Source organism: Scomber japonicus, chromosome 16, assembly GCF_027409825.1.
Source record: "Scomber japonicus isolate fScoJap1 chromosome 16, fScoJap1.pri, whole genome shotgun sequence".
In the NCBI taxonomy this organism is placed as follows: Eukaryota; Metazoa; Chordata; class Actinopteri; order Scombriformes; family Scombridae; genus Scomber; species Scomber japonicus.
In genome coordinates this window covers 31,361,645-31,433,733 of record NC_070593.1, presented here as the reverse complement: position 1 = coordinate 31,433,733, position 72,089 = coordinate 31,361,645, and the positions used below count along the sequence as shown (strand labels likewise).

The window sequence follows — 72,089 nt, the reverse complement described above, 5'->3', positions numbered from 1 at the left end:
AGGTCAAGGAAGAGCATGTGATAACATTTATCAGTGCCTTATCTTTCCGGCAAACCTGCTATAATAAAGACAATAAAGATACAATATAAGAAGATAGCTCAGGGTCAGACTAGTTGCATAAGTTCATCTGCTGCTTTGTCCCTTTAGCTTCTTTAGCATCATGGTTGGGTTAAAACATAAAGTTTGTCAGAGAAAAAAACATTGTAGGCTCATTAAAGTCAGAAGGGATTATCTTCTTGACAGTAATTTTATGACCATGGTCTTATTAGATTATGAGATATGGATGGATGGAAAACTGAAATAAAAAACTAATAAATGAGAGTCAGTCTGATGCTTCTAGACAGGTCACAGGGCTCACTCAATGGTTTGTAAAGGATGGAAATTATGTGAGTCATGCTCTATGGTCTTCACTGTGACCAGATCTCAACCCAGCTGAACATCTGTGGGTGATGTTTGTTGGACAGTGCTCTCATCATTGAAGCACCAAATGAGGGAATATGTTTTGGTAGAGTGGTGTTCATCCTTCCAGCAGAGTTCCACACACTTGGAGAATCTATGACAAGAAAAACACAAGCTGCTTTTGAAGCTTGTTGTAGAACAACACTATAAACCTTGTTTAGTCTGATATTAGAGTTCCATGAAAACATCAGCTCAGTATCCTGAGAATTAAATCCATATCCATATCCATAAGATACCACACCTCATATTTTACATCAAGTTCTTTACTTTTGCAACAGTGACCAAGCTCTTTCCCTGAACACAGCCAAATACAACATTACTTTAAGATGAGTTTTTATGTGCTATAACCATGATCTTGTCATAATCTTAAACTCACTGTAAATTTCTATTCATACGTTTTGCAGAAAACTTTGGCACTGGTCAGAAATGATTGCCTTGTCATTGAACGTAATCCAGCATTTTGCAGGATATTTACCCTTCTTATCTAGCAATAGGGTTAGAAGAAAGGTATTCCCATCATTAATTCCAATGAGTTTGGATGTCCACTGTGTCAATGTGGGTTCAGTAAAAAACATGCAAGTACATATTCATCCATATTCCTTATTTGACACTTTGAAGCCATTGACCTATTACTATTACCTATTACTTTCCTGGAAATATTTGTTTAGATGATGATCTATATGTATTTCTATATCTATATATCTATCTATACATGTGTGTGATGTGTGTGTGTGTATCTCATCATCATCCAAATGTCCGGTTTCTTTTGCGAGTTACCAGTTATGTCTATCTACAAACTAATGAAGTGTTTTAGGGACCTTGTCAAGTTGTAAGTTGGGGGAACCTGCTTGTTCAACAATAGTTTCCCCCTATTTTGTATTCCCATTACATTTTTATTTCTTGTAATGATACTCTCAATATCACATGGAGTGGATAATTAATACAGTCCAATAGGTTCATGTTATGACCCAAAGTATCAATTATTTCAACTTTGTGTGTCAATCAGTTTCTCATGGTGGATGACTCTAAATACTAATACCCATGACCCTTGACCAGCCTTACATTTGAAGAAGCCAATCAGGAGGAGTGAATTTAAAGTATTTCTTGGAGCCAGATTTTGAAAATGATAATAAACTGAAGTTTTCTCAGTGCAATCTTCGATATTTAATGTCACACTGAGTTTGACTATTTAAAAAAAAATCAAATATCCAGAAATGTTCTAGTATTTTTTTCTTATGTTTAAGATTTTTACTGGTTATGTATATATATATATATATATATATATATATATATATAGATATAAAGATTAGGTGTGAGGTGAGATGTGAGGTGTGAGGTGTGATGTCAGCTGTTGGTTTTATTGGAGTGGGTCTGAAGCCCAAAGTTTCTAGTCTGCACCATATTTTCTGTTTGGAGCAAAGGAGCGTCCAAATAAGGAGCGTTGGGTGTTTCGTTTCATGCTCAAGCTAATGGTAACATACTGGGAACACAGAGTGCTGCGCACTTGTGCTGACATCAGCTACTTTAACTAAATGATGATAACAGGGCAGGTGTCATAATCAAGTAAGATTAAACTTGGTGAAATATTGCAACAATAGTCCAACTCAGTGTGAGTCCCAGAACCCTGGAGAGGAGCAGGTGAGAAAACTGTCAATCACAGCTGTCAATCAACACCCACACAGCACATCGTATCTGCAGTCTAAATAATGGAGCAATAACTTCCAAAATGATAACCAGCAAGAGGGTCTGAATTTAGAGATTGAGACTACAGTGACTATAAATAATTTCCACACAGTATTTGTAGAGAGAAGTTTACCCTTTAATGAATGGGAGTCAATTGCTACCAGGGATTCTTTGGAGCTAGCATCTAGTGGCTGTCGGTGGCACTGCACTTCAACATATTTCTGCATTAGCTTCAGCATCAAACTGTGGTAGTTGCTGCTTGTTTGCTTGAAGAGTTCCAAATGCAATGTGTATTAGATTTACAGATTTTTGTCAAAGTTCAGTGAGTCAGCAATGTCTGGGATCCTCCTCTGTGGATCATGAATATCCGCAACAAGTTTCATGGTAATCTTGCCAATAGGTGTTGAATTATCTTGCTCTGGACTGATGTGTTGGACAAACAATTGACCACCTGAGTAGATGACCAACATCATCATCCCTCTGCTACTGGAATAGGAATAAAAAAAGAATATTTCTGAATAGTTAATCCTACTACTGTGGCGCAACACAGTACAACCATTGTTTTCTTTTTCTTTTCACACGACTCTGTTGCAATCACTGTTATGTTGACCAAAGAGCAAATGCAATAGCAGTCACAGTCATGTCCAAACAATAGACCTTTTCCCCTGTGTATCTACTGTCAGAAGGACAGATTCCACAGGATCCAACTGACTTTGAAATTCAAATAGCCGTGACAGAGACTCAAACCAAATACACACACACACACACAGTGTTGCACTTATTTCAATGTTTTATGTACTTTGTATAGTTTTGCAATACAACGCATAAAGTTGAGCTGTTGATTGACAGGCAGATTGTAGATGTTTAACAGGAGGAGGCGTGTTAGCAGCACTTAGGACAGAATAAATCTCTCGCTCAATGTGAGATTCTCTCCACTGTCTGACAGATTCTCTCTCCTCACCTCCTCCTCTTTCTTCTCTCCACCCCTCAGCCCCACAGAGGCAAGCTTTGGATCAGCTCACACAGCTAATCTAAATACTGCAGGAGCCAAAGCCTGCAGCTCTGACTTCAGGTCAACATTACAGGCTTTTACCTGGAGCCATAATTTAGTCCAGAGAAGTGTGTAGACTTAGGAGTCGCCATGGTTGACAGCATGGACTTGGAGAAGCAGCAGAAGCGCTACTGCATCCGCGGCAAACATGTAGTCATCATCTGTGTGACGGTGGTGGTGTGCTCTTTGGCAGTGGGCCTTGGGGTGGGCCTCTCTGGGTCTGACACCACCACCCCTACTTCCCCTACTACAGCTCCCACAGCAGAGCCTACAGAGCCCCCTGCATCTGGCAGAGGCCCCTGTAAGCCTTCCTCTGACTCCAGTGGGGACTGGAGGAATTTCCGTCTGCCCAACTACGTGATCCCAACCCACTATGACCTGCACCTGGAGCCGGATCTGGTCGATGACACCTACACAGGCACTGTGGACATCCATCTTAAGGTCACCAAGCCCACTCGCCATCTGTGGCTCCACATCAGGGAGACGTTCGTCAGCGCCATTCCCAGGCTGAAGGTGCTGGACAGCCAGGGGGGGCAGAAGGAGGAACATGTAAAAAGCTGCTTTGAGTACACACCTCAGCAGTATGTGGTGGTGGAGGCCACACAGGAGCTGCCTGTCACCAGCCCAGAAGAGGTGTATGTTCTTAGTCTGGATTTCCAGGGGTGGCTCAATGGCTCCGTGGTGGGATTCTACAGGGTCATCTACACTGAGGATGGAGTCACCAAGTAAGTTGTTTGATGGGATTTGAATCTGTCATAACCGACACGCACATAACTTATATGCTTGTTATTAAAAGAAAACAAAGTGGCATGTAGACAGAACATAGCTTTAGTCTAAGACTTTATTACACCTAAGAGTATTTTAACTCAATCTAAGAAGCATATGAAAATGAATTGGTTTTGAAACAAAGGATATTTTTAATTGTTCTTGAATGTATCTGTCGATCCATAATTGGTATATAAACACACAGTGGATGAAGACATAATCATATACATATACATTACAATAATGTTACTAGTGTAGACAATCTAAACTTAAAAGGGAGAAAATAACAAACAGAAAGAAAACAAAAATTACTCTAACAATTTGACAAAAAGGTTCTACCTGTAAGTAGAGAGAAGGAGAAGCTTGAGTCGAGATTTTTTTTGTCAAACTGTTGTTTCTGCTCAACTAAAATAATATTTTATTACTAGAGCAATCTACTGATGCACTGGGTGAATATATTGATTGAATAATCATTTAGCATCTTCTGGCTATGTCATGAAATAATGATATGATTTCAGATTCAGTTTTTTGTCCCCAAATTCAGCAATCAGATTTATTGGCATCTTCACCAGCATTTGAAATAATGTTTTGGGGGATCAAACTATGCTTGACTGTACATCACTGAGATTGTCCTATGAAAACGTCAAGAACAATTTAAAAAAAATAATGACAATGCACTTTTACAGATAATTAGATTTTTTTTATCAGCCCAAGTATGCATTACATCTTATACAGGTGTAAATGATTAGTGAAAGGTATCCCATAATTGCCACCTGACAGTCACAATCATGCATCAGCTGATGGGAACAATAAAATACCAGCCACCAGTCAGGGTTCAGTAAAGTGTGTACCCCACCCCATGCCTTCCCCACACCAGAATTGGACGGTCAGTTCTCAGAGAAGTTTTGTAACTTTCCGAAACCAATAATCTGACAAGCAGACCCAATTGGCAGTGATTGGCCAGGTGTGTGGAGGTGAGAAAGTAGGTGGGGTTTGAACTTCTCTCTCAGACTCTCTTTTTTCATTCTTCACACAAGTATTTCTATCACTCTTTATATAAACAACCAAGTACAAGAATATCTATATATCTATATCTCGTCGTGCTTACAATATATCAGTAGTCTTGCAGCAGCTACAAACAGGAGAGTAACAGAGTAAAGGAAGTAGAAATCAAAGCATGAATTATCTGTTCAAGAACTGGAAAAAAACCTCATGCACATTATTGAGTTAGATGTTCCATGGAATGCGTGGTTTTAATTGCATTGCATATTTATCAGATTTCAGTTTATGATGATGTCTTCTGTACATCAAATTAATGGAAAGCATCAGTGTGGCAGCACTTCTGGAAAAAAAGAAGACTGTGTTTATCTAAGTGTTTTAAATAATCAAAGGTTGGGTTTTCACTTTCTATCTTCTTTTCATTGCTCACTTTTATATTTCTATGATTGAAATAAGGATGAAACAAAACAAGTTATTATGTCTCATCAAAAGCCAAAATCAAATGCGGATGTTAATCTGACCAGAGGTGTCATTTGAAGCAAATTGATAAGGTGCCTTAGAAACAGCAACACAGATTTTATTCAGCTGTATAAAAAGATAACATATATATTTATAGTTACTGTTTATGCTTTTTTTATAACCATGAAAAAAAGTCTGCTTTTACCTTCACATATCACAGTCATATCCAGCTTCGATGTAGGTGTTTTTGTAAGTAACAAACAATGCAAATAGCCTACTGTGGTTTACTGGAGGTCATGCCTATGTTTTCTACAGTCCTATGTTCCCTCATTTCTAAGACATTTTCCTCCCACCATATCAGGCCCTATGTTCCCTCAGGCCTCCCACAGGTATGATCATTCTCTAATGCACATAATGTGCTGTTGCCCCCCCTTAACTCCTTAATCCTGAGATATCACGCTGACAAGAATGAACAACCTGAAAAATTGCCATGGCTATCACTGGCAGAGAGGGATCATTTCTCTAAGCTATTTTTTTCTATCTATGAAAATGCTTGAAAGACAGGTGAAATTCTTTATTTTATTATTACACTGAAAGAATATAGTCTGATCATGTAAGTGACAGGATGCAGCTCTGAAGATTGAAAAAACAGCAGCACAATTTTTCACTATTATACTACAAAAGTCTAAGCATGAGAATTGGTTCTTAGCCTTTTCGAGAAAACAATCCTGATCCATGACAACTGAACAAGAATCATCTACTGATGAAGTGTGAAACATTCGGAAGCTCCAGGAAGAGTTAGCATTGGGACTGTTTTGTCAAACGATAAAATTCTACTTTCATCAAGAACAAATTGCTCCTGGTTCTGTTTCATTAAATCTTTGTTCACTTCCTTTGAGTTAATAGGTTATAGTCTATTGTTTAAAGTGATGCACTGTCCAGAATTAAGTAAGAATAACAAACACTCATCTGCTCTGTACTTGTTGTGTGCGCCTTCACTGAGAGCAGCTGTGGTCATCTTGGATTCATGTCAATTACAATGGATTCCAATGGTGACACATGTTTAAACTGCAGGAAAAAAATGATCACAACACACTTAGAAACCTCTCAAAGCACTCCAGAGACATAAATCCACTTCTGTCCTGTTGTGCTGGGCTCTATGTACATATTCAAACAGTCATTGGCTAAATACATAACCTCATATACACTTAGACGCTTGGGAATGGTCAACAGAGATTACTTTGCAGCAGTGGGTTGAGAAGTTTTTAAGTTTTGGCATCTTCTCGCAGACATTAAAACTTAAAGTCTCCCCCGACTCAAAAATGTGTTTTTCTTTGCTTCCTGTACCTTCACTCAGATGTTGTTCTCTCCTCTGTGCAGAATGGCAGAGTGTTTTTCACATGTATCTACTGAAAGAGGAATATTTCTCAGAGTTTATCTTGAATATTATTGTAATGCAAGCATGATTGTGACATCTCAAGAAGTTATGGCCCAGAATGTAATTTACAATTGTGATATGGAAAACTTGAACTCTCCAGTGCACATAAACTGAGAATGGACTTTTCAATGAAGCTGCTGTGGTTGAGTTCATTGGGTCCACAGAGTTTGGCACCTCACTCAAAGATGCTTTAATTTAGAGTAGGTAAGACGTTCCTCTGGGATAAGGCTCAGTCAGGAGACCTAACTGTGATGGCAAACTGATACGATTCTCTTTTGTTTTGTTTTTAAATGAAGTTTCTGGTCTCATACTCTATCTGCAATAATCTGTCCTTTATTTAATCTCCAGAAAGATTGCTGCGACCGATCATGAGCCAACAGATGCCCGCAAGTCATTTCCCTGCTTCGATGAACCCAACAAGAAGGCTACTTACAGTGTCTCCATCACCCATGATGATGTTTACAGTGCTCTGTCCAACATGCCTGTTGAGGTAGGATTCAAGTCAGAAACACAAGTTCACCCACTCCTTTTTCTCCATGTCTCTGTACATTTGTGATGTAAGTACACAGAGATTTTTTTGCGTAATTTGAAACACCTTGTACAGATGCATCATCACCCATTGAATGCTGTAATTGACTTGTGTTAAATCCCTCCCCTAGTCTAACCTATGTGTTGCTTGTCCAAACATGTTTTTCTAAAGTACGCATTCAAATATTGTTATGTTAACATTTTAATTACACATTAGGCTATTTATTACACTCATGATCATTTATTACAATAGCTAACAGCTAACACTACACTGACATAGGTTATCTCCTGTCTTCTACATGGATCAGCTGGCTAGTTTGCTAAGTTTTGCCCGAGACATGTAGCTTTAGCTACCAGTCTTTTAGAATGAAACAATCATGTGAAGCCTACATTTACAGCCATTTGACAGGTTTCTATTAATCAGGTGGAAATATTAAAAAGTCAGTTAGATAAAGAGTTTCCAAACAAGTTTCCAGTGAGTTTGTGTAAATCAAATAGCTAGCTACGGCTAGTCAAATCTGCTTGTGTTAGTTGTCAATATTGCTACTTTTAGTCGGTCAAAATGTCTGCCGTAAAAAGGTCTATCAGAGCTCAGTAACTGTGTGTTTCTTCCTTTTTAATTCCATTGAAGTTTATTCTGGTTTCTGAGTTTTACTACATTTAAAATAGAAGGTTTTTTTTGTTTCATAGCTATGACAATTACTGCTATGAATTCCTTCTATACCGCTATTTTGCCAATAATACTGTTTATAATCCTATTGGACTCAGTATAGTTGCTGTAGGTGGAAAAAGCATAATTTCTCAAACTTTCCCATGGTTGAAGGAAAAAAGCAAAACAAAGAGAAGGGAACTAGGTTGGAGTGAACGCTCTGAATACTGAAAGCAGAGGAATCAATCTTGTGCCTCTGTTTTTGGGCCAGGGGATCCACCCAGCTCTACAGGCAGAGTGACATCCACATTAACCCATTAACCTTTTCCTCTCTCTAGGGAAAACCTCAACAACTATCTGGCAATAAAGTGAGGACCTCCTTCCAGAAGTCAGTTCCAATGAGTACCTATTTGGTATGTTTTGCTGTGCACCGGTTCCACCATGTGGAAAGAACATCCGCCCGAGGAGTTCCTGTGAGTTAACCATCATGTGTCACTAGCAGTACTATAACTTTACAATGAGAACTGTTGAAAAAAATTAAAATAGAAAGATTTATACTGTCAGACGAACACACACACACACATACACACACACTTTTGAATTGACTTCCTTTGTCTTTGTAGTTGAAAATCTATGCCCAGCCAAGTCAAATAAAAACGGCAGAGTATGCAGCCAACATGACCAAGATCATCTTTGACTACTTTGAGGAGTACTTCAACATGACATACTCCATCACCAAACTGGGTATGTTCAGACAAACTATTCAGTACATCATCATCAACATTTTATCACTCCATGTTAAACAGAGAAATGGTTAGATCCCTCATCAAACTCTGTGATGTACATACTGCTATACTATTATTATACTATAGTAATCATTTCTGGTTACAGTACATATAAAGGATATTTTTATGTGTTCCACCTTTGTGATCATGAGACCTACTTTGTTTTTGGGATCACACTTACTGTAGAAGAACCACTCTAAAAGTCCCTGCTGGAGTATGTATGTCCTCAAATAAACTCCACGCTGTTGCCTCAAGGTGCAACTGCCAAAACAGCCACAGGTGATCAGAATACTACCCCAGGAATAGTATCACTCATCCCTGGACTCAGCTGTCTAATGGTATTTACAGTAACATTTAACCCTTACATACTGTTCATATTCTTACTCATAATTAGTCTTTACACCAATTCACATTCAGAAATTCCCCATCAGTCTTTAATAAATGTTTGATTAATCCTTCTGTGAGGAAATACATTTACAATCTTAAGTTTAGAATAGGATGAATACAACAACATGAATGCAGATTTTTGAATTTATTTGATAAATGCAGATCAAATTTAGTTTAGTTTTAGTTTAGTTTAGTTTAGTTTATTTATTTAAAAAGGGACAGTGTACATTCATGAACATTTCAAATTACAATGTAAATGCACCGGAATTAGTTAAAATAGCTAGTTTTCATCTGCTGTCCCTTGCAAATATGCAAATGTCTCCATTTGCATATACAGTATAAACATGTGTATCAGCTGCACAAAAACTAAAAATTATGCATTTTATTTCCATTTTTGAAAACTTTAGGAAAAGTCTGGCTAAAAGAAATGCGTATATGATGTTTTTACAGCTCTCAAATGTAAAATGGGTCAAATTTGACCCTGAACAGTATGTAAGGGTTAAATACATTCAGTATAATTAAATAAACAGTGATGTTAATACACATATAGCATTCAGTCTAAACACTGCTACCTTTGCAAAGAGTAAAGGGCCTGCCTACTTAAACTCCCAATATATGACATATATTTTGGGGGAGCAACAACAATATAGGTATCCTAATATATATTAGGATATATATTTGTATATATCAATATTTGAGATTGACATATCAACAAATCCCTCCAAAAGTTGACTGAAGTTGATCACTCACATGTCTTACACACAGTTTAAATCACTGAATCACTGCTGCGCAGTTCAAATATAAGCCAGAGCATTACTGCTGTTGTTGATTAACACATGTTTTTCAGTGTAACTGGCTGAGTTCCATTGAGTCAATTACCTTTTGAAAAATAACACACATGCTTGTCTCTAGTGTGTTCAACATGTAGCTACTAGTCAAAGAGTTATAATAGAAATACAGAATACTTGGTGTTGACTGGTGAGGTAATAGGTTACTCACAGATTGTGTCAGGTTGTCTACATAAGGAGCTGAGCCACTAGCTCACGCTGGTTCAGCCTCATGTCCCAGATCAGCAACACTGACCCTTTAATATGCTGACATCAGCTTCAGATTTCACTCTTGTCCTATAATGTGCAGGGACTGAAATCTTATATCTATATGTAGTGAATCACATGTACCTGTATGTGGACCAAAATAGGAAAAACAAGTTACAATTGGGGGAAACAGTGAGCAACTTCACAATAAATTAGATAGAGACACAGGTACACAACAAAATGTATTTAAAAGGAAATACCGTCTGGAATCTATGGGGAACACTCATTTTGTCATCTAGGGGATGACCCTAAAAATAAAAGTAGATACAAATTGAAATGGGATTTTGTCAACTACCACATTTCTGTCTTTCTGTCTATAAAGTAGAGAGCTTACAGTAAAAAAAGCTAATTTATCCTTCAAAATAAATCCATACAATGGACAGTGTTGCAACTAGGACAATTAGATTCTAGGGAAAGAGATAAGAATGAACAGTAGAGTTATCTACAAGGTCATTAGACTTAATAGGGAAGTTATTCAATCCCTGCTTACTTACATGAAATCTGTGAGGAAGTGGACAGTCTAGCGTATCAAGTTGCTGGGAAATACAGCAGTGTCATATAAGTGCTCATCATGTCCTTCCCAGAACATCCTCCCAAATAGACACATATATAAACATAGACTAAACTGCTACGTAAAAAATGTGGTTGTCTGTCTTGGAGATTTTCTATTTCCTTCTAATTAGACAAATGGTATCATCTTACAAAATGGTAGTATTTTAGGGTGAGTTTAGGGTGTAGAGTATTTGATCTTATTTATAATGAAAAACAAACAGGTTAGAAAGATTACAATGAAAATACAAACCTCAATGTACAAGCTCAGTGCAACAAAATTGAGTACACCTGTGACCACTGAAACAAAAGTAATTACACCTGTGACTTTCAATTAAGACTAATTTCATGAACAAAGTTGTAGAAGAACATGTGAATGCCCCAAATCACAACAAAAGTATTTTCAAGGCACTTTACACATAGAGCAGGTCTTTAATTTAATTTAAAGAGACTCAACATTTCCACATGAGTAAGCACTGCCTGAACAAGGAAGAAATCAGATTGAGAGACTTCATAAAGATGGGAGAGATCATTGGTAGACCGCTGAACAGAGGCCATAACACAGTTGCAGCAGTGGTTATCCTACCAATAAAGAAGGTGCAGTGGCTGTCCTTGAAAAGTGGCAGCATGCACAATTCACTATATACCCATCCTCGTATTGACATCCTTGGCAGGCAAGTGGTCCTGATTTCGCACAAGGATTATCAGTGGAAATTTGGTGTTTCGGTGACAGTGTGAAGCTCAGATGGTGTGAAAGATAATGCATGAACTCAGCCTCTGTGGACAATGTCCAAGAAGTAAACCATTACTCACAAAATGGCACAAAACTGCAAGATTAAACCAAAGAATACGAAAATTATATTTGGAGTGGGCCTGGCCAGGTCTACAACAGTGACTGCATAGTGCTGATCATGAAACATGGAGGTGGGATGGTGCTGATATGAAGCTACTGTGGTGGAGATGACATTTATAGATGACACTGCAAGTTCATTTACCCAAATACTAGAATGAAAAGATGATCCCAGTCTCAAGATGGTTGAAAGGAGAGGACATTTCCAAGATCTTCCAACACACTGCATAAATCAAATAAGAGTTATTGGAGTAGAAAAAAGTTAAAACTATGACCTGGCCAAGTATGTACCTTGACCTGAATCCAATAGAATACATTTAGACTATTTTAAAGAGGAAGGTAGTGGAAGAAAATCAGTCCAGCAAAGAACAGCTGAAAATCTGTTAGGAAGACATGAGATTTGAGCAAGACTAGTCTCCATGCCCAGGAGAATTAAATCTGTCATCAGAGATAGAGGTAGACATACCTAATATAGAAAAAATAAAACAACACAGTTTCATTAATAAGGGTCTACAGTCCCAGTTTTGTTATATACAGTATTGAACACATTTTCAAGGAACCATAAATATTCCTTTCATGGTCAGTATTCTGTATGATATAATCTAACAGTTCGCCACTATCTCCTGGTCTGAATGAGTAAAGTCATAATGCAATGAAACACATGATAAGTTGTTACTTAAATGCACTCTCTGTTATGTTTTGATCCAGATAAGATAGCCATCCCTGACTTTGGTACTGGTGCAATGGAAAACTGGGGCCTCATCACCTACAGGGAGACCAACCTGCTATATGATGAGAACCAGTCATCCTCCTACAACAAGCAGCGAGTGGCCAGTGTTATCGCCCACGAGCTGGTTCACCAGGTACCACACCACCCACAATAAAGTTTTATGTATGTCAAGTGAGCTTCATAAATATGCTGTATATATGTTAGTAATAAGTAAGAGATGAAGATATGAAGAAGGGGCAGTAAACAGTCAGTAGCATTGCCAACATAGATTACATTGTCATCAGCATATAGAGACACCTGATAATCAGTACTGTAGTAGTAACTGAAGCATCCAGCTCAGATAAAGTTATTGCCAGTTTTCATCTTCAAACAATGAAGATGAAAACTGTGTAAACTGTGGTAAACAGTTAAGTTTAAGATCACTAGGGGTAGTGAAAACATGAACAGTAAAAACGACCATGGCATTGGGATTAGAGTAAAGAAAAGTTATATATAAGGTGGTAGTGGTGGTGACAGTGGAGCCCATGATGATCAAGAGTCAAGTATCCATTCTTCATCTTTGAGCTAGTACAGGAAAGATAATCTAAGATTTTCAAAGTCAGGCAGCTGTTGCATCCTGATGGTGAGGTGAGTGGGGGCATGATTTATAGGGTAAAAGAAACAGCTGTGGTCAGTGAAAGAAGTCATTGTCTTTGGTATAGTAATGTCAGTGCAAGTCTTACCTGCAAGGGCTCCACAATGGGAGCCAACATAGACTCGTACACAGGAGGTTCTACTGGGAAACAAGACTTAACAGCACAGGCCAGCTGCGATAGATCAGCCTGAGGTAAACAGATTAGATAACTGTGGTTTCCTCCTAGTTGCTGATATTGGTGGCAGCAGCTTAAAACAGTTGTCTGTTGTCCCCGTTTTCTACATCCCATGCTGAAAACAAGCCAGGTAATGTTAGCAGCAAGTCCATTTGTGGCAGGCTATCCTGACCAGGAGACTCAAAGCTTAAGATCTGAATGTCCAATAACTAAAATATTTTAATATGTTAAAACATATAGATTAAACATAAAGATAAAACAACAAGGGTCTAAAAGTATAACAATTAAAAATGTGGCATATCAGAAAATGCTTTCATATTACATTCTGCAGTGTGCCAACTTTATGTATCTTGTTGTTTAATTTGGAGGACATCCATTTATATGAGGACAGCTTACTGTTTTGTTTTTGGCAATGGTATGATGGGATGGAATGACGTGTTAAAGACAATTAAATGTTAACAGAAAGAGTACAGAGTTCACTATTGTAAATCCCCTCTGTGCTATTATTCAAGCTTTAATGATACATGATCCAAAATCTGGGAACATTTCTCTGCAGGATATCAGCTGTTTTATTGTGATGGGAGATAAGAGACCTTGAGGCAGTCAATAAAGTTTTATGAACTGTTCAAAGTTACAGGAATGAGGCACCATTGATGTATAAATAACTGCAAGCTTCTCACAATAACTGAACAATAAACGTTTACAGGATGAATGAAATATTGTACGTATATATAGTATGCTAGATAGGATTACCAAAGAGGGCCACTGCTGAGTCAGGGCCTGACTCAAACTTAAAGGTCCCGATGCAGGCACCAAGTTTATTGTCTAGTTGTGGTAATGTTTGATTTCAGTTAATCTCCATAAAATAACTACATTCATCCACAACAGGGTCTCAAAAGTGCTATTTTTCTGGATATACACTCTATGATTTGCATTTTTTTCTTTATTTTGAGTTTTTTTTTCTGTGTCAAAATACAACTTTAATACCTTTATTACCATAAATTCAAACTAAATCCCATATTAAAAAGGCATTAATATACGACTGATAACACATTTTTGGGAAACATGTGCAGGCCTGTTGCACTGAGGAATAGTGGAATCACCTGTACTGTAGTAGATCACATAATGATTGTAACTGAATGTCCATTTCCATAGCATTAATTCCATCAGTACGACTACAGTTATGTCATACTCACCACTCTACTGCTTTCATTCACTCCTTTTTCACAAATGCTGTTTTCATTCACTAATTCATTTATATCATGTCTTGTCTGATGTTTGAGTGCTATCAAGTTGAATGAAACTCATCAATCATCACATGAATGTAGTTGCTAGTATTACTGGGCTGGAAAGCAATGATAAAAGCACAAAGCAGGCAGAGATGTAAGAACAGGGAGTTAGAAACAGCCCGTATGGTTTTTTTGTCCTTTACAAATTGTCTGTGTACTCCTTTTCCTTTGTTTGGGTCCTAGAAACTCATAGTAAATGTCTCTTCACAGTGGTTTGGGAACATTGTGACTATGGATTGGTGGGATGACCTCTGGCTTAATGAGGGTTTTGCCAGTTTCTTTGAGTACATCGGTGTGGAGAAAGCTGAGCCCAGTTGGGGCATGGTGAGTTCCTAAATCTGCATTACACTATTAGTCACAATGAAGACGTGTCACTTTGAGGACTACTCTGAAACTCGTATTGCCTCTTCGGTGTACAGCGAGACATCATGATCATCAGCGATGTACTTCCTGTCATGGTGGATGACGCTCTGCTCTCCTCTCATCCGATCATTGTGAATGTGTCGACCCCGGCAGAGATCACCTCTGTGTTTGATGCCATATCATATAGCAAGGTAGGACCACCAATTGTATCATTGCTAATGAATACAGTACAAATACATCCTACAAATGCTACATTTTTCCATGGAGACAATAACATATACATTTCATTACCCACATAAAACAGACCAAATGTATCAAGTATCATGCAGCACAAAACAATGAATATACTTGTACATTTTCCAGGGAGCGTCCATCCTCAGAATGCTGGAGAGCTGGATGGGTAAAGACATGTTCAGAGATGGCTGTAGAGTAAGTCAGAGTCAGTCCTCTCTCATCCAATATAGTAAGAAATCTAAGTGAAGTATGAATTTTTCAACATGGATCTTATTTACAACATGTTTTAGGATTTTGGGTCTGAAAGTGAATCATGTTCTTCAATGTTCTATCAATGAAGCTTCAATGTTTCCAGCAGCTAATTAATAAAGGCCTGTATTTCTTTTTCCAACAGAAATATTTAAAAGACTACCACTTTCAGAATGCCAAAACAGCCAACTTCTGGGCATCTCTGGCCGAGGTATGTTTCAGCTTTCATCCTTTCAAAGCCAGACTGAAAACCATTGTATTGATTAGATGAACTGTAGTGTTCATGTTCTAATCTCTTTGCTCAGGTGAGTGGGTTGCCAGTTGAGCAGGTAATGGATACATGGACCAAACAGATGGGTTATCCTGTGCTCGATCTATCTGTCTCAAACACGAATGCCAGACTCAGCCAAAAGCGTTTCCTCCTGGATCCCAACGCTGATGCCACCCAACCTCCTACACCTCTTGGGTCAGGGATACAAAGAATATTAAAACTCCTGTTTTACTGGTTAAATTCTCAGAGCTGTCTGAAGTGGATAAAGATGGTATTTCCATAGTTTGGCTTAGTCAAACATTACTTATCAAACCTCTGACAATCACACTGAAGAAAATCTGAAGAACCAACTGAGAATAAAAGATTCTCTGAGTGTGAGCAATCAGACTCATTCATTAAGTCACTCAATCCTACTTACAGCAAATTATAAAAGTAATTTTTAAGAGCAACTCTCAAGTGCTCAACTCAAATTGCCAGTTGTTTGAGTAAGTGAAAAAGATTTTCACTTGGATTGTCTATAGTTGCATTAACAACATCAATGTGTTTTTGTTACAGCTACAAGTGGACCATTCCAGTCACATGGCACTCTGTGAAGAGTGACAAGGATAATGTGATTATGTTTGACAAGAGCAACACAGGTAGTATGCTCAACTTCAGAAGTGTGTAGTCATCTTCAAAATATTAAAAATAATCCAAATTATGTACTCAACACTCTGCTGTTAAGCCAGCTATTATTTAGCATACAGACCATCTTTCTCTCATCATCATAGGCAGTCGAATGAAGTAGTAGAAATGAAGAAGTATATGAAGAAGTGAGAAAATTGTTAATGTATAATTGTATTATTTAATATTTTCCTGTTATTTTTACATTTTATTTGTTATTATTTTCCTTTCATTTGTCTCTCAATTAATATGGTCAGACACTTTAAATGTGATAGTAAAAACAAATAGATTTTCTCTGTAGCTCACACTGATCTGTGCTGTTTTTCAGAGCTTGTTATCAGTGGCTACTCTCCTGCTGTGGACGGCCTGCTGAAGGTTAACAATGATCATATTGGATTCTACAGAGTCAACCATGATGACTCTATGTGGAACACTATTAGCCAACAGCTTCAAAGCAACCACACAGTAAGGCTGTGCAATATGACCATGTACTGTATATCAAGTGATGATCATTTCATCATTTCATATTTTGCTTTATTATTTCTTTCAGTGTGTGGCAAATCACACTCTTTAATCACAATATTTTTTTTTATCATTTAGAGTCTGTCTATCTTTTGCACAGATTACATCAATGAAATCTTGACTTTTTACTCGCAAAGCTTTCAGAAACAATAAAGTATGATATGAAAAAAGCTGAACATTAAAATTCTTAGAAGGTCTACAAACAAATGCTGAGCAAATCACATAACAGGAGTATGATGTATTTTCAGAGTTAAATTGATGTGTTTTGAGAAAAAAGTTGTTTTAAGACTGAAAAAGAAGCATAATGTATATATTTTTTCATATTTGTTTCTCAAGTTATGACTTTTTATCATGACTTTTTTTGAGTTTATGATTATTCTTGAAATATTGCTTTTTAAATTAGACTTTTTAAAATTTGAAAACTTTGCTTTATTTGAATATTTGATCATTAAGTACTGTCTACCTACATTTAACAAATCTCACATTCAAAATTGCCAGATGTGCACTTTATTTACAATGAGTCAAAAGCATTGTAGCTTAGTCTTCTACCTACAATACTAATATCATAGCACTGTAGCATCTGACTATGGTTCTTCATCATGGTCTCTCTTACAGTGAGATTCACTAACAGTTTTCTTGTTTGAACAGGAGTTTGATGCAGCCGATCGTACGAGCTACATTGATGATGTTTTTGCTCTCGCGAGGTAACATTTCAATCAAAACGGCACTGTACAAACATTCACATCAAAAATCACATATGCTGACATTAAATGCTGCTTCATGTCACTTTTCAGGGCAAATATCATTGATTATGGTAATGCCTTCAACCTCACCAAGTATCTAACAAAGGAGACTGAATACATAGTGTGGGACCGTGTGGCTTCCTCTATGGCCTATGTTCGGGACATGCTGTCAAACAATGATAAGCTCTACCCAAAGTTTCAGGTGAGAGAGCTGTTCATTCTTCTATGTGCTGATGTATCACATTTCAAATAGAAAAACATGTTCAAATTGCAAATGTATTAGAATTGTCAATCAATCATGTCAATACAGAATGTCTTTTTTTTGTGTTGTAAATAAAATCAATTTATCCCCAAAGCATAAATGATCTTCAATCTGAACAGCATATGACGCAGTCAACCTTTAGACCATAAATAAATCTATAAGAAGTCAATGATTTAATGATGTAGTATGTTGTCCAAAGTCTCAAACTGTACTACAGGAGGCACTGGTGTTGGATATTAGGTGGGGTAGGATATTTATTTTAATAATAGCAACACAAACTACAGTAATAATAATAAATCCACTGAAAGACAACATAAAAGGAACATGTTCAGAGAAAGGCATACTACAATCATTGAGAGCTAAGTGGCAGAGCAAGGGATTTAAATCTAGAAAACACACTAAATGTATCAGTGATCTTGATAAAAGCTAGTACATAGTGTGATAAATAGCAGTAAGTCATCTCTTTATAATTGAATTGTATGTTTTCTGGTAATTGTTTAAATGCTTCTAACCAGGAGCCTGATTCAACATGAAAATGTGTGCATGTGGATGAACCTCATATCTCACCCCTTACGCTCCCACAATGCACCATAAATGATCAATACAAAAGTCTTGATGAATATTGATGTACATGTTGTTCCTGTGGAGAATGACAGCAGTAACAACCGCAGCTGTTAATACAGCCAGTGCAACAAACAAATCAATTCCTCAAATGAAACAAAGTGGTTGTCACATGAAACAGAGCAAGTGAACCCAAGTGCGGACAAAGCATACTAATGTTATGCATGAGGCCCAGTGTCACTTACACTTTGAACTAGAAGCCCAGTGACTAAAAAGCAAAGTGACAACCCTGTGTTGTACCCCCACCTGTGGAAATATTATAATTTATAGTATTACTGAAATAAAATGTATGGAATATTCTGAATAAGGACTCTTTTTTCTGCATATAAAGGTATGCATTCCTTTATATCCGACATAATTTATGACCCATAACAATATCTAGATATGTGAATAAGCTTGGTGATTTTGATCAAATCCAGTTCTCTAACCACATATTTGCTTACTCTGTTATATACGGTAGTAATATCTGCATCCAGGGTTAAGAAAGAAGAAACTGTCAGAAAAATGATTTCCAAACAGAGAAACAAACAGAAAATAAATGTTTCAAGCTGTAAATAGAATCATTTGATCATGTCACAGTTGATCAAAAAGCACATCAACTGTAAATGTATATTGCACACTGTAGACTGTGTACTTGGAGAATACAAAGTGTTTTTATTATTAAAAATGCTGCTTTTGTTTCTTCTCTCTAGAAACTTTTCCGTGACCACGTTAAAGCAATTTCAACTCAGCTTGGATGGAATGATGTTGGAGAACAGACACAGAGGTGCTAAAACAACTTACTGTCACCTATTCATCAGATTTTCATATTTAAGAAAACACATCAAATCTTTCCTTTGTCTACGTTTCAACATACAGTCAGTGAACACGACAACAGTAACAATTTTACTCAAACACAGTCCTCTGCAGTCTTTTACGTTAACCCATGTACAAACTTAACCTATGCAGAGGAGTGAGCCATGATTCTGTCAAGTGACTATTGTTTGTTTTTCTTTGTCAGGTTACTGAGAGAGACTGTGCTCAGCATTGCTTGTCAGATGGGAGATCAAGACTCTCTGAATGAAGCCTCTCACATTTTTGAACAGTGGCTCGGTGGAAGGTACACAACATAAAACTCTATTCAATCTAAACAATTAATTCTTTGAACCAGTATATAATACCATTGCGCAGGTTTATAAAGTGAAGTGAGCTGTAAAGTGATAAATATTAGCTTATAATAATAAATATATCCTTATTCATCACATACTGAATTTCTTATTTCATTTTCATTTAAAAAAAGTACATTCAGTGACTGTTAAAGGTATCCAATTTCATAAATAATCCTCCCAAACCACATGTTCATTACATGAAGTAACATTTAAAAAATATAAGAAAAAAAAAAATACAAGAAAAATACAAATCACAAAGTCAACATCAGAACCTTCATGAAGGTTTTATTGTAGCGATGTTAGATTAGTTGGTTTTAGAAATGATGTTTCAACAAAGAAGAGTCAGTCAGAGACATACTGTATTGTGTTGTTTGTCATGTATTTTTAGAGAAGGTCCAGGAACTGTACCCATAATGTAACCAGTAGCTTCACATTAAACTGTCTTCATGGTTTGGTCTCCAGCAACGTAGCAGTGAATCTAAGGCTGCTGGTGTATCGATACGGCATGAAGAACTCAGGCACCGAGGAGAAGTGGAACACAATGTTCGACAGGTACAAAAGCACCACTCTGGCTCAAGAGAAGGACAAGCTGCTGTATGGACTGGCATCTGTGGAGAATGTGGCACTTCTGCACAGGTAATCCAAACACCTTATCTTTACACAATGCTTAAGATAATAACCCAACAAATTTTTTATTACATCATTTTGGTTGTGATGAGATTCCACATTAGGAGAGGTCTACCAATGAATGTCTTCTTAGTTTGGGCTCAGTGTTGGAAAGACTGCTACTATGCTGCTACTTAGAAGACACTTTTAGACTCTTCACTCTTAAAGGAACAGTCTCATATTTTGGGAAATACACTTTCAATTTCAGCCAGAACCAGTCATCAAATCAAACCAGAGTCACAGATTAAAATCTTGTCTCGTGATCTAACAGGCTACTAGAGGCAACTAAAGATGAGTCAGTGGTGAGGAGTCAGGATCTGTTTACCGTGGTGAGATACGTGTCCCTCAACCCAGTGGGCCAGAGCATGGCCTGGGACTGGACCACACTCAACTGGGACTACTTGGTCAACAGGTGAGTGCATCAAGGTGTTTGAACTGACAGGGATTACCACGCAGACATACCACAAAACATACTCCTCAAGCCTTAACATCTCCTTAATGGAATCATCAGGTAAATGGGTCACATTAGGAAAAGTCTGGCTAAAAAAAATGTGTATATGTTTTTTTTTACAGCTCTCAAATGTTAAAACAATTGACCCTGAGCAGTATGTAAGGGTTAAGAATCATTTCTATGTATGTGTAATGTGTGACTTTCTAGACTTCACTACAGTTTTCTCTGATCTATCTAGTGACTATGAAGAAACTGAGCTAACTAAGCTTTCAAGATGAGATTTAAAATAAAAAATGTCATGAATTTGCAGTTGATTTACAAATAAAGAAAATTAAGCCGTCACAAAGAAAGAGAGCAGAGGACAATGCTTCTGTTTTCCCTGGTAGTTATCAGTGGTTATATCCCATAGTTATTTGTTAGGTGGTCAGCCTCTTTCTATTGTCTTACTGCTATATGATAAATGTGAAATATTGCATGAGAAACTACTTGTATCTGTGTATGTTAGGTTTTAGTTGAATTGAGTATGCTACCATAATACAAGTGATTGCCTTTTGTTTTCTAGAGGCTTTTATTCCAATTACCTACAAATAAGTAGAAATCCATCATAAGTTGTGGTTGAAAATGAGTTTGCTTCCACTTTAAAGATGACAGTGATCAGCTGTTTTAGAAATGTATGGAGTCTTAAAACTATATACATATACTATATATTTGACCTCTTCAGTAGGAAGCAATGGGCATGTTCTTTGTCACTTGGCAAACCAGATGACACCTAAAATGTCAAAGGAATGGAGTACTGCACTGTACTGTAGTCAAGTAATGTCATTGCTGAATATCACATTTGAATTCTTTACCTTTACCCTTTTATTGCAAGCCTTAAAATAACTTTATAGTTCCTCCTTTAGACTTTGGCAGCAAGCTAACAAGTGTCACATGAACATTGTAGGGTGTGTATAGTGCATAACTACCTTCTGTACAGAATATGTTAGGTTAAACAGTAACAGTAAGATTAAAGCTGTTTAGGAGATAAAATGACAACTGCTGTAACATCTGTTTGAAGTTTCTGTCGATAAGGACAAAAGGCAGAGCAGCATGCTTCATAAACAGTGTTGTTCAGAAGAGATGGATAATGACATTACATTTGAAATAGATAAATCCTTGAAAGGTTCAATGGGAAGGAAGCTCTAACCTCATGTTATGCTTTAGCTGGAGGCCCATTTATCAATCTAAATAAACATAAAGTGTACATGTGCACATAAGCTGAAAATGGCATGCACCATAAAGTAATCAGATTTATAAAGATTCATTTAATGCCTGTTATAAATAACAGTCTACATGGAAGGTGTGCATGGGAATCAACCTCAAATGTAGCCCTGTACACACACACATTCATATAATAATAATAATAATAATAATAATAATAATTAAAGCTACAAGCAGCGGTGAACGGGGCCTCACCCCTCCCCCCCCCCCATGCATGTTGGTTTACAGATACAATAGGGCTTTGCACTGGCCAGTACTCGGGCCCTAATGATAATGATTATAGTTTTATTTATATAGCACCTTTCACAGACCCAAGGATGCTTTACATACAGATACAAAACAAATGCAAATATTCATGAAAGTCAAAGTATTCATGAATACTGATGTACGTGTGTTTCTTCAGCTGTACCAATTAGTCTCTGTCTTTATACACCTGGCCAATGAGTGTCAAGAGTTAGCGACAGCCATGAGTGATCGTTTAATGTTTTAGTTCCCCATTTTTCAAAGGTTTCAGAAAAGATGTGTAACCCTGAACAACCATATACAACCTCAATAAACATTCCTGTGGATCATAAAGTCAGACAACTCTGTTGAGTTCTTCATCCTGCAGTGGGCCACTTCCTGTTTTTAAGTCAATATCTACAATACAATAAACACTGTATTCATTTATATTTACTTAAAGATCCATATATGTATAAATCCATATATCCTGCCACATCCTGACATCATTCATTTAAACAGCTGCTGCTCCTCAGCTGAGCCTCTCCTCTGCACTCTGGTGAGATAACGCTGATGAAACACTGAGCAGACTCTGATTTAAGATTGGAGTTTGGCTTATGACTTTTCAAATTAAAAGATGATTATGGAATAGTTTTGGCTCACCACAAGCACAAGTACAGATAACACTTCTGGCTTGAATGTTTCTGATAATGTGGATTTATAATGAACACGTGATATGAAGTGAAATTAAATGTGTGAGAGGTTATTACACAATCTGGCTGTAATTCACCAACTCACCATCAGAGCCAATTATCCCTGTCTGCAAAATGTGTTTTATATGTTTTCTGTGTGGTAAGTGGTGTAAGCTTCTTTTACACTCTGTTTTGTGCATATGCAGTGATTATAAATGACACTCAGAGCATGTTGTAGTGTGAAGAGCTGCACTCAATTTATTGAAATGGAACAAAAAATATATATATACCATTTGTACCTTCTCACAGTGCAGAGTATTCAGGGTTTGACTGGCAATGACACCTTCAGAAAGATGATAGTGATGCTGTTGTTGTATTTCACTGAGCATGGTAATGTATTTTCTTTTCCACAGGTACACCATCAATGATAGGAACCTCGGTCGCCTGCTCACTCGAATCTCAACCACCTACAACACAGAGCTCCAGCTGTGGAAGGTTAGGACTGCTCTTTCTTTCTTTCTTTCTTTCTTTCTTTCTTTCTTTCTTTCTCTTTCTTGGAAAACAGTTTTAATTGAATTTGTTAACTATTATGAGTTGTATTAGCCATAGTACACAGTACACAGAACAGAAATGAAGAGTTTCTATGGACAATCTTCACATTTAGAAACCTTGGCACATGTGTTTTTACCACAGGTCACCTGTAGGGGGCCTTAGGGTTAGGGTTAGGAAGGGTTAGGGAAGATGATAATGTGTTTAAGACTCCCAGTCTACTTCATGATGTATGAATGGGATAACAGTATCTCCCACTCATCCCTTTGCCAATATTTAACTGTTACATAAACTGCAATATAGACCTAAGTCTGCAGGTTGACTCTACATGAGGACACTCATGTAAACAGATTCAGATTCCTTTATTTGTCATTTTTATTTCCACATAAAAACAAAATTGTGTTTCACACATCCACCAATGAGTAATTCAGTGTAAGACAAGACTGTAAAATGATAAGCTAATAAATAAGAGCACTAATAAATAAACTAAGATTAGGCTAAAATAGAATAGAATAAAATAAGTAGTTTTAACAAAATACTAAAATATTTTTAGAAGAACAGTCTCATGTGCAGTGCACATTACAAATGTGTTATGCTACTGTCAGTGGTGAGGACCAAAATAAACAGCTTGCACTCAGTGAGACAAGATGGCTAACAGGAATACTGTGCATGTATGTGTGCAGGTATGCCATCATGTAGTTCATTAGTTAACAAAAGATATAAAGAAGTAGTAGAGACCTTCACGCTGTCACTAAAGGGATCAGGTCAGTGCAGACACATCAGATGAATATAGTGCAGGTATCAGCTGTGACATTTGAACATTGTGCTTTGTTGGAAGCTGAAGTATTATCCCATAAAAGTGTCAGCTGTGCCTCTATGTGTCCTGCTAGCTTTGCTCTCTGCTGCTCTGTTACTGACATTCCAGAGATTCAGATTGAGACTGGAGCGAACAATGCCTCACGTATAATGATGGTTGTCGGGGTAACCTCCACCAGCCTCCCATTGCTTTTTAAAATAAACAGGATTTTTACATGAATGGCTTCAACACAATGCTAACAAACACTTTAAGTCCAGGTGTAGTTGTAGTTATACAGCTGGGATTACTGAGTCTGGCAGCAGCAGCAGGTCTCACTGCAGTAAAACATTTCTTCTTCTCTCTTCAGGAGAGCAGTGACTGCAGGAACACCAGCAGTGTCCTTACAGTCATGCTGCCTGTCTGTCTCCATTCATTGTTTTTCTTCTTCCAGCTGTTTTATTTCCTGTCTGTGTACTCTGGCTCAAATACACACACTTGGTCAAAATGAAATAACTCCCAGTTTTCCTCATAATAGTCTACAGGATAATCCATCATTGCACATAGTTCTTTTAGTGTCGTTGAAGCCTCATACATATAAGCAAGCAGAGCAGATGAATATGTGGGTGGCTATTTTATGCAGTTAGCCATAATGCTGCTACAGGCAGCTAGTTCCTGTGTTTACTTTTATTCAGACTCATAAACAAATTTTGAAGCAATTCATGTCCTGATAACCAACATTAAACATGAAAACAGCTGCAGAGAGCAAAGAGTCACAACAGCCACATTTACAGGAAATCAGATTCAAATTAACTGGAATGAACCTTTAGGACACTGACCACTCAGTGTTGAGAGGGAGTGAACCTCAGCAACATAAAATAACTCTGTTTCAGTCAATAGTTTATATTAAGATAGACAACAAGTGATGAGAGCAGAGCTGCTTTGAGTTATAAATAGATGATTTAGCTTTAAAGAGCTGTTCATGTTGAGGCAGAGACTCACTCACTTCTGCCATCAATGCCATCAACAAATCATGAAACAGTGAGAAACACATGAATATTGTCATATCAATTGACCAAATAAAGTACAGAATGAAATCAATAAAACTTAAATCTATTGACCCTTACATAGTGTTCAGGTCACATTTTACCTGTTTTGACTATTTTGTCTTTTACTCTGAAATTTGCTGACTTTTCCCAAAGTGACCCAATATGCACAAAAATGTTATACTCTTGTATAGATGCTACACATTTGTTTTCCATTGATGCTGTTCTGGGTCAAATGATCTCTGTATCTATTGCCATGTGTTTATGTTAAATGAATAGTTCATAGTTTTAATAAGATAGTAGTTTCTATGATGTAGCAGTGAAGACTGATGGCTCTAATGGTTCTACAATAAACCCCACACTTCCATAAAGTTCTGCTCATTTTACCTTTACATTCAATACATTTACATCATTATTGCTATGTTATATTTTCATGTCTTAGGTCAAATAGGACATGATATTGTGTGATAGGAGCTAAAAATACACTCTCTCTGCTCTCTGAAACATGAATCAAGGTTTAATCACATTTATTGATCAGTCAGATTGACTATTGATGCTTTCTAAACACATCTGTGCTTCAATATTTAGAATAGACACTTTTTATCAGGGGATTATTAGACTGGGTCAACATTGACCCGTAACATACTACGAGGGTGTAGAATATGAACAGTATGTAAGAGTTAAGAAAGCATTATCCCTGGTACATGGGTTGATATTAAATAAATCCAATGCAATAATATGTGTAACTATAATATACAGATTTTGAAGCAGAGTGCATAATGTCACACTAATTCAATTGTTGACAGTTCATGTTCAGGCTTCTTGTAACATTTCTACCTGCTGGTTCTTATAGATGGAGAATTTCTTCAGTCTGACTCCGAATGCTGGCGCTGGAGAGATGCCCAGGAAACAGGCACTGGAGACGGTGAAGAACAATATTGCATGGATCAAGAGTAATGAGAATGAGATCAGCGGCTGGCTGAACAGCAATGTTGCTGAGTAGTATGAGCATATCAAAGCCTCTATAGATACTCCGTCAGTACACATGCTGAGCTATTCTTTTTAAGGGCCAAAGGAGGGAGCTGCTGATCTTGACTCATCATTGGAAAAGAGAAAAACAATCAAAACAAATCAAACACAAAACAAATGATGACGTTGATGCTCTTTTCTCTCGCTCTACTAACAATCATTTTCTGTTCATTTCTGCACTCATGCTCATGACTACAAGGATATATTTATATATTATTCAGTCCCTACTACTCCATGTACTTTATACTGTACATTTTATTTCTATTTCTTCAATATATTTTTGTAAAAGTTTAACTTATAAAGGAAATCTGAATTATTTGTTTTGTCACAAATGCAAATGTTTGTGTGATGCTTTTTTTTTTCATTGAATGAAATAGCTGTGGACTGCATGTGGGTGCAGCTGCATTATGTACTTTGGAGGTGATATGATCAAAAAATGAGAATTCTGTATTTTTATTTTTCATTGTAAACAATGTCTCAACAAAATGGAAATGTAGGATTGTAAACTTGTTGGAAATGGGAAATTGAATGAATACATTTTTGTTAAAAATGACTGTGTTATCTTTTTATTTTAGTTTTGTCTCATTAGAAGTAAAACCTAACTTACTGGCCTGTAGTTTAACAGCAGCATGGTGTGTTTTCCCATCAGTGTGTTATAAACACTCTGCCTTTACACTGAGGAACAATCCCTGCCATATACTGATACTGTGGTTGATACAACACAACATATGTTTCTATATTATACATTCACTCAGATGTGTATTTCTTACTGTTCTCTTGTTTAGAATGATTTATGTGCTGTTTGTTTTTCACATTCATGTACTGAAGGAACTTTCTCTGAGTTCGCCATATTGTGATTTGTGACATCACAGCTAGCTGGGAGCCAATCACAGTCCAGTTCTTACTTTTGAAATGAAAAATAATTAGATTATTATTATATTATCATTCAAAGAATATTTTATATATCTTTAAAAAATGTCTGAAGAGGATCTTTAAAGAAAATGTAGAATATAAGAGAGTATATAAACTACAGTGGCTGGGACGTGCGAAACAACAACACATTTACATTTTAGAAAACTAATTTACAAATGACACAATCTTCACAGAAAGGGAAAGTACCAAATACTGGAAGTGACATGGAAGTGATAAAGTGCAGACAGTCCACTAGTATGTTTCATCAGCTGTTAAATAAACTATAGACATATACGTATATGTGTCTATGAAATAAACTAGCTGCTACTCTCATTCTATGCACAACTATAGACATATACGTATCTATACCTATATATGTATGTATATGTGTGTACAACACTGAACAGAGTTTTCTCATTTCTTACTGACTCTACAGACTAGGAGACAGAGCTGCAGTCTTACACGTTTCTCTGCACTTCCATTACACCCAATTACATATAGAAACTGTGTCTAAACCAATTAAATCATTAAAAAGAAGAAAAATCTGGATAAAATTAATACCACTTCAGCAATAGATCAACAAAATAAGAGAGTTAAATGTGAACTCTTAAATATTAGATCTCTCCTCTAAATGTGTATGAATCAATGATATAATATCAGATTATTATATTGACTTATTCTGTCTCACTGAAACTTGGATGGCTGTGTCAGGAAGAACACACCAGCCTAAATGAATCCACGCCTCATATTAACACTCACATTCCCTCCAGACACCAGCAGAAGAGCTGGAGTTGCAGCCATTTTTAACTCAGACCTAATAATCAACCCCAGACCTTACTTACTTACTTATAAATCATTTGAAAGTCTTGTGTAAAAGTAAAGGGTTGAGTTTATCATTGTAATATGTGATGAACTGTGCTGTCTTGCAGAATGTGTTCATTACTATCGTTAAGAAGTTTATTGCCTTTGTCCATGTTAATAAGATGCAAGTTCAGGGGGTGAATATGTGACCACTGCTTTGATCCTACAGGTCTGTGTGTCCTGAGGAATGCTCATGTTAACTACATTAAGGGCTCTGGTGATTGTGTTAAGATAAGGTAAATGTTTGGGGTAGGGTAGGACATGGTTAAGTGTTGTAAGTGTTCAAGACTCCACTTTCTTGTGTACAGGGGTTAGGGTGTGACCCTTGTGTAACATGACTTGGGTAATATGCATGTATGCAAATGAATTTGTTTTTGGCTATTTCCCATTGGCTGTATTCATATAGGTTGATATGTTTGACCAATCATAGATGATTTCATTGTTCATAGTTTAGGTAAGCCCTTAGCTTAGCTCCCTTATCTCTTGTTGAGATGAGCTGATGTCACTTTGTATGTATGCTATCTCCTTATTGTACAATAATAATTGTTTAATCCTCAACCCAGCAGTGTTTGTGTTTTATTTAATCTTTGTGTTAAGTGTTTCCACAACACTTGTTCTTAGCCTTTAGCACCTAACCTGGAAAACTTTACAGCCACTTTTATTTGTTATAGTGTACTATCCTCCTGGCCCGTATGCCCAATTTTTATCTGACTTCTCAGAGTTTTTATCAAATTTAGTCCTTAGTACTGATAAAGTAATCATAGTAGGTGACTTTAACATTCATGTGAATGTTGATAATGACAGCCTTAACACTGCATTTATTGCTTTATTGGATTCAATTGGCTTCTCTCAAAATGTGAATGAACCCACTCACTGTTATAACCACACCCTCGACCTTGTTCTGACATATGGTATTGAAGTTGAACATTTAATAGTTTTCCCTCATAATCCTTCTTTATCAGATCATTATTTAATAACGTTTGAATTCCTATTACTGGACTATACGCCGTTAGACAAACATGTTCTTACTAGATGTGTTGTCACTAAATTTAAAGAAATAATTCCATCAGTACTGAACTCAATACCATGTCTCAATACAACCGAGATTACTTATTCTGACTTTAGTCCCCCCCCAGATTGACTGTGTTGTTGATAGTGCTGCAGACTCACTGAGAACAACTCTGAACTCCATCGCCCCTCTAAAAAAGAGGGTCATTAAACAACAGAGAACAGCTCCATGGTACAATTCCCAAACCAGACAATTAAAGCAAACTTCACGAAAATTAGAAAGACTATGGCGTTCTACTAAATTAGAAGAATCTCACTTAGCCTGGCAAAACAGTCTTAAAGCATATAAGAAGGCCCTCCGTAACGCCAGAGTCGCCTACTACTCATCACTTATAGAGGAGAATAAAAACAGTCCAAGGTTTCTTTCCAAGGTACTTTGACTAAACTGACAAAGAGCCACAATACTACTGATCCATGTATTCCTATAACTCTCAGTAGTGATGACTTCATGAGTTTCTTTAATGATAAAATTGTAACCATTAGGGACAAAATCAATCACCTCCTGCCCTCAATAAACTCTGATTCATCTTCTAACACAGAATACCTAGACATCGCTGTTAAACCTGATATATACAGTATGTAGACTGTTTTTCTACAGTCGACCATATAGAATTAACTTCAATGATACATTCTTCAAAACCATCAACCTGTCCCTTAGATTCCATTCCAACTAGGCTATTTAAGGAAGTATTCCCCTGAGTTAGCACTTCCTTATTAGAAATGATTAATCTGTCTTTAGTAACAGGATATGTACCACAGTCCTTTAAGGTAGCTGTAATTAAACCACTTCTTAAGCAGCCTACTCTTGATTCAGAGGTTCTAGCCAACTATAGACCAATATCTAACCTCTATATCTATCCTCTATATCTACATCTAACCTCTATATCTATATCTAACCTCTATATCTATATCTAACCTCTATATCTAACCTCTATATCTACATCTAACCTCTATATCTATCCTCTATATCTATATATAACCTCTATATCTAACATCCATATCTATAGCTAACCTCTATATCTAACCTCTATATCTGTATCTAACATCCATATCTCTATATCTATATCTAACCTCTATATCTATATCTAACATCCATATCTCTATATCTATATCTAACATCTATATCTATATCTAGCCTCTATAGATATCTAACCTCTATATCTATATCTAGCCTCTATATCTATATCTAGCCTCTATAGATATCTAACCTCTATATCTATCCTCTATATCTATATCTAACCTCTATATCTAACATCCATATCTATATCTAACCTCTATATCTATATCTAACCTCTATATCTGTATCTAACATCCATATCTATATCTAACCTCTATATCTATATCTAACCTCTATATCTATATCTAACCTCTATATCTGTATCTAACATCCATATCTATATATAACCTCTATATCTATATCTAACCTCTATAGATATCTAACCTCTATATCTATATCTAACCTCTATAGATATCTAACCTCTATATCTAACCTCTATATCTATATCTAACCTCTATAGATATCTAACCTCTATATCTAACCTCTATATCTATATGTAACCTCTATATCTATATCTAACCTCTATATCTATATCTAACCTCCCCTTTCTCTCCAAGATCCTTGAGAAAGCAGTTGCCCATCAGCTGTGTAACTTTCTACATAACAGTAACAGTTTATTTGATTATTTTCAATCTGGATTTAGAGCTCATCATAGCACAGAGACAGCACTAGTAAAAGTTACGAATGACCTTTTAACCTCATCAGACAATGGACCTCTCTCTGTTACAGAGACTTGAACATTTAATTGGCATTAAAGGAACTGCATGAAACTGGTTTAAATCCTATCTATCTGATAGATTTTAGTTTGTACATGTCAATGATAAATCCTCCATGCAAATAAAAGTTAGACATGGTGTTTCTCAGGGTTCAGTGCTTGGACCAATACTATTCTCCTTATATATGCTTCCTTTAGGTAATATTATTCAGAAATAATACATTTCCATTGTTATGCAGACGACAGTCAGTTATATCTATCAATAAAGCCAGATGAAAGCAACCAATTAACTAAACTACAAACATGCATTAAGGACATAAAGGCCTGGATGAGTTATTGTGCTTGGCCCTAAACACCTTAGAAACACATTATCTAATGATATAACTCCTCTGGATGGCATTACTCTGGCCTCCAGCTCCACTGTAAGGAACCTGGGAGTTATATTTGATCAGGATCTGTCCTTTAATTCACACATAAAACAAATTTCAAGGACTGCCTTTTTTCATCTGCATAATGTTACAAAAATCAGACACATCCTGTCTCGAAATTATGCTGAAAAACTAGTCCATGCATTTGTTACTTCTAGGCTGGACTACTGTAATTCATTATTATCAGGCTGTCCTAACGAGTCTCCAAAGACTCTCCAGCTGGTCCAGAATGCAGCTGCTCGTGTTCTGACAAAAAATAGAAAGAGAGATCATATTACTCCCATCTTGGCTTCACTGTATTGGCTTCCCGTAAAATTCAGAATAGAATTCAAAATCCTCCTCCTCACCTTCAAAGCTCTTAATGGTCAGGCTCCATCATATCTTAAAGAACTGGTAGTACCTTATGTACCTACTAGAACACTGCGCTCCCAGCATGCAGGTCTACTTGTGGTTCCTAGTATCTCTAAAAGTAGAACAGGAGGTAGAGCCTTCAGCTATCAGGCTCCTCTCCTGTGGAACCATCTTCCAGATTTGGTCCGGGGGGCAGACACCCTCCCTATATTTAAGAGTAGGCTTAGAACTTTCCTTTTTAATAAAGCTTATAGTTAGGGCCGGCCAGGCTTGTCCTGGACCAGCTCCTAGTTTATGCTGCTATAGGCTTAGACTGCTGGGGAACTCCCATGATGCACTGAGCTCCGCTCTCCTCCTCCCTCTCTCTCTCTATCCATCCATCTATATCATTAATATTCATGTACTATAAATGCATTTACTAACTTAAAATTGCTCCCCGGAGTTCTCTGTGCTTTCTCGTCTCACAGGTAATCTGGGATTGTACATGTCTGATTGACAGATTCATGTCCTGGACCCGCTATTCTCCTGTTTGGGTTTTTTTTTGTGCTTCTCTCTCCTACCCCAACCGGTCGAGGCAGATGGCTGCCCACTTTGAGTCTGGTTCTGACTGAGGTTTTTTCCTGTTAAAAGGGAGTTTTTTCTTGCCACTGTTGCCAAGTGCTTGCTTGAGTGGGAATGTTGGGTCTCTTTAAAATTAAATTAAAGAGTTCGGTTTAGAACCTGCTCTATGTGTAAAGTGTCTTGAGATGACTTTTGTTGTGATTTGGTGCTATTAATAAAGATTGATTGATTGATTGATCTACAGCACCACCTGGGGGCCGAATGTATTCAATGCTTAACTCAGGAATGGACCAACTGCAATGTAAGGAAAGTGTGTCGCCACTTGTAAATTTCTCTCAGCACTTTGTTTTCTAATATGTAAATGTGTTTTTTTTGCACTTCCCGGCCACTGTAATAAAAACAATGATGACAGAAACATTTTAAAGTTTAGTGTGAGTATTATAGTAATATTATACAGAGCCTGAAATATTTTTTTTAAAAGTACATGCTGTGGATTTTCCTCATCATATTGAGACCAAATTAAAAAAAAAAAATTTTTCTGGGCAAAATATGAACATTCAGAATCACCAACCAGATACTAGATTATCACAAACACATTTCAGTCTCTTAAATTGTTAGTTATTTTTGTTTACTGTCCTTTGGGAAATTCCTTTTTTGTGTGTGTTTGTGTGGCAGGCAAATAAAACAATAACACAGTACAAGACAGACATCCAACAGCAGTGTGCTTCCTAGAGTCAGAGTGCTCCATAGTGTAAGGACCCACTATCAATCACAAATCAAGTACAACAACTACTATTAGAATGATTTGTTCAACAGCTGTACTGGAAGATGAAGTGAACTACTGTTACAATGTTCACATAGTAGCCTGTAGGTTGTTGCAAAATATATTGTTAATTAGAACAGATCATGATAAGTAAAACATTTTGAATGCAGGATTTTTACTTGTAATGGAAGTTTTTTACACTGTAGTATTACTTTGAGTATATACTTTGAGTAAAGAGAAAAGAATCTTCTTTCCTTAGTATCCATGCCTGGCCTCCCCCAGGATCAGGATGACTCTGTAGAGCAGTTTTTAGCGTGCAGACCACACACACGTTTTTCATGGTCACTTTGTCATTGACGTAACTGGGGCACAAAGAACGGCTACAGCAAGTGGAATTTACACAGTAAACACCACAGTGCATTAGTTTAATCAAGAAACTAAGCTACAATAGAAAGAAAAACTGACATTGTGTGGTGCTGAAGCTGTTTCATTTCAGTTGGTCAGAGGTTGTTGAGACGTTGTCATGGGAACCTGGGTATTGATGGTGATCCGCTGCCTTGTTTGACATCGAATCATCCCTATGATGGCCCTTCTGAACCTGCAGCAAAAGATCAATCGGGTCACTGAACTGCTCGCAGCAAAGTGCAGCACAGCATTAAAACATTACAATAACAGAGCCAGATAGACAAAAGAGAAAAGTAAACTGACTTTTTGTTGGCAATGACATAAATGCAGGGGTTGTAAAAAGTGGAGGACTTGGCAAAGAGCGGAGCGATGATAGCCATGGGGGCAGGGATCGTCTTGGGGTCACCGAACGATGCCCAGAGACACACCATGGAGTACGGAGACCAGGCAACCAGGAACATGATGATCATCACTATGGACATCTGCCGGCCCCAAACACAATAACACAGCATTCATATGATACAAGACCAATTCCTTATCTGACATACAGCAGAATATGTCCTTTAATGGAATGGAATGGACTGTACTTATATAGCACCTTTCTAGACTTTACAACCACTCAAAGCGCTTTACATTACGACTCATTCACCCATTCACACACATCCATACACTGATGGCAGGGGTACCACGCAGGGTGCCAACCATTCATACACATCCACACACCATTGGCACAGCAACGGGAGCAATTTGGGGTTAAGTGTCTTGCCCAAGTACACATCGACATGTGGACTGGAGGAGCCGGGAATCGAACCACCAATCTTCCAATTGGAGGACAACCGCCCAAAGAAATGACACAGCCTCAGAGCTGAAGGTGATTTAAACAAATACACATTAAGGGTATGTCTGAACTGTTAGAAACCATAGGGGAAGGTTTAGTCATCTCTCTGCTTTGTTTTTTTCTGGTCAACCCACACCAGGTTTATTTTCTGTCATTATACATGTGCCCTTTAGTAACTTTTTCTTTCTCTCAGCTAGGGATGCCAACAGTTTTTCCTCATGGTGAAAGTTCACCTCATCAGCAGAGGTCTGGTAATCAAAAACAGGTTGAGAGCCTATGGTCTTACTAAATATCACATATAATGTCTCACTGTCTCACTTAAAAGGCCAACAATACAGCACAAGCTTGAGAGAAAGAGAGAAAACACTAATAAATGGATGGATAAATGCAGTCACAGAACTAACTTGTTCATGTTTTCCACATCCAATCAAGCAGTTGGAAAGTTTTGCCTAATCACCAGTGACAGCCTGAAAATGGTTCTGTTTGGCTCAGTTGTCACCTTAGTTACATCCATCTGGTCCGACCAGTCCACGTTGATGCTGTCCAGGCAGTTGCTGGCTTTATATCTCCTCGCAGTGGCTGACACGTTGTAATAGCAGTAAAACATGACCGTCAGGGGCAACACAAAGTTTACAGCAATCACTGCCATTGTGTAAGAAATGAAGGATCTGTGGATGGAAAGCAAAGTTAATTAAAGTTTACAATATACTGGCCAGTGTCTTCTGATATGGCTGGCCAACAGGTATTATAGTATTAGCACAAATATTAAGATTAGTATTTATATGTATATTTGGCAGTTGCTCTAAACCAGAACAATACTCATATTAAGTAAAAATCAATTTTCTACAACAATGCTGTGAATCCTAATTATTCCAGCTGTGGTATCAGTAGAAAGTAGTAGTAGTAACTGTAGTTATACTAACATGAATATTACTTGCTATTGGAAGAGAATTTTGGTTTATTTCAGCCTTTTTTTGTTTCCCATAAATGTGGTCATTGTGTGTCTGTGTGCCATGCTAACTCTTTTCTTTTCAAATCTGTTAGAGAGATTTCAGTGAGTAACAAAAAGATGTTTATCATACAAAATGATCATTGAATCATTGTTGAGGCAAGCTGCTGAGAGTCTGACAGCTGTCCATATAAACAGAAAATCTTTTACCATTTTTCAGTCAGAACGAAAGAAAACACCTGACGCATTAGCCATTATGGCTAACTGTATAGAGATCTATATATAACTGTACAGAAATCTGCATTGGGAGCAGTTTGCCAGCTAACCGGTTAACTTTTATAAGGCTAGACAGTTAGACAGTTAGACTTTAAGGAAACTAGTATGATGGATGATTCTGTGGACTATGAGGAGTTATTTCACTTTGACAACTGTATTTACTGTATTTGGGCCAGAGTAAGGAATAAGGGGATAAGACAACTGGAAGAAGAAAAAAAGCATAGATAGGCAACGGGACTGTGAGGAAAGACTTTTTACTGTTGCCAGATTTAGGAAATCTTCAAGTGCCCACAGATGAGAGTTATCCCAGCTATCTAACTACTACACATAGATTTACAGCATTTATCAACACTGGCAAAAAATGAGGTAAATTCCTGTCTCACCTCCACAAAACCAACTAAATAAAAAGAGCGAGGCCAGCTGAACTAAACATTCAGCTCCAACTTCAACACATAACTATCGTCCAGTGGTACAGGATCATATCATTTTTAACCATTAAGAATAAGAATAATAATAGGAACAATACTTGGAAACTTGCAGACATGAACCATTTTATAGAACTTATCTACTTAGTTACTACTTCTGCATCATCTATCTTCATCCTCACATGTTACAAATTGGCACACATGGTTGAAAATGTAGGGTTGTTTGATTGGCTGGCAAGCTGTCCCAGGTACAGATCTCTATACAGATAGCCATAATGGCTGCTAAATATATGGCAGCTAATTCCTGTATTTACTGTTGTTGGGACACAGAAGCATACTTTTGAAGCAATTCAATCATTTCATTCCGATCATTTTGTGAGATTAATGTGTTTTTGTGAGTCCACTGAATCTCTATAACAGAGCTGGAGAGAAGAAAATTAGCCAGACAGATAGAGCCAGAAAATACATCATACATAATTTTGTCTTTAACAGTAGGTGTTTCTAACTAATGTAATCCTTAGTACATGACCAGACAGTTTTAAGTCAAGCTTGTTCAACTAGATGGTTTACAGAAACATTACCCAGGGGTTCACAATATACAACATTTTATTACATCATCAGCATAGATAGATAGATAGATAGATAGATAGATAGATAGATAGATAGATAGATAGATAGATAGATAGATAGATAGATAGATAGATCCATTACATAACTCACGCATCATTCTGCCTCCAGTTGATGGTGCATGTAGCTCCGGTGGGGTCAGGAGCATATCCAGCCCAGCCTACTATCGGCATGGAGGACCAGAACACAGCATTAAGCCATGCTGCCAGAATAAGAAGGTTGTATGATCGCACTGTCATTTTCTGTCCTGTAGAGATAATTGAAAGTACATGAACAGTGAAAATCAGTCAATAGATACATAGATCAATACTGCTGTTACATAGACTTTTATCATGTTACCATTAGTCTTCTAGTTGTTCTAACACATAACATCCAGACCGGTTGGATGAACAATATACTGTATTCATAATTGTACTATTTTCACAGCCAAGTGGAGCTGGAATGAACATGTCCTGAGGGTTGTGTTAGAGGAAACATGAAGGTGTTACTTTTTGATATTATATTGTATCTGTTCACCATAATTTAGACTTGCCACCAAGGAGATAAAAGCAGAACTAAGAGCAGATAGAATATCAGAGGAGCAGTAAGTAGATACCTATGTCTGGTCTGCATATGGTGAGGTAGCGGTCAATGGCCACCACAGTCAGCAGGCCGATACTGGCCATGCCAAAGAAGATGTTGAGAGCTGCATATATCTGGAGACAAAAGCACAAACGTCAAAACTTCAAGCTTAATTAAAGGACCAGTCCAATGCTTTTGCAGGAGGTAGCCTAATAAAATACATTTAACATTACTGTGAATCATTTTCTAAAGCAGCAGATATTCAGACTTACAGTATACAACTTGTGGTACATTACTGTGTGTTGAAATGTTCAAAACCTGGGCGTTTTGTATTCCATCGACATCATAGTGTAAGAAGAGTTTACACTTGATTACACCACCATGGTAATATGAATATGGCAACTATCACTGCAGATACAATGTTGACTTTGATGAACTAGAGCATGGATTATATACAGTGCTTTTTCCACTGCAGAAATCTAACAATCAATAACCTGATCTTTTAAAAACGTTGTGAAGGGTTACTAAGATGTAGTCTGAACATTGTATTTAACCCTTACATACTGTTCATATTCTGACTCAATCAGCCCCTACACCAATTCACATTCATAAATATGCCATTAATATATGTTTGATTAATCTTATGGGGGAAAAAGACATCAATCACTATCTTATGGTCCAGGAGAACATTTAATAGAATATGATTAATATAACAATGTTGATTTTTGAATTTTTTTAATAAACACAGGTCAAACTTGTACATTTGCATATATAAAATGGTTATCAGCTGCACAAAATGATGCTTTTTATTTTTATTTTTTACAGCTCCTAAATGGAAGAATGGGTCAAATTTGACCCTGAACAGTAGGTACAGGTTAACAGACTGATATTTATGCCAAGTAGTTACTGTATATGTCATTTAAAAGGAGGTAGTGGGATTGACAATTGTTGTCTTTTAAATCAATCAATCAATCAATCAATCAAGCACTGTTTATAGGTGAATTCGGTCAGTGGCTTTGGGACAGAGACAGACAGAAATGTAAGAAATGTTTTCACATATATGTTTATACATGAATAGAAAATCAACTGCGTAATCAACTACACTACTACTGAGAGATGGACAACATGTGGACCTCCCTAAAGAGTCTCCTTTTATCCTGCCATGAAAAGTATGTACAGGCTTAAGGCTTGACAGATGTGCACTAACTCTCTACCACTTTTGTTTACAACACATCCAGGTTGTTTCCCTGGGTTCTCTCTCTCTCTCTCTCTCTCTCTCTCTCTCTCTCGCTCTCGCTCTCTCGCTCTCTCTCTCTCCCCCTCCCTCCCTCCCTCCCTCCCTCTCCCTCTCTCGCTCTCTGTTCTGGATGAATTAAAACACAGCATATAATACTGGAGGACTTTGCCCCTATCGGTGATTGACAAAAAAAAAAAAGTCATGAAGACATACTGGCGAACATTTTTATACATCTTTAAATATTTGATATTTATATTTATCTCAGCTGACTTTTTTTAAGAAGTTAGAGACAATAATATTTTATTCACTTGGGGATATAAAACATAGATTAAATAAAACGTCCCACTCTAAATGGAGGTCTGGGTCTTCCCATATTTAAGATAACTATTGGGTAGCTGATGCCAAGACATTGGCATATTGACTGTGTGGTTCTCTAGATCACAAATCACTCAATTCTGCCCCCCAGTGGATAAATCAAACCAAACCTCATTGCCCTCCTTACTTTTTACAAACCTAAGATTCTTTCTGTCATATGCAAATTTTGCATTTTGTGATGGAAAACATCTCCAATTTTGAGTCCATTTGTGAGAGATACATTATTTCTTTTTCCATGTCTTCTCTAATTATTCTATATCTGTCAACTGTATCAATAGTAGTTAGTAATAGTTTAGTTCCAGGAATTCATCCCAAATCATGACTGACAGCAGTGGAAACACAGACAAGGACACATGATACTTCCCATGTCTTTGTTGTGGGAGGCTATCATTGAAGACAAGATGATGCATCTCACAACTCAATATTTGAAAATCAACTCCTACAGTGGAAAAGGGACGTATGCAGACGACCATGCAAGCAGGCCACTACGTACATGGCAATACATAGTCAATGTTTGTGTATAGAGTAAATGGTCTTAAATATCCAGAAAAGTTCAAATATTTCTTCAAGTTCAAGTTCTTCAAGATCAGTGTGAATAAAAAGATAATGACAAACTTCCCTTAAAGACAAACTTACGGAAGACACAAAATACACATTTGCAGGTGTATGTTTATATTCTGGTGCTCTTTGCATGATGCAGTTAGAACTTATTTATTTTTTACTGACCCTAAATGCAGCCTCTCAGTTCAGCTTCTGGAACAGGCTGTTTATAGAACCCCTCCTAATGAGCCCACTCTCTTGTGATTGGTTAGCTTTAGGAAGCTGACCCTGGCCAGCTCTGAAGGTTATGTAATTAAAGTGCTCAGATTTCACTTTCTTCTTGATCTTTACTTGAAATATGAAATTCTCAAATACATCTGGACATGTTTGACCTCCAAATCAGATCTGAACTATGAGTGGACAGCATGAACAACACACACACATGGAAAAACGTTAGCAAAAAAGGCTACAGAATGGATGTTAGTGAGCTTGCCCGAACGATGTTTTGAAATATATATATATATATATATATATACATACATATATATATATATACATACATATATATATATATATATATATATATATATATATATATATATATATATATATATAAATCACAAAAACCATAATATGTCTCCTTTAAGATGCCATACTGCATGAACAATGTCACTGACTGCACAAAGTGGAGAGTATATGTATGCATATGCTTTGGGTCTGACTCTAGATTAGTGTCACATGGCCCAGTATTACTGTGTAATAACAAGAACTGAGGAAAAAACTCATAATCGGCCAAGAGTTTCCAAACACGCGGACGACTGCACTATAGCAGCTGAGTGTGAACGTGAGGCCGACCGCTCACACGTTTAGTCTCATGAGCAGCTCAGGTTTGTCACGTTAGTTAGTTAGGTTAACATTTTTTGTAGGTTTTAGTGAACATGATGACGATAAAAGGCTGCTGACCATTAAGTGGGTCTTGTGAATAATTAGCATAGCATAGCAGCAGCAACCATTTCACTACTGGTGAGCAAAGACGTGGGGGTCAATCACCATGTCATAGGTTTATATGACACCCAACAAGTTCACACTTCTCACCTTGTAGCACTGTGCAGTTTCAGATTAAAACAACCTTACTATTTGGATTTTACTGATTTTACTAAATGATGAAGGCATTTCAAATAATACAGACCTTTTTTAGTAGTGTATGTTCTGTCAACTGCTTTTTACTGTATGGTATTTGAAGTAAAAAGAATAAGGAGTATGTGCCTCAGTGCTGCCTGATCCTCAAGCAAGAGTCTTCTAGTTGTTCCTTCTACCCGTCTTCTAACCAGCTATGGAACTGAGTATCTCAGTTAAGCAGAATTTCTTCTTTTAAATCACTTCTTAAAACATGCTTTAACAGAAAGGCCTTCTTTTAGTTGTACTGACTGTATTTCACATCCTAAAACTATATTTTATCTCTATTTTATCATCTATCATCTTGATAGCCTGTTCTTTTATCAAAGCTAACTATTTTGCTTTTTCTCTGTATTATTAATCATTATTAATATTATTATTAAGGAGTACATCTTCATGTTTTTCTTTCATTATCAGTTAATAGAATATTAAAAATGCCCCGATATTCAATTTTTAGGCTTCCATAGAACACAATAACAAATGTCAGCTATGCATTGTGCAAAGCAAAGTTCAGAGGAAAGACATTGTTGAATTCTGCTGATTTTTCAAAAAGATTTGGCGTGGTTCAAAAAAGGCCAAACTTGGCATTAAATTTGGTTCCTTTTACATGTGTTTTCAATGTAGATGTAGGTAGTTCTATGAATGAAATGTACATAGGAAGGTGCTCACATTCCACCCACCTGACAACCAGTGTAGCCAAATTTCCAGCTGCCATGGATGTCCGAAGCAGCTGACATGGGATAACCGATACCAGCCACCCCGATGTCAGTGAAGGCCAGGTTGATTATGATGAAGTTGGTGGCAGTGCGGAGCTCCTTAAACTTCACAAACATCAGCAGAACCACAATGTTGCTCATTAAACTGATGACACCTATAGAAAGGAAAAGCAAAATGCACAGTTTAAACAATCATATACCTATCAGAAACTAAAGCCACAGTGACTCAGTGGTAAACTGCACATTCTCTGATAGCTCCAAAGAATGACTGTATTGGATTTAAATGTAAAGTTAATCACCTTTCCCACAGCAAGTCTCAAAATTATATTTTTCTTGATGGTGATTTTGAGAGTAATTGTTGAGATCAATAAACAGGACCATGATGTACTATATACAGTATACATTTGCTACAAGTCTCAACTGACAGTGTTACATTTCCTGGTGCTTCTTTATGTTCAGAATCATTCATGTACAGAAGCAGAAACTGACGGGGGTGTGGGCCAACTGTGAGGATCCAAGTCATGTGGATGTTACTATAATGACAATCATTTTTGCCTTCCCATTAAAGGCTGAATCGTATGTCATACTACATCTGTGCACTTCCTGCTATGGCAAGTCAAATGTTTTGAAAAAGGTTGAATAATTGTATTAATCTTAGAAAGAACAAGAGTGCTGTGATGGTAACAAGCCAGTCCAGGTTCAGGTTAGCTGTAAAGTGACAGGATGTAGAACAAGGACTACAGAACAAGATGGACAGATTTTCATCTGGCAGGTCTACAGCAGAAAAGAAATACCTTCCTATACCTACCGACTATTTCTGTGAATACAGGGAACATGAAAATATTTGGGAACCATTTTAAAACTCAATGACAACACATAGCTACTGATAGCATCACCTCAACACAATTCCAAGTGCCTAGTCAGAAGTTTCAACTAGAACACCACCTGATCTCTGACTCAGAGAGACAGACATACCCCATGAGCCCCCACCTCAAAATCAAAGATGGCAGCCCTGTGCATCAACAGGGTGAAAGTTGTGGTAACTTCCTGTTTATTAGCACTTTTGTTTTATTTGTGTCTTATTGAATCAGTGCTACACACAGCACTGTTCAACTTCTATCTGTGGACATGTTGCTGCAGTATTTGTATGAACAAAAAACAACAACATTTTTATCAACTAGTATTGTTATCAATAGCTAACCTAGTTAAAACTGCTTTTCTGACTCTAAACTGGAACACTTCAAACTCAGGTGTGATGTCATTCCCAGCTCTGAGTTCAGACTTCCAAGGTAAATGGAATGCAGTATAAGTTGTTACATTTTTTTAGCTTGTCTGAGACTGCTCATTAAGTCTTCAGAAAAGCAGCAATTTCTTAGGTTTGGCACATCCGAGCCTCTATACCAAGTGTGTCAAACATGTGGTTCAACCCGGCACACTGCAAAATATGAAATTTGCAGAAAACTAAGTTTTTTTTTTCAACTCTGACCAGAATTAATTTTTTTCCTCTGAAAAAGCAATTGATACATATTTCAGTTATATTCATATTTAACATTCACATATTGATCATCAATAAGAATCCTCTGTCCAAAATAATCTGAATAAGACTGAGACATAATATTGTTGAAAGTGGTGTCTCTGACTGTTGACCTGTTTTATAAATAGATGGTTTATTACAGTCAAGTTACATTATAAATATTATTTATAGATTATTATGAGGTGGATTATACTGGTCCGGCCTACTTGAGATCAAACTGAGCTGTATGTGGCCCTTGAACTAAAATGAGTTAGACCCCTGCTCTATACATGTAGTTGTTCAGCAGGGTCAGTGTGTGTGTTGCCCTTTAGACTCACTCAGATGAACAAACCAAGTTTAAATACAAATACAAGTCAGAAATGAAAACTAGGCTTCCAGAAAGCCATTATAGAGATATTTGGTCTAACTGTGGATAACCAGATCTTTATATTTAACATGCCTTCATGTAAGCCAATCCTATTAACATTCCAACATTGGAAAACGTGCCAAGACTGGGATAAGTTACATAATGCTATCAGAATAGCTTTTCACAGGATAATAATAAACCCATTTTGCTTTCGCCATTTATTCAAAACATAATCTAAAAACAACATACATTAATATACTGCACATATGCAGTACAGATAATACACCTATACCCACTGTAATATGATCACATTTTTTGGAACCAAATAAGCTAAATGTCAGAATATTTTTGAAGTGAATATAAAATCCATGATGCTTAACTTTAAACAGAAGATATTAAGGATATGCTGGTATACTGTACTGTACTGTACACCACCATACATACTGTGATGGTCACCTTTTTCAGTTCACAGCATGAAATTATTAGTTTCATTGTCTATAGTCATAAAGAAGGATCTTTGAACTGGTCAAACAGAGGCAGAATAACCACAACATAGAGAACCAGGCTCCTGTCTGTCTGTCATGACCTACTGTACAAAGTTGTTGCACCCCAGAAGTCAATCGATCAATTTCATCAGGAAAATTCATACGTTGTCAAAATATGAAAAAGTGTGTAATGTAGGATCTAGAGAAACTGAGCAGCATTTAGAGTATTTTCCAGTCAACTCTCTTAACCTTTAAACAGCCTGCTTTTGTTCACTGTGTTTAAACGGTTTTTGATGTTAAGTCTTACACAGAGTCCAACAAAGCTGTAACATACAGACTGCTGTTCACAGGCTGAAATCCAATCATTTAACTATAATTCAGCAGTGAAGGCAAGATTTAAGCAATCATTTTTGATTATCTTGATACTATTGTGTATTTACATGTCAACTTATAATAATCATAGCGAGAAAATGTGATACCAGGTCATCCCTAGTAGGTATTACAAAGAGACATATTTTTTTCTCCTTCCTTCTCCTTCATGTTGATAGTATTTGTCATCCTGTAGTCATCATCATCATCATCATCATCATCATCATCATCATCATCAACATCATCTCATGCTTGCAAATTACTGTATAAAATCCATGTTTAAGGGTTGGTTTGCCCCAAATTACCATAATAATGATAATAATACTAATAGCAAATCTGCTTTTAGCTCTGGTTTGGTCTTCACCAGCTCCTGAGGGAAACATCTGTCTTTTTTATCTTCTCCATGCTCCTCTGTGTTCACCAGTGCGTCACTAGCTTTGTCTGTCTGCTGTTGGGTTGTAAAACCAAAGCAATGATTTAAAAGAGACTGCTCTGTAGAGCTGAGGGGAACTGCAGAATCGGATGATAATTCTTTATGGGGTCTTCACTACGAGTTACCCCATCTACACTACATTACAGCTACTTAATCCATTGTTAATATACAAATATTGATCAAAGCAGCTTTAAAAATGCCTCAATGCCAGCTCTTTAGAAATACTGTTATTCTCTGAGTAACAGTGTAGAGAAGAACCTAAAGTCCAGAAATCACATGTAACCAACACAACACTGTAATCAATCCATTTCAAACTGTCATCTGCGTTACCTGCAGTGATTAGATATCCAGCCACTATGTTGTGCTCCAGTTGGGTAAAGGCACTTTCACCCGCGTAAGGTGAAACATCATCTGAAACATTAACTCCAGAGTCAATCCCCATCTTCTGAGGTGTTCAAAAAGACAAGAAGAATTCCACCTGAGTGAAGTAAACAGCCTTCACATGGACTAAGTTGGAGGGTAAAATGACACAGATGCTGCAGGATGGAGCACTATGAAAAATATGTACAAAAGAGATCAAGTGAATCAGTATTGCAAAATGCTGCTTCAACCTAAAATGTGTAAGGTATTGTTGTGGAGAAGTGGGGAGGTACATGTGCAGGGATGGGGTGAAGAGGATTATTACATACCACTGTTCCCCTGTTGCCAGTTAGCAGGAGGCCGTCTGTGTGTGTAATATGGGCAGCAGGTCTACACAAGAGAGGATTATCACTCACGTGGAATTGCTTGCAAACTGGGGTCTGGTCAATAAGCTTTGACATTACAAAAGTTGAGCCTGAACTAACTCACACTGTGGACAATTCACCTCACAGAGGGCAAATACTGTAGGTACAATTAAATCTGGATTACCAGTAGGCCCAGAGGGCACCTGCTCCACAGCTCCAGACCATCAGGGTCCACAAAGGCACCAAGTTCACTGTGTGGGATTAGTTTGGTTAATTGATTAATATTAACTATAAGGCAACGTGCTTTCAGGTGACTGCATTGTTACCTATTAATCTAGAGGCCCTGTCTTAAAGATGGCTTCTCTAAAGTACTAAAGTATGTTAACTTTTTCTGACAACAACTACTACTACTCCCACTACTACTGCTGCTACTAGTACTAATTGAATCATACCTAACCCTAACCCTGACCCTAACCCACACACAGAATTAACCAATGAGTAGTAGTTGAGTAGATAGTGCCCTGTCAAAATCTTGAAAAGCCAGCAGAAATAAGTTCTTTATGACACATTATCAGATGTGTCATAAAGCCCCCCACCACACACACACACACACACACACACACACACACACACACACATACACATACACATACACATACACATACGTAAGCATACTTAATCTTGAATACTTACTTATTTCACTGGATATCAAGTTTAAAATGTGTATTTATTTGTGATGTCACAATTAGTGTGGAGCCAGTTGTGATGATTGTGTCACAGTCCTGCTCTTCTCCTGCTGCTGGTAACTTTCCATTCACCACACCCCTGCTCTACTCCTGCTAATCAGCCATACCCACCTCATCAGTTAACTCTCAGCTGCACCCCATCTGTAATCAAGCCAGTATATATACTCCCGTTGTCCACTCACTCCTTGCCAGATCGTCATTTGCATTTGCTTCATGCCAGACCTTCCAGCATTCATTCATGGACTGTTTCCCTGGTTTTGACCCTGTTTGCTTTGGACCTCCTCTCCTTGTGTCTTCCCCTGTAAACACACCAGTCTTCTGTTCCTGACCTCGAGCATCACCTGTTCCTATCTGTCTGTGGTTGTGTGGTGTCCTCCGGCTTCAATCCTGTCAGGAGAGCCCAGAACTTCCAGCTTGGTCAACCTCATGTCTGTGAGTGCTACTGCCATTATCTTACCTGCTGCCAACTCTGTCTTTGGTGACCCTGAGCCCTGCTTGTTACCCTACACATTCGGTCTATACGTGTTCACTTACCTTGTGGACTATAAAATAATGCTCACTGGTGGTGTGTGCTGCAACTGGGTCCTACCACCTCCACCCGTTACAGATTGTGTATTGTGTGCGCAAATGTGGTGTACACATGGGACATCTTGTGTTGAGAAGGCAAAATACACATCTCAATTGTTCATTTAAAACTGCAACTAGAAGTGACAACGTCTTGTATCCTATTTGCAAGAGTTTTGTTTTTTTTTCCAATTAGGATCAGAATAAACTTTATAAGCCAAGTGTGTTCACACAAACAAGGAATGACGTTACTGACATGTTAAAAAAATGTTTAAGTTAATTTATATCAGGGACCAACTTGTAGAAACCAGAACCACAAACTACACGAGCACAATTTTGGTCTCGTGTAATTTTCACGATTGCCTCAGGAGTTGTGTACGTCACCACCACGCCAGCAGGTGGCACTGTGCGCCTCTGCACTGAAGCCGCACTTCCGTTTCCTGTCCATAGCAGAGTGAGAGCTTCAGAAAGCAGACTTCATCTTCTCTACTACACACCAACATGCCGGGGCTTCTGAGGACCGTCGCTAGCCGCGCTGCCCCTGTCCTGCGGGGACAAAGCGTCATCCAGCGGGCTCATGTCACCACTGGTCCTGCTAAAGATCCCGTCGGACCTGCTGTAAGTCCAGCTCGCGATCACGTTCATGCTAAGTGACTGGCTAGCTAGCAGCTGAGCCGTCCTTGGCTGACGAGGTCAAACCTGCGCCTGTTAAACTCATGCGGAGTTATACAATCTAACTTATTTAGTTACATAAGTGTGTTCAACTTATGTCTGTGTACATTTTGTACAGTTGCTGTAAAGTTATATTTTCATTGTAGTTGTAAAGCACATATGACTTAACCACGGTGGGCCGAAGCTAACTGTAGCTAGCCGTATATCTTACCGCTTCTTGTTCTGTATGTTCAACGATCAAATAACACATGTCTTTTTAAAACACTTTTCCACACAGGCGCGTTAACACTGTTAGGATGTGACCTTAGTCATGTTCTTCTATGTCCTCCTCACTGCAGTAGGACGAGTGTTTAAACAAGGTTATGGTACAGTACACACTGAGCCTTTTCCAATAGAAGTCAACTGAGTACATAATGGCTGATATAAAAATCAATAATTGGTTAATCATTAGTTCTTGATAAGACACAAAACGTATTTTCTCAGATCTAGGTCTAATTTAATCATAAATCATTCCTTAATGCAACAAGGCTCTCTCAAAACTCTTGTTCTTATTCAACAGATAGTGGTGCCAAACAAAGCAATGTAAATAGACTGTACTTATATAGCTCTTCTAGTCTTTATGACCACTCAAAGCACCAATACACTACATGTCACATTAATACACTGATGACAGGAGCTACCGCACAGGGTGCCAATCAGTACAGAGCTAACATTCACTCACACATACACCATAGGCACAGCCACCGAGAGCAATTTGGGGTTAAGTATCTTGCCCAAGGACACATGGACATGTGGACTGGAGGAGCTGGGAATCAGACTGCCGATATTTCAATTGGTGGACGACTGCTCTACCTCCTGAACCACAGCCGCCAATGTAACAAAGCGGATCATACCTCAATTTCCACATTTTTGAATGAGACATCTTTTGGTCGGAGGTTGATCTGGTTTTGTTGGAATGTATCAGCTGTGATAGTTTGTAGATAGTCTGTCTGCAGTGCACCACCAGCTTCAGGCTGTAGAAATGACCTTGTACATAAAGCTAGCTATTTATCAGTAATGGCCAAATGTAGAGTGTGAGCTAAGCATGGAACATGTCAGTTAGCAGGAGTGGGATTGTTAGCTGCCATCATATTATAGCATGTAGTGCATTAAACTTCAGTGTCAGCTGAAACAAATGCATGAATTTATTTACTTTTAGTGTGACTGATTTTAATTTTTGCATCATTAGGCTACCGTACAAATGAAGTGCACTAGATTCCCCTGCTCCTCCTAACTCAGGCTTTCAGTGTAGAGACCTGAGGTCAACCTGCTCCTCTTTATCTCCTACTGCTGACTGTGAGATCTCGAATAATCATTTTCAGCTCTAGTCCCAAATGTTTAAGGACTTGTGGTCACCCTGGTCTAACAGGCACTTCTGGTCACACAACATAGTTGTGTACTGTTGAATGTATCCTCACACTAAACTGTTCTGTCCTCTTCATCCTGCCTCATCATGTGTCCCACTCCTCCACATTAGTCACACAGGTCAATGACGCCCTCTTGTGGTATAACAATAAATAAATACATTGTCAGTTAATCCATTTTCATTTGGTTAAATTCTGAACAGCACTTCATGAATGAATCATACTAAGTATTCTATGCTGCAGTACAGAGCATGTTCAAACTGAATATAGTTCAAGACAATGACTTAGTGTTATCTGCTGCAGGAAACAAGATGTATCTGAGGTTCCTGATCACATTTGTGGACATTTAAATCAATCAGTTTCATATGTGTTGCTATGGCAGCAGTATCTTACATGACAGTGTAAGTTTCATAACCTGCTTCACAGTAGTTCTGTACTCACAGCAGGTCACATGACTGCTGACTCTATGTATGTATGTGTGTATATATATATATATATATTCATCATATTGATGATGAAAAAAGGTGCACAATGTTGCTTGATGTCCCTGAGCTGTTGAAGTTATATTAAATTATAAAATTATATAAAAAAAAACAACTAAATGTTATTATTCTTAATGGTTTCACACACAACTGTGAACATACAACAATGTATCTGTGAAGCTACACATCCCTGATGGGGATGTGTCTAATGTATCCTGGTGGAGATACAACTCATAAAATCCAAAATATACAAGATGTTTTTAAAACTATTAGTTATTGTTATTTACTTAGGTGCAAATGATATAACTAGTAACATCAAAGTTCCACTCCTGTCTGTTAAAGTGATATTTGCTGTATAAATTGTGGTTTATTTGGTTTTGACCAGTTTTATTTTTTCCACCTTAAGGCTAAATATAACACTTACACATAAAAATATCCCTAAATATATATTACCATATAATGTCATCAAAACCACAGGCTCAAAAGTCTGGCTTCAAGTTGTGTGTTCTGGGCTCAAAAGTGTGGTCCAGGATTTTAGAAATCATCTGTGCATGTGATGGAGGAATAAACAGTACGTGTAGGGGGCGTGGCCTCAGTATGCACAGTACATGTAGGGGGCGTGGCCTCAGTAGCCCTGCAGTAAACAGTATGCTATGTGAGCATGTGATAGCATAGATATTCAACTGTACTGCATGATATCTGGTTGTTTAAGTCAGGATTATGCTAAAATATTATTTTACACAACTATATTTAAGTTCCCTAATAAGAACATACCTTCAGTTTAGTAAATTCCGGTTTATTCCCGTTAATTCCCATGGAAAGTTTCCAAGTTTGAAAATTCCCGGAATTTTGCAACCCTACTCTCTGACCAATCAGTAGCCAGCAGTCGTCACATTTAGTATGGGGTTAGGGTTGAGGGAACCTCAGCAGAGCAGGTACTATCCCTAGTGGAAGTCATAGTGGAAAAGCTCCACATGTTCTTTACCTGAGTGTAGCTCCACTCAGCATGTGTGACTTCATGTCAGCTGACTGTAGACCTTTTGAGCTCACGTCAGAAATCAACTTCTATGTTCAGACTGGAGGATATGACAGAATCATGTTTCACTACGGCTGCTCGATTATGGAAAAAATCATAATTACAATTATTAAAAGGATTTTTTTTTTTTTTAACTTTAGAAACATGCTGCATTTATTGTCCATTTCTTGTCCATTCAGCTTAATTAATGTTCTCTCCAAGCAGCAGCCTTTTATCTGCCACTTAACACACAGCAGAAAATGTGCAGAGATATTAGTGCTGAGTGAGTTACCATGACAATAGTTCACACATCACATCCTGGTTTTTAATAATTAGTCAGTAAACTCAGCTTCGTCTGACGCAGGCTGGAAACTCTGCACTTTTATTTACAGTTAAAATTATTTAAGAAGTGTGGTGGAGATGTGCACTGATTGGACAGGAGCAGAGTAAGGCTAATTGAGATCATTTGGACTCATTGCAGTTGTGATATTAGAATGTGAATAATTTTTACATAACATTTTCATTCACATTGAAAAACATATTAAAATGATTACGATGATGTCAGATGTTTTCTTCAGTCTGTAGATCATCTCTGCAGCATCACAATACTTTAAAATAGTATTGTGACACATTTCATCTTTGTCAAATCTTCCGCCTGCTGTGATGTGATCATAGCAGTCATCATACTGTGATGTGATCATACTGTGATGTCATCATAGCAGTCATCATACTGTGATGTCATCATACTGTGATGTCATCATAGCAGTCATCATACTGTGATGTGATGTCATCATAGCAGTCATCATACTGTGATGTCATCATACTGTGATGTCATCATAGCAGTCATCATACTGTGATGTCATCATAGCAGTCATCATACTGTGATGTCATCATAGCAGTCATCATACTGTGATGTCATCATAGCAGTCATCATACTGTGATGTGATCATAGCAGTCATCATACTGTGATGTGATCATACTGTGATGTCATCATAGCAGTCATCATACTGTGATGTCATCATAGCAGTCATCATACTGTGATGTCATCATAGCAGTCATCATACTGTGATGTCATCATACTAGTCATCATACTGTGATGTGATCATACTAGTCATCATACTGTGATGTGATCATACTGTGATGTCATCAAGCATGTGTGTATTTTACTGGATAGAAATGAACTGTAGATGTATGAGTGGGAAGAGGAGGCACAGCTCTGCTTTTTAACAAACCTGTGTTAAAACCAAACAGCTGTTTAAGAAGCAGACTCCTCATATAAGCATATATTTGACGTCACTGTGTGGATGCTGATTGGCTGTCAGGTGTCAGACTGACCGCTCTGTCTCTCTCTGTGTTATCCAGGTGAACGGCATCGGATTGGCCCTGTTCTCTCTGGCTATCCTGGGACCATCAGGATGGATCCTGGCCCACCTGGAGGACTACAAGAAGAAAGAGTAAAGTGGACATTTTAAGTCTAGTACCTACTGGATCCAGCCCCCCCCCCCCCCCCCACCTCGTCTCCAGAGATAACCTGGGACCATCATCGTCATGTTCCAATACCTGACAAGAAGGAGGAACAAGTTTTACAATTCACTCTTCTACCTCTCCGTTAGTTCCACTCCAGATTCCAGCAAGCAATGTTTCCAACACTTTGACTCTTAAGAATACAGTAAACTTGTATTGTACATCTTCCCTCATGAGGACTATGTTACAAGATTAAATTTTAAAACTACCATGTTGCTCGTCATGTGTGTCTCCCTGTAAAATCATTTTTCATTGAGAAGCTAATTCAGAAGCTGCAGGTAAACCACACACTTGATTCTTAGGAACACAATATGAAGATCTTCCACAGTACAGAATAACAGCAACATGAACTCACAGATATCAAAATAAAAGAACATGCATACATATATCAATAGATGTTTTAACCCTTACATACTGTTCATATTCTGACTCATAATTCATCTCTCTACACATACAGTCATCATTCATAAATATAATGATAAATACAGCATGTTTAAATGCTGGGGGTTTTTTTTGTTTTTTTTTAAGGATCCGGTCAAAGTCTGGCTAAAAGAATAAGTGTGTGTGTATAAAGTGTTTTCCAGCTCTCAACCCTAGCATACTGAACAATATGTAAGGGTTAATATGAAAGCAGTATACATTATATCTGCTTCAGACTGCTAAATTGAACCTCTTTACATACAGGTGACTAGTTAATTCTGTATGCATCATATTTTATTACACACATTTTGTAGTAAGTTCCAATATCCAACATTTTCCTCTGAAATGTAACATAGTTAAGTTTAAATAAAATTCAAAAATAAAATAGAATTTGGAAATAAAGTATAGCTACATAATTACTTAGAAATTGTACTTTATTTTTCACTGCTTCTCATCAGAACAAGATATGACACTTATGTAAAGTTATATTATATTTTAGTAATGCTTGTAGTTGAGGTGTTTTCAGTGCTCTACTCTGAGCTGATAGAAATTCTCAACTCAACTCAACTTTATTTATAAAGCACTTTAAAACAACCACAGCTGAAACAAAGTGCTGTACATAAATACATAAAAACAACACAGGAACATAAAACAATTACAGGAAATAAATACTAAGATAATTGTTTATTGTTTTTAAAACAAATTAAAAACAATAAAACGAATTAAAATAAACAAACCATAAAACCATAAAACAGTAAAACAGGAGCAGAGTCTCATGCTGGGTTGAAAGCCAAGGAATAAAAATGGGTTTTAAGACGAGTTTTAAAAACAGACAGTGAGGACGCTTGTCTAATATTTAAAGGAAGCTCGTTCCATAATTTAGGAGCAGCAGAAATGAGTCAGAGGTCCGACATGAAGGTCCTTAATACCTTGTAAACTAACACTAGTTAAAGAATTAAGAGATTAAAAAACAGGTTAAGATTTAGGACAATACAGTCAGTCAAGGTCCAAAAATAAGAAATTCTGTGTGTGTGTGTGTGTGTGTGTGTGTGTGTGTGTGTGTGTGTGTGTGTGTGTGTGTGTGTGTGTGTGTGTGTGTGTGTGTGTGTGTAGGGGCTAATACAGCCAGTAAAAGAAGAGAGGCTGTGTGTAGGCTGGTATGATGTGGAGGGGGCAGAGGAAGACTTATCATGCCCAAAAACCCAAAGAAAGTCCAAAAATGAGTAAAAAAACCAAAGTAGTGAGACAGAGCTAGTAGAGAGACTGCCAGCTGCATCTCACTGGCACTGGGAGTAAAAACCATTGACTGGAAATAAAGATGGATGATGTGTCTCTATTTACTGCTGCTCTGCAAAAGTCAAGTCAAAATATCCACATTTTTCAAAATATACAAGCTTCATGAATATCAAAGCAGATCAAAAATGATATTAATATTTATATTCATTTCTTCAAGTGTGTCAGAGTCTATCTGTGAAAGTGTTTGGGCCGTTCTCTCTTGGTTATCCAGGACTGTATGAGATCAGATGTGGGGCAGTAGAACAGGACCTGGGTGCATAAATGGAGGTAAAGGTTCTGGGTCAGAGGGTTGTAACTTCAGCAGGAGACCATCTGCTAAATAAATGATGAAAATCAAACCATTGTAGTGACTTTTTATTTTGGGCGGGTTTCAATTATGTCACCTATATTATCCTGAAACACTGGCTATCCTGGAAAAGCCAGTGTTTCAATTTTGAAATCAAACACTTATTCACAGAATCACCTGCCTTTATGTTTTACATGCTGCTGTTTACATGTTCCATGGTTTAACAGTTACAGCTTTTACATCAGATGTGCCATAGGATCATATTACTTCTGAAAATCCAGTTTATCTTCTGATCCTGATGCAGAACACAGAGACCAGGTCTATGTCCCAATGCTCAGCTGATGGCACAACTGAGATAGCGGTCTCTCTAATATTGGCCTCTATGCACTGATCCAGCTCAGATAACTGCAGTGTTCAGCATCTCTGTTTTGTGCTTGGTAATATATTTTTTGCCTCAGATTTGAGATTAAACCTTGTTTTTCATCATTCACTGAATGAATTATAGCATCCCATACATCATGTTTCTGTTACTATATGACAGCTCATTTGGACAATGGGATTCATCATAATAAGAACAGTGAACAACAGTTCTGTGGTTTAACATCATGTCATGGATGCAATATTGCAATATAACTTGTGAATTGAATATGAATTGTGAAAGTGCTATGTACTTTATGTTATTGTACAACAATGATGTAAAGTCACTGGGTATTCAAGCAAACAGCTGTACTTCTTTGTATAGGCTGAACATAAATCAGTGTGTATGCAGGGAGGTATGGATATGCACACATGAACATAATCTCAACAATGCATTATGGGAAATATTGTAACCTGCCAACATCCCTGTTTCGTTTTATATGTTTTTCAAAAAAACCTTAATACTATTGTGGTAATAAAAAAGAACCGCTCATGAATCTGATGTACTTTTATTTGAACCTGAACACATTTAGAAAAAAACAACATATTTGTGAATGAGGTTCAGTGACAGTCATGAAAAGTGACATTAGTTTTTTCTCTCTCTACAAATGTCATTGTCATGATGTTATTATTCATTTTATGAAATGTACAAATTAAAAACTTTTAATTATGACTGTTATTTTAGTTTACTTTGGCTTACAGAACAGACTGAAATCATTTTTAAATCCAGGTTAAAAACATTTCTCTTCCCCTCTGCTTATGATTGAACTCTTTTAAAGCACTTTACATTTTAATCTTTCATTTGCACTCTATGTCCTTTTAATGATTTTAAAGCTAATTATTATTTTATGCTGCAATCTTATATTTAATGCTCTATTCTAGCATTTTATTTATGTCTTTCTATTTTTCTGTACTTTGTTTTTATTATGGGGGGGGGGGGGGGGGGGTTAATTGTATGTTTTAATGTTTCTGTTTTATGTAAAGCACATTGAGTTGCCATTGTGTATGAAATACGTTATATTTAAACCTGCCCTGCCTTACAGGAACTTCCATACATTTCCATCATGAGTCAGGTGACCGGTGGTGGATCATGTGACAGACCTGAATTCTTGCAACATCTCTTCTGACAAATAGCGAATTGAAACAGGTGAAAACACGTTATTATTACACTATGATGTTCATGTTGAATACTAACTGTTAGAGTCAGATTAGCGGAGGGATATTAATCGACTAGTCATCAGTTCATCAACACTGAACTAAACTTGTATTCATCGTTGCTAACGTTAGCCGCTGCTCACCAAACTCCATAGAAAAATCCCACAATTAAGCAGCTTTACTTTCCAACAGTGGGCTGAAAGAAGTAGGAACAGATGTAGAATGAAAACGCTTGTATGAGTCATTTAAGAACATTAGTGGTGTTCATACATGTTGTTGTACGTCATTGTTTTACTTATGAACCAAATGTCCTAGTGATGTACATCTGTAACGTGTCATGAATAATTACATCATGTTTGACTTTCTTCACAGAGGAGTAACATTCATTTAACTTACAATTCAAATTAAAATACCTTCATCTGAATGAATTTACTGTTTAAATATGAAACCGAAGTTAACACCGTGGCTGTCAGTTGATTTGTAGAAGTTTTTATCTTTCTGAAATGTGATGACTTTTTCTAAAGTGACCCAAAATGCACAAAAATGAAAATATTTTAAAAGTGCTACTTATTTTTGTCCATTGATGCTGTTCTGGGTCAAATATTAGCTGTATCTATTGCCATGTGTTTATGTTAAATGAATAGTTCATAGTTTTAATAAGATAGTAGTTTCTATGATGTAGCAGTGAAGACTGATGGCTCTAATGGTTCTACAATAAACCCCACACTTCCATAAAGTTCTGCTCATTTTACCTTTACATTCAATACATTTACATCATTATTGCTATGTTATATTTTCATGTCTTAGGTCAAATAGGACATGATATTGTGTGATAGGAGCTAAAAATACACTCTCTCTGCTCTCTGAAACATGAATCAAGGTTTAATCACATTTATTGATCAGTCAGATTGACTATTGATGCTTTCTAAACACATCTGTGCTTCAATATTTAGTATAGACACTTTTTTATAAGGGGGAACAGGTTAAAATGTATCCAGAATACACTGTGAGGGTGTAGAATATAAACAGTGTGTAAGGGTTCTCTGAAACTGTGATTATCTAATAAAATGACACATTTGGTTGCTGTTGTCTTATTGCAGTATGGTGCAGTATTTTTTTTCACACTTCTATTCAGTGAAATCTGCTTCTGTTTTTCGACCTGACACCTCACAGTCTTTGTGTTTGTGTAGTGAAGCTGACACAATGAGGCTGGTGATTCTGGACGACTATGAGCTGGCCAGTGAGTGGGCAGCCAAATACATCCGCAACAGAATCATCCAGTTCCAGCCGTCTGCTGACAGATACTTCACTCTGGGCCTTCCTACAGGTCAGCACCAACACTGCTCTCTGATAATGGACCAACAACTCATGTCACTTTTTCAACACGGACTTTAATGTATGTTAATGTGTCATCTATTTTAGGGAGTACTCCATATGGCTGTTACCAGAAGTTAATTGAATACTACAGAACTGGAGACATTTCATTTAAGTATGTGAAAACCTTCAACATGGATGAATATGTAGGTGAGTTAAAGGCTGACCAATTAAACTCAACCTTGCGGTGATGGTGCTTTAATCCTCCTGTTGTGTATGAATTATCTGTAGAAACTGTTGCACTGATCAGTCTCAACAAGCCTGGCAGGAGAGAGATTGAGTGGCAAACGCACTTCAGAGGGAGGGAGGGAGGGAGAGAGAGAGGGAGAGAGGGAGAGAGGGAGAGAGAGAGGGAGAGAGAGAGAGGGAGAGAGAGAGAGAGAGAGAGGGAGAGAGAGGGAGGGAGAGAGAGAGGGAGAGAGAGAGGGAGAGAGGGAGAGAGAGAGAGAGAGAGAGAGAGAGAGAGAGGGAGAGAGAGGGAGAGAGAGAGAGAGAGAGAGAGGGAGAAAGAGAGAGAGAGAGGGAGGGAGGGAGAAAGAGAGAGAGAAAGAGAGAGAGGGAGGGAGAGAGAGAGAGAGAGAGAAAGAGAGAGAGGGAGGGAGAGAGAGAGAGAGAGAGGGAGAGAGAGAGGGAGAGAGAGGAGTTCATATGGCATGCCTTCTAACCACTCAACCACCACGGGGCTCCAGCTTGGAGTGTTTTACCTTCAGTCTGAGAATAAGTCAGGACACAATACATTGGTCCTCTCAGCACTTTGGAGTCTGGATTCATGAATAGAGGAGTCTTTATTGTCATTGTCAGGACAAGGACATTTTGTTGGAGCAGTCCTCCAGCTGCCTTGTACATGTAAATAAATATGAAATCAAAAGAAAACAATTAACAATATATATAATGGGCGCAATCAACAATAATTGAAATGTGTGCAAAGAAATCCAAGCCTTAAAGGGGCCAGTAGTGCAATGTGTGTGTTGATGAGGGGGGCGGGGGGGCATCAGTGTGGGAGGGAGGTAGAGTTCAGGAGCAGCTCTGTGGTAAAAGATGTGCTCACTGTTCTGTAGCGCCTTTCTGAGGGCAGGGTCCAGGGTGTGTCTCTGGTAATGCTCTTTGACTTCCGGATGTAGCGGGTCTGGAAGATGTCCTCTAGTCTGGGGAGCTGAGTGCCGATGATCCTCTCTGCAGTCTTGCTGACACCTCACTGTTAACTGTGTGGGTCTGCAGGTCTACCTCGTGCCCACCCAGAGAGCTACCACTCCTACATGTGGAACAACTTCTTCAAGCACATCGACATCGATCCAGCCAACGCTCACATCCTGGATGGAAATGCAGAGGACCTGGAAGCAGAGTGTCAGGCTTATGAGCAGAAGATCACAGAGGCTGGAGGGATCCAGCTGTTTGTAGGAGGTCAGGAACAAGATTCGGAATGACCTCATCACATGTCTCAGGTGTGATATAAAGCTTCTTGTTTAGCTCACTCTCTGTCCTGTCCTCGTTGTCTGGCTGCAGGTATTGGTCCAGATGGTCACATAGCCTTCAACGAACCAGGTTCCAGCCTGGTTTCTAGGACTAGAGTGAAGACCCTGGCTAAAGACACCATCGTAGCAAACGCTCGATTCTTCGGCAACGACCTATCCAAGGTTCCTACCATGGCTCTGACTGTGGGAGTAGGAACTGTCATGGATGCCAAAGAGGTCAGAAGAGTGGACATCCATTTATCCTCCATCATCCTGCTATAACATGATCTTAATTCAAGTATTTCAAGATATGGGTATGGACAGTAGGGATATGTTACATGTTACTTGATTATCCCGCCAATATTTGCACCAAATCTCAAAAAATCTAGCAGTTTTAGATCCAACAGTAGTTGAGTCAGTGAGGTGGAGAATATGAAGCAGTTCTAGTTTAAACATCCTAAAAGTCATAGAAGTGAAAATGACTTCACTGAACAAAACTCACATCATTTGACTTTACAATTATTTTCAGGCATTATGCGATGTTAGATATTTGATTGTTTAGACATGCTGTCTAATTAATCAACTTCATACTGTTGCAAATGAAGACATCTGGTTCTTTTCAAAGAAGAACCAAAGTGTCAGTAACAGTTCATAATACAAAGTTTTTGAGTTGATTTTAAAGTCATGAGATGAAAGACAGAATCTCAATTGAAGTTAGAGAGTTGTACAGCAACACATTACCTACAGGTTTCTATACATTTATTTTATTGTAACATTTATTATGACAGTGTATTATATGTTATAGTCAATGTCTCAGATTTATAGTTAAGCAGACTATCTATAAAATCAAATCATCCCTGGTTCAGAATGACTTTTTCAGGCTACAGAAGGGAACTTTAAACCTGGCAGATGATCTATTTGAAGAATAGAAGTTCTTTTCCTTCTTTCCTGGGTAAACACTCAACTGTCTCATACTCCTCCTTTTTGCTCAGGTGATGATCCTGATCACTGGAGCACATAAAGCCTTTGCTCTGTATAAAGCCATAGAGGAGGGAGTGAACCACATGTGGACAGTATCAGCCTTCCAGCAGCACCCACGCACCATCTTTGTCTGTGATGAGGATGCTACCCTGGAGCTACGAGTGAAAACCGTCAAATACTTTAAAGGTACCAAGAACAGCAGCACCGTGGCTGGCTTATGGGGATACTGCTCAGCCACACTGTCAACAAGTTCAAACCTGCTCCAATAACAACATTTCTTAATTCAGGTTTAATGATATTCTGTATAATCACATGTAGAACAATCAGTTTGTGCAGCTCCAGAATGGGATTGATTGATTTATTGATTTATTGATTGATCGAGATTTTTATTATGGTGTCATGCATATGAATATAGCCAGCCTACATGGGCTTACAAGAAACCACAAATTCATACATGTCAGGGTTTAAATACAGTGTACGCCTTTTCAAATAATAACAACAAAGATCAACAAGATTAAAGTATTAAATAAGGTAATGGAAGCTTCCTTCATAATCAGATCATCATTAAACAGCATAAATAATCAATAGATACGAAAAGCAGAAAAAGAAAATAAAGATAAGTAATAAATAATCAAACAAAGTATTCATTGAACAGCCCATCCCACCTTCTTTTCAAAGCTTTTGCCACAAACACACAAGCTTAAATACATCAAAATTAACCCTTACATACTGTTCATATTCTGACTCATAATTACTCTCTAAACCAATTCACATTCATATTTTCCTCATCAGTTATTAATAAATGTGTGATTCATCCTTAATGAAGCTGTCAGAGAGTGTATTCCAAAAAAACCCATTTACAATCACTATTTTCTGGTCCAGGAGAACAATGTCTACAATATGAAAAATATAATATGTGTTTTTTGATTTTTGCATTATTATTGATTTGCATATACAAAAATATTTATCTGCTGCACAAAACTTTAAAAACATGATGCATTTTATTTCCATTGTTGTATACTGTGGGTCACATTAGGAAAAGTTTATATGATAGAAATGTGTAAGGTGTTTTTACAGCTTTCAAATAAAAAAAAGGGTCAAATTTGACCCTGAACAGTATGTAAGGGTTAATAGAAGTTCCATTTTCTGCTCGTCAAAAAGCCAAAATATTTCAGTATTCAAGCGAGCCATTTGTTGGAACATTACCTCTCTTAAATCATCAGAATGTGGACAGTACTCTCACTTTCCACTTCACCACAATCACACAGCTCACACTATCTGTTTTCCTCCTGGATGTTTTTGAATGGACTGACTTCAAGTGCAAGCAGATTGGAAGAATGCATGACTTCCTTAGAGGCAGCACAGTTTGATGTGTTTGGTGTGTACTGAATACAGACATACTTAAAAGCTTTAGTTAGTTAGATGATACATCATAAGTTAAAGCGATGGTTCAGCCTAATTTCGACCTAGCGTCATATGCACCATGACGTCTACGACATTTAATCAGCGCCTCAGCCGTTTTTTTTTCATGTGGTCACAAAATAGTGGAGTTAGAGCCATCAGCCGAATGGTTTAGTACTAATGGAACCAACAGTGTATCTGGTAAATGACCCGTAAATTTACCAGATACACTGGTGGTCCAGTTAGCGCCTGTACTAAGCCATTCGGCTGATGGCTCTAACTCCACTATTTTGCGACGAAGGGAAAAAAAGGGGTGTGGGGGTTTAGATAGACTTCATGGTGCATATGACGCTAGGTCGAAATTACGCCGAACCATCGCTTTAACTACAAGATTCAATTTGCATAAAAAAGAAAAAGACATGCTGGTAAACAATACACATTTAAAAATATTCAACAACTGCTTTTGTATGTTTTATGAGGGAAGGAAAGAGTTTGTATCTAACATGCTGTTTTACTCTCTTCTCTGTCATCGTAGGTTTAATGCATGTCCATAATAAACTGGTGGACCCAGTGCTCAGCATCAAGGACCAGTAACACAGAGAGGACCAGCATGGAAGACAGACTTTGACACAGTTCATGACCTCCAGTCTCACTTGTCTGGTCTCTGATGAGCTGTTTGTCAGGACCACAGACTGGCTGCAGGCTCTGTGGAATCAGACTGTTCCACTTCATTAATGAGAGGAAAATGATCAGGCATTGTGCATTTTAGATGTAATCATGGAACAGATGCACTGTGGAGGTTAGGGTCTTTGTTTAGCAATTTTTAGGGATAGTATCTGTTTACTTTTTTATAATCACAGCTGGTATTCTCTTCATTTGTGTTCAGTATGAGAACTTCATGACGGTAAAGCTTTCATGGTTTGTTCAGAATGAAACCAGAATGACTGTTCTCTGTGACTCAAACAGCACGATATGTACTTAATGACTTTTCTTTATATTCTTTCTGTTTGCGTTCTTTCACTAATGATTCAGTGACTGGTAGAGGAAACATACATGTATGTGTAACGACATCAGCATCCTGCAGCTGTTAAATAGTGTAAAGATCAGATTCATTCCCATCTTTTGTTTTTGATGACAACATTCCTTCCTCGGTTTTGATGTGTTCTAACATGACTCCTCTTTGTTATCAGGTTGTTACACTTGTAACTTCTAGTCAGTGGTTTTGCAAATGTACTGTAGTTTGTAACTCTTTGTTTTCTAAAGACAGTAAAAAGTTTGCTAAGAATGTTTTTCTCCATTCTTGTCTTTAATGACTGACATATTTGAAGGTAAAGGGGATAATGACAATAACACTGTGTTGTAATGCAGTTCCATTGTTCTCCACAGTGTGGCAGTCATTCATTAGCTCTGGAACCAATAATAACTCAAAGTATGGAAAAGAAATACTGCACATGGGACAAAAGTTGGACCACAGAAACATGTTGGTCAGTGAATCTTTATCTTTAGTACAAACACAACATCATGTACAGCTGATTACAGTTTAATAAAGAGATTTTGTAACAGCACACATGGACTCAGAACAGTTCCACTGTCAGATAAGACAAACTGGATAGTTCCAGTGTTGGGATAAAGTGTCACCACAGCTCTGCCTGTTAGATTTTGGACTTATGGAGAAATATAAAATGAGGGGAGGAGTAGAGGCAGTCATGTGACGTAGCATTAAACAAACTTACATTTTTGGCCATAGTTAACATGTTTATTCATTTTATTCTTCTGGACATTTGCCAGTGACATGAGCTAGCCTAGTATTTAGTAATATTCAGGGTTGGGTAATATAATGAATATATCAGCTATGTGTGACTGCCTCAATCTATATGACCAATTGACTCATTTTTGTCTGAATAAAATATTTTTACATTGCTTGCTCATCAGCATCAAGAGTGCCAAAGAAAAAATAACCTCTAACAGCTTAATTTGTTCACCATCAATAGTTGCAATCAGTAATACATGGCTGGATTAATTGATAGCCTGAGCCTGCACAATGTCCTACACAGCATGAAGCAGCTCACCTGCAGCTCCACTGTGACTCTGATCTGTGATCTATTTAAAAGCTGTGTAATGCAGCGTTTTAGAGCTGGATTGTAGACGTGACACCATGCTGCTCCTGAGTAAGATTCATCTCTTAAACTAAAGCACCTTACCACAAAGTGTTCCTGAAGCCAGTGATGGCATACTCTCACTTCTGCACTGCCTTTCAAAATATAACATCTAAAGAGTTCAAAGTCAGAAGTTATTTTAAGCATGGATGCTTATTAAGGAAGCTGCAGATAAAAAAAACAACAGCTCACCTGCAGCTCCACTCTGGAAAAATTCATTTCTTGAGAAAAAAAATACTTCCTGTCATAAACATCTTTAGGCTTCTGTAAGTCAAGCCCAGTTTGCAGTCTGCCCAGTACTGTGTGCTTAATAATGTCAGAGTTCTCACATCTCACTTGAGTCAGATGAATAGCATTCAAAACCTTAAAGGGTAAATTCACAATTTTTAAAATCTGTCTTAAAGTCATCAGTCAGGAGCTCAAATGAACAGCAGCTTTTCTTGCTGTAATGATTCTTCTTGTTCATACTGAACATTAGAAGATCTCTTCATAATGATTACAATGGAAGTGATGGAGGACTAAACCCACAGTCCTCTTTCTGTGTAAACATGAATTTAAAAGTAGATCTGAAACCTATATGAAGCTTCAGCATCCAAATGATTCAAATCTTCATCTTCTATGTTTCAACGTTACAGTGTTTTTAGTAGCAAAGTCTTTTTGTTACTATACTTCCACCACAGCTCAACAGGAAACACTAAGAGGGAATATGATGCTAAAAAGACTTTAAATGTGTCAGATATCACTTGATATGAATAACTCACACTGATGAAGACTCATAGAAGCTGATCATCTACTTTTTTTTTTTAATAATGTTTTTATTCATTTGACAAGTAAATGTACATACAATGAAAAATAGGATTTTTTTCTTTTTTCAGCAAACAAAAACCACTTATTCCCTCCCTTCCCCAGCCCTCCCCAATCCTACAGAATTTGTTACAGATCAGTAATAACCCACATCCTTCCTTCTTACAGTCATGGTCTTACAGACATGCAAATATAAAAGTACACAGACAATTAGGCTAACAGAGAGTAATAAAATAAATAAATAAATATAAAGTAAAAAAAAAGAATTATACTAATAGTAATAAGAAAAAATACAAACAAAACACCACAAACCAGAAGTAATATTTTCCATAGGTTGAAGAGTAACGTGGAATAAAATAAAATGTATTGAATAGTCATTTGTCCTGTAGTGTCTTTAATTTAGCTATGTAATTAATCATGCAGCCCCAAACCGAATAAAATTTTCCAGGTGTCCCCCTCAGATCATATTTAATCTTCTCCAGATCTAAGTACAGCATGAGGTCCTTAAGCCACAGTGAAGCTTTGGGGGCGACTGGCGACTTCCAGTCCAACACAATTCTTCTACGTGCTAATAAAGAAGCAAAGGCGATACTATCCTTAAACTTTTTCCTAATTGTTTGATGGTCTGATAGTACTCCAAAAATAGCCAATACAGGACAGGGTGTCAATGTCATATTTAGAGCTTCAGCAAGATATTTAAAGACAGCAGTCCAGTAAGCTTGCAGACGGGAACAGGACCAAAACATGTGGGTCATGTTTGCTGGTGACATGTGACACCTGTTGCATGTGTCTGTGACATTGGGATAAATTTTGGAAAGTTTGTAATTAGTAAAATAAATACGATGGACAACCTTAAATTGTATGAGATTAAGCCTGGAGCAAGACGTACTGTTATTTACACGAGTTAATGCTGAGTCCCAGTCACCATCATTGATAACCCTGCCAAGTTCCTGCTCCCAGTGTTTCTTGATTTTATCAAGAGATGTCTCTTTGAGACCGGATATTAAGGCATACATTTTTGAGATAAAGCCTATCTGATTTGTGGGAATGTCCAAAATTGAGTCAATTACTGAGTCAGGTGGGGTATTGGGGAAACAGGTACTATTGGATTTAACAAAGTTACGAACCTGGAAGTATCTGAATAGGTGAGACTTTGGAAGGTTAAATTTTTCACATAATTCGTTGAAGCTAGCGAAAACATTGTTAATATATAGATCACTTAGCCTGACGAGGCCTGAACTCTGCCACAGAGAAAAGGCATTATCAATGCTGGGAGGGAGGAAGAGATGATTGTTATGTATGGGGCTGTGATTAGACAAACCTTTGAGTCCAAAAGTACATCCAAATTGGGACCAGATTTTAAGGGTGGAGACAACAATTGGGTTACATGTGTATCGGGATGATTGAAAGGGCAAATTTGATGTAAGTAGAGCTAGGAGTGATGTAGAACAGGATTTAGCTTCTAGTTGACACCAGATAAATTCAGGTTCACGAATCCAGAGAGTCATTTTGCTTATGTTGGCTGCCCAATAGTAGAGTCTCAGGTCAGGGAGTGACAAACCACCAACAGACTTATGCCTTTGTAAAAACTCTCTCCTTATCCTGACTGTCTTGCCTTTCCATATAAAAGATGAAATTAACTTATTTATAGCACGAAAAAAGGAATTGGGTAAAAAGATCGGCAAGCATTGGAAAAGATACAGAAAACGTGGAAGCACGTTCATTTTGATACAATTTACCCTGCCTGCTATAGTTATATGCAAATTACACCATCTTTCCAGATCTGATTTAAGCTTGTCGATTAGGGGTGGAAAGTTGTTCTTGTAGAGATCTGACATCTTGCGGCAGATATGCACACCTAAATATTTAAAGCTGCTTTTAGATACTTTAAATGGGAAATACCTATCAGGGATCCCAAGGGCCAAATTATTTATAGGAAAACATTCGCTTTTTGAGAAGTTCAATTTATAACCGGAAAATGCTCCAAAGCTGTTAAGCAATTCAATTATCTTGGGGATGGTGGTTACCGGATCAGAAATAAACAATAGTAGATCGTCCGCATACAAGGAAAGTGTATGTTCCAAACCACATCTGTGGATTCCTTTACTAAATGGCTGATTTAAGTGCGATAGATAGGGGTTCGATTGCCACAGCAAACAAAAGTGGACTCAGAGGACACCCTTGGCAGCTTCCTCTGTTAAGTGTGAAATATTGGGATTTCATCCCATTGGTGCTTACAGACGCCTTAGGGGAAGAGTATAAGAGTGAGATCCAAGATATATACTTAGGCCCAATGCAAAACCTCTTTAAGACCTCCAACAGATAACTCCATTCCACTCTATCAAAAGCTTTCTCTGCATCCAGGGAGACCACCACTTCTGGTGTCTCCCTGGATGCAGGAGAAAAGAGAAGGTCAAGGAGGCGGCGGACGTTGGAAAAAGAGTGTCGGTTTTTCATAAACCCGGTTTGGTCAGATGAAATAATGCTCGGCATAATTGTTTCAAGGCGTGAGGCCAGTGCCTTAGCTAAAATCTTATAGTCGGCATTTAAAAGGGAGATAGGACGATAAGAACTACAATCAGAATCTTCTTTACCCGGCTTTAGTAATAAGGTTATTGATGCCTCGGTGAGAGTTTGAGGCAGAGCTCCCCGGTCCAGAGAGTCATTGAACATGTCTAAGAGGAGAGGGATTAATTTATCAGCAAATTTTTTAAAGAACTCTATTGGGTAACCATCTGGGCCAGGGGCCCTGCCACTCTGCATTAGTTTAATTGAGTTTGCTATTTCGCGAAATTCTAAGGGTCGATCCATTTCGCTCTTCTGAGTAGGAGAAACAGGTGGGAAATTTAGGTTACACAGGAAGCTCATCATATTTGTTTTGTCAGTTGGGGATTGTGACGTGTATAGTTCAGAGTAAAACGTTTTAAAGGTTTCATTTATAACGGATGGCACTACTGTGAGTTCACCTGAAGGGGTTCTAATCTGTTTAATTTGCTGGGATACCGACTGGCTTTTTATTAGGCGTGACAGATGGCGTCCTGCCTTCTCACCGTGTTCGTAAAGAAATCCACGTGATCGTAAAAGTAATTTTTCAGTTTCTTGAGTTGATAGCAAGTTATAATTCATTTGAAGGGGAATTCAGGGGATGGAGATGTTGATAATTTTCTGTCCAATTCTGTTATATTTTCCATAAGTTGTTCCTGTTTTTGTTTTTTGAGTTTATTCAGTCTTGCAGAATAGGATATAATCTCTCCTCGGACTACCACCTTTAATGTCTCCCACAGCAGAGACGGGGATATGAGATTAGACTTGTTGGTAACAAGAAAATCATCGATTACTTTGGAGATTGTTTGGCAAAAGTCGTCATCGTTAAGCAATGTACAATTCAGCCTCCATGGAGGGCGTGTCTTTTGTAAAAGTGAAAACGAAAGGTCAAGTAGCACTGGAGCATGGTCAGATACCACAATCGTTGAATATTCTATGTTATCGACAACAGGAAGAAAATAATTATCAATGTAAAAGTAATCAATTCTTGAGAATGTTTTATGGACCTGAGAGTAAAAGGAGAATTGTTTTTTATCAGGATAGAGAAAGCGCCATGGATCCAAACCTCCTATTTGATCCATAAACATTGAAATTGCTTTGGCAATTTTAGAAGGGGAACCCTGCCGTGGGCAGGATTTGTCCAGTAAAGCGTTTATAGTACAGTTAAGATCGCCTCCTAAGATTAAGTGGTGGGAAGTTAAGTCTGGTAAAAGTGAGGTTACTTTCCTAATAAATGCCTCATCATCCCAATTGGGTGCATAAAGATTAACAAGAACAACAGGTACATTAATAAGGGAGCCTGAGACTATAACAAATCGGCCTTGGTGGTCAGCTATGACATTTGTTGGGTAAAACTGTATTTTTTTATGTATCAAAATTGCTGTACCCCTTGCTTTGCTACTAAAATTGGAGTGGAAACTTTGGCCAACCCATGAAGCCTTTGGTGATCCTTAGCGATCAAGTGCGTCTCCTGTAAGAAAGCAATTTCTGTTTTAAGATGTTTTAAGTGAGAGAATACTCTACCCCTTTTAACTGGGCCATCGATCCCTTTAACATTCCAAGAGACAAATCTCAGACAAGATACCCCCTTTTTTGTAGTATTAGCCATAAATGAATTTGTAAGTATATGGTATGCAAAAACACTGCTTGGTAGAAGGACACAGTGTTACAAATGCATAAACAAAAATAGAAATAAAAAAAAATCTGTAGGATCTACCACCCCAGTACCCCAAAACAAAAACCCTTAGAACAGGGAACAAATAAACACACCTAAACCTCCCTAAGCTTGTCCTAAGAACGAGAACTAGCAGCGGGACTCCATAGACTGTGTTACTTCCTGGTGACATAAATCTGTGAACTAAACACTCACCGAGCAGACAGGGCTCCTGTATCTGCAAATGTGTCTACAATATGCAATAGGCACAAAATAAGAAGATGTAGCTGGGGGCAGTAACACACCCATATCAGCATTCAGATTACAAAGGAATAATTTAAGTAGCCCCTTGGAGTCTTAACTTGTCCCTATCAAACAAAAGCAGTAAAAATAATAATAATAATAATAAAATGTAGATTTACAATAAAATAGTTAGTTTAATAATAACTTCCAGGGGGAAGGGCAAAAAGAAAGAAAGAAAAAAAAAAAGTCAGTTATAGAGCTGATTGATATGGTGCCAGTGCCATGTATCTATAGGCTATTATTCAAATGAGTAGTAACATGGATATGGGCTACAATAGAATACAACGTTTTGCTGGCACATCTGTTCCATACCTGATCGTTTATAAGCGTCCAAGCGTTACCGTGCACTGGGTCCAGATAAAGCCGGCATCCTCAATAAGTCCACTAACCGGTGGGAGCAATGCGCTCGTTGTAAATGTCCTGGGCTTTTTGTGGAGAGTCAAAGTGTAGGATCTCATTTCGGAACGAGACCTGGAGACGGGCTGGGTGCAGCAGGCGGAATTTTATTCCTTTCAGGTAGAGAGAGTTTTTGATGGCGTTGAATGCAGCCCGTTTTTTGGCCAGAGCAGCGCTGATGTCTGGATACACTCTCAGCTCGGATCCGCGGTTATCCATCTTGTGTTGTCTGGCCCATCGGAGGACTTTTTCTTTCTCTTGGAAGTGGAGGAATTTAACGATGAAGGCTCTCGGTTTCCCGGCGCCGGCATCACCTGGTCTGGGGCCGAGGGAGCGGTGAGCTCTCTCGATCTCGGGGGGGGGGTTGTCAAAAACGTCGGGCCCCGTCACCGACATCAGCAGATTGGAAACAAACTTCGTCGGGTCCTGGTCTCTCTCGCTCCCTTCGGGTATGTTGATAATCCGCAAGTTAGAGCGCCTGGACCGGTTCTCGAGGTCATCCACTCGTTCCAGGAGCACCGTGGCTTGAGATTGTAGGGTCTTAACAGCAGCTTCCATCTCTGTGATTTTTTCAAAGTTTTCACTCACCACAACTTCAGTATTAGTGAGACGGTTGTTAAATGACGTCACCTGCTGGCCAAGTGAATCCACTGACTGCTTCAGAGATTCGGTTGATTGTTGAATCAGGATAGCCATGTCCGCCTTGAAGCTATCTCGTTGTTTACTGAAAAGAGCCTCGAGGTCGATCATGTTGACTGGATCGGAGTGGCCCCCGCTGTCGGCGCTTCTGCCCCCGGCGTCTGGAAGCTCCGGCGTGGTGGTGGCGGCGGCCATGCTAGCTAGCTTAGCTGAAACGCTAGCTGCCCGAGTTGTTACTGACGATTGGTTAGAGTTTGAGGTGCTCATTACGTCGCAAAAGTTTTTTCCAGATAAAAACTGATTAACGCACGACTCAGCTCTAGGAGAAGCACTGTTAAACTGGTAGACTTGAAGAGTAAATGAAAAGTTCGGCTGGAGCTCCCTGCTCGCACGTCTGCTCTCTACCTCATCAAACTGGAAGCCCTGATCATCTACTTTTAAATGAGTATGTGGACACACTGTGGACTCTGTTTACATCCAGCATGGCGGCCACAGAGGTGCAGCCACCATTCAAAGCAGTAGTAAATTGTGTGCTAAATAAATTGGAAGGCAATTTCACTTTGAAGATAGACTAGAATAGATTGGCTGTAAGTTTGTCCAGTAGTGTACAGAAGCATTTGATAGACATTCTTTGATCCCGCCTCAAATACGAGAAAATGAACGGCTCCTCGCCAGACCCTACCTCACTTGTGGTAGGGTCTAGCGTTAGCCAGACTAGGCTTATGCCAGGGTATAGCCTACTCCTCACTTCCCATATGCCCCCCCACCCACCCACCTCATGTTCCTGTGTCTCTTGTGATGTGGGCGTGGCCTCCTACTCTCCAGATCATCTACACACCTTAAGTCCATTCCATAAATCAACTCCCAGCAGTATATTGTCACGAACCGGGTCAGTTAGTGGCAAAAAGGGAGTCCACACAAATGATAACCAATCAAAATTAATTTATTAGTAATAATAGTCATAATAAAGTCATTCTAACTTCAAATTAAACTAATAGGTAAATTACTCAAATGGAAATCAGATTGTACCAAACAAATATAGTAAACTTATATCAAAATAAAGCAAAAGGATGTGTAATAGGTTATGTTTAAAAGTCAGTCATGTGTGCAGTGTATGGATGAGTGTAAGGTGTGTGAAGTGTTGAATGCAGGAAGTAAAAATACTTTTTACAAATTGGGCTGACGACCTGTCCCCACCTCCACCCACGGAAGTCACACAACCAATGAACAGAGAGAGGGGCAGGCCGTCACCCCCCCCCCCCCCCCCCCCCCCCTAAAGAAATGTGGTCCCACCACACTATCCCCACTCCTCCACCTCTCCCCCCATTTTCCACTCTCAGCAACCTGGATCCTAGGAGCAAATTAAGAGAGTAGTGAGAAGGCAGACCTGGAAAAAGAGCAGAACAAACAGTGAGAACACAATCACATTTAGGGCAGCCTAGAAAGGGCATCCGCCATCACATTTTCTGACCCCTTGATATGACGAATATTAAGATGGTACGGCTGTAAAAACAATGCCCATCGCATCAGCCTCTGATTTGGATTTTGGAGTGATGGTAGAAATGTCAGTGGGTTATGATCCGTATAAACCACCAACGGAGTTAGACCAGACCCCAAATACACGTCAAAATGCTGCAATGCCCATATTAACGCTAGTGCCTCTTTCTCAATCACTGAGTAATTGAGCTGGTACTTGTTAAACTTCCTAGAGAAAAAAGCCACAGGTTTTTCAACCCAGCAGTCTCCTGCCTGCAAAAGTACAGCCCCTGCTCCCACGTTAGACGCATCCACCTGCAGGGAAAACACCTCATTCAACCGGGGAGCAGCCAACACAGGCGCTGCACACAAAAGTGCCTTGACATTTTCAAACGCCAGTCTACATCTGTCTGACCACACAAAGTGTGCCTCTTTTTTCAGAAGCGCCATCAGAGGCTCTACAACAGAAGAGAAACTCCGACAGAAACTTCGATAGTATCCCACCATCCCTAAAAAGCGCATTAGCTCCTTCTTGGTGGTTGGAGGGGGATATCCAAATGTAACGTGAGGGTTCGATAGGTGGTATTTGGACACTCTTCATGAGAGAAAACAGCAGGATGGAGACAGATAACTTTTAGGCAGAACTTTACTGTAGCTTCCGGCATCAGAATACAACAACAACAACAACCACTTCCTTATCTCTCACCCCCAGGTGACTAACCCCACCAATCAGAGGCCAGGAATGACTTAGACCTAGACAAATGTAACTGTAATGAGGTAAAACCACAGAAATAGATTCAAGAGACTATCTTAACTGTTTCACAAGATGCTCGTGTAACTATCTGAATCTGTAAATACTAAATCACAAATATATAACTACTTAACTGCATAAACATTGTAAATATATTGCTGGTAAATTAACTCAAATTAAATCTTACACAACTATTGCAGCCACCTTATCCTGCAACATACGCACCCGGCCCTGACCGACCTCCTTGCCCAAGTAGGTGACGGTGGCCTTCGCAAATTCACATTTTGCCAAATTAACAGTCAACCTTGCCCAGACCAATCTGTCAAACAATGCACAAATGCGCTGAATATGTTCAGACCATGTATCACTGTATATTACGACGTCATCAAGATACACTGCGCAGCCATCCAGTGCTGCCACAACCTGGTTCATAAGGCGCTGAAATGTTGCTGGCGCATTGCGCAGACCAAATGGCATAACAGTGTACTTGTACAAACCAGACGGTGTAATAAATGCACAAATTTCCTGTGCCCGCTTAGACAGAGGAACCTGCCAATAACCTTTTAAGAGGTCAAACTTACTCACATAAATGGCAGACCCCACCTGATCTATACAGTCTTCCATGCGGGGAAGAGGAAACACATCTGGCTTTGTAACGTTATTAACTTTACGAAAGTCAGTACATGGTCTAAAAGTTGTGTCCGGCTTATTGACCAACAGACATGGCGATGCCCAACTTGAAACACATGGCTCAGCAATATGATTGTCCAACATATATTGAACCTCTTTGTGTAGAAGCTTGCGCTTTTCTGATGAAACTCGATAAAAACGTTGTTTTATTGGTACGGCATCACCAACATCCACATCATGTTCAATAAGATGCGTGCGAGAAGGTACATCTGAAAACAGGACAGGATAGCTTTTAATAAGAGCAATCAACTCTGCACGTTTTTCATTATCCAAATTTGCCAACATGTAATCCAAATTGTTCAGTGACTCTGAATTTTTTAATCGCCCTCGCAAAACAACATCAGGAGTCGCACTCTCCTCCATGCTGACTGCTGGAGATGAGCACAGAGCAATTTCAGACGTACACGCAGAAGCATTAACCATACCACTCCCGTTTTCCCCTTTCACCACT

The 72,089-nt window shown here is 38.1% G+C and overlaps 4 protein-coding genes across 4 annotated transcripts; 3 read left to right on the top strand and 1 right to left on the bottom strand.

Annotated features, from left to right (window-relative positions):
- The first annotated feature begins 3,098 nt into the window (after positions 1-3,098).
- enpep (glutamyl aminopeptidase) lies at positions 3,099-26,294 on the top strand. The gene is made up of 20 exons (XM_053335850.1): positions 3,099-3,918; positions 7,203-7,344; positions 8,370-8,504; positions 8,655-8,775; positions 12,405-12,559; positions 14,735-14,848; positions 14,944-15,078; positions 15,251-15,316; positions 15,516-15,581; positions 15,676-15,836; positions 16,197-16,279; positions 16,633-16,769; positions 17,475-17,530; positions 17,621-17,771; positions 19,145-19,218; positions 19,453-19,551; positions 20,063-20,236; positions 20,538-20,678; positions 23,302-23,383; positions 26,130-26,294. The coding sequence occupies exons 1-20, from the start codon at positions 3,284-3,286 to the stop codon at positions 26,277-26,279; spliced, it is 2,877 nt and encodes a 958-aa protein (XP_053191825.1). The 5' UTR covers positions 3,099-3,283; the 3' UTR covers positions 26,280-26,294.
- A 7,219-nt stretch (positions 26,295-33,513) lies between these two features.
- rrh (retinal pigment epithelium-derived rhodopsin homolog) lies at positions 33,514-44,755 on the bottom strand. Its single transcript, XM_053335226.1, has 7 exons — positions 44,644-44,755; positions 41,111-41,301; positions 37,137-37,236; positions 36,635-36,788; positions 34,764-34,932; positions 33,730-33,908; positions 33,514-33,619 (listed from the first exon to the last, which is right to left on the bottom strand). The coding sequence occupies exons 1-7, from the start codon at positions 44,753-44,755 to the stop codon at positions 33,514-33,516; spliced, it is 1,011 nt and encodes a 336-aa protein (XP_053191201.1).
- Positions 44,756-46,795: 2,040 nt separating this feature from the next.
- On the top strand, positions 46,796-51,653 carry LOC128375486 (cytochrome c oxidase subunit 8B, mitochondrial). Its single transcript, XM_053335849.1, has 2 exons — positions 46,796-46,966; positions 51,283-51,653. The coding sequence occupies exons 1-2, from the start codon at positions 46,850-46,852 to the stop codon at positions 51,376-51,378; spliced, it is 213 nt and encodes a 70-aa protein (XP_053191824.1). The 5' UTR covers positions 46,796-46,849; the 3' UTR covers positions 51,379-51,653.
- Positions 51,654-54,986: 3,333 nt separating this feature from the next.
- On the top strand, positions 54,987-61,504 carry LOC128375480 (glucosamine-6-phosphate isomerase 2). The gene is made up of 7 exons (XM_053335842.1): positions 54,987-55,010; positions 56,209-56,345; positions 56,441-56,542; positions 57,611-57,793; positions 57,896-58,080; positions 58,836-59,010; positions 60,761-61,504. Exons 2-7 carry the CDS (start codon positions 56,222-56,224, stop codon positions 60,817-60,819), a joined length of 828 nt encoding a protein of 275 aa, XP_053191817.1. The 5' UTR covers positions 54,987-55,010; positions 56,209-56,221; the 3' UTR covers positions 60,820-61,504.
- Positions 61,505-72,089: the final 10,585 nt, after the last annotated feature.

What these genes read in the sequence shown, in the direction of transcription:
- enpep (XM_053335850.1), top strand. Translation starts at nt 3,284, where the DNA reads ATGGTTGACAGCATGGACTTGGAGAAGCAGCAGAAGCGCTACTGCATC. An exon ending in AGCTCTACCCAAAGTTTCAG is followed by an intron (nt 17,772 to 19,144) that starts GTGAGAGAGCTG and finishes TCTTCTCTCTAG; the next exon opens with AAACTTTTCCGTGACCACGT. An exon ending in CAGAGCTCCAGCTGTGGAAG is followed by an intron (nt 23,384 to 26,129) that starts GTTAGGACTGCT and finishes TGGTTCTTATAG; the next exon opens with ATGGAGAATTTCTTCAGTCT.
- rrh (XM_053335226.1), bottom strand. Translation starts at nt 44,755, where the DNA reads ATGGGGATTGACTCTGGAGTTAATGTTTCAGATGATGTTTCACCTTAC. An exon ending in CATATGCAGACCAGACATAG is followed by an intron (nt 36,789 to 37,136) that starts GTATCTACTTAC and finishes TTATCTCTACAG; the next exon opens with GACAGAAAATGACAGTGCGA. An exon ending in TATGTCATTGCCAACAAAAA is followed by an intron (nt 33,620 to 33,729) that starts GTCAGTTTACTT and finishes CTTTTGCTGCAG; the next exon opens with GTTCAGAAGGGCCATCATAG.
- LOC128375486 (XM_053335849.1), top strand. Translation starts at nt 46,850, where the DNA reads ATGCCGGGGCTTCTGAGGACCGTCGCTAGCCGCGCTGCCCCTGTCCTG. An exon ending in AAGATCCCGTCGGACCTGCT is followed by an intron (nt 46,967 to 51,282) that starts GTAAGTCCAGCT and finishes TGTGTTATCCAG; the next exon opens with GTGAACGGCATCGGATTGGC.
- LOC128375480 (XM_053335842.1), top strand. Translation starts at nt 56,222, where the DNA reads ATGAGGCTGGTGATTCTGGACGACTATGAGCTGGCCAGTGAGTGGGCA. An exon ending in CAACATGGATGAATATGTAG is followed by an intron (nt 56,543 to 57,610) that starts GTGAGTTAAAGG and finishes GTGGGTCTGCAG; the next exon opens with GTCTACCTCGTGCCCACCCA. An exon ending in CTGTCATGGATGCCAAAGAG is followed by an intron (nt 58,081 to 58,835) that starts GTCAGAAGAGTG and finishes CTTTTTGCTCAG; the next exon opens with GTGATGATCCTGATCACTGG.